Raw genomic sequence first — 72089 nt, forward strand, 5'->3', positions numbered from 1 at the left:
AATGGCTATTGCAAAGATTGCATCTCTCTCTCTCTCTCTCTCTCTCTTCCATCTTTATAACAGTCCTTACTTATATAAGGAGAGGTCCATATTCACGCTCGATCGAACTCCAATATGCAATATAGAACTCCTGGGCACGTTTCAGTAAATCAAATTATGCATACTCATACGGTGGTATCGATTACTCCATTCAAGTCGAGTGATTTGTATGTAAACGAGATACAACTTTTTTTTCTGTATATAAACGACGTATATAATATCTTCTCTTTCTCTCTCTCATATTTTTAGCAAGTAACACCTTTTATATGAATTATTCGCGAAACATCAGAAACCTACATCGCCCTCGATTCGCGTAGTCGTCCGTACAAACACAATACGTATATTCTGTCAGACATTTTTACAGCTGCTCGTATCCGAAAAGCCTCGTTTCCACCCTGCCCCCTTCACTGAATTTCTGCTCCACCGCTCAAATATTCACGATTTGTCAACTCTCTTAAATTATTCATTTCCCGCAGGTATCTTTGTTATCTTATCGATAAGTCGAAAGATGAAGGACAAGTGGATTCCAATAGGAGTCGCCGCTTCCTATCTTCGCTCCGTCTTCCATTCTCCGTCTACCTACCCCGTTCCTCACTCCTAAGAATGAAGGTGTAGAATGCAGAATGCAACGTCGTGCTCTTGCAGAGAGCACTTTGACACGGCCCCACGGGTACATTACTAGGATTGCTGCCACCAATTGAACTCCCCCAACTTGCCGAGACCCCGGCCTGAGTCCCTTATATATCTGCAAACACAGCCGCCCGAGGCGACACCGCCGTTCAAACACTCAATCGCTCGATTCACAACGCTGAAGTAACTTGAAATTCTCCATTGTTAACGTTATTTGACTTATCCGTGCTGATGCTGGCGCTGATCTCTATAATAGGTAATAGCGTGAAAGGATATTCGTGTGCCGGTATTGTTCGGTTAAGTTTTGCGAGCGCTATGATTAAGACCCCCCACCCCTATTTACCCCTTATGTCATGTCAGTAATCATATCGATAGATTGTATCGTTGGGAATGATACAAGGAAAATTTCTAATAAAGTATCTCATGTGTGTGCACTTTATAAATTTAAAAAAATTTTTCTACATATTTTTAATCTGACGTAAACTATTTTGCTTCGATAAACAATGAACAAAAGTACGAAATTCAAAATTTGCTAACGTTTATCATGTTTGATATTACAATGTTAATCTTCTGTAAAATAAATACATTTACTATCTATTATTTAGATTTATAAATACTTTGAGTATTGTTTTAGAGAACAAGAGAATATTATTTATTTTTATTTCTGAAAGTAAAACTAATCGTGCTGTATAAAAAATAGGCTAACTTGTTTAGAGATCATAAATTAAAGTTGTTTAAAAATCGTATACGTTTCTTGTAGATATAATAAGCGTAATATCTCTATACATCTATTGCATTTTTCGTTTTTTCAGTACTGTTGCATTCCACGTACCATGTGAACGCTATTCTGCGATATGTTCAGTCCCAAGTGTATGGTGCTGTGAGCTACTTTGTGCGTTATTTATGAATATTTATAAAGCTCCGCGCGTATAAAAATTTTATCCAAAAAATATAATATATGCACGCATTTCTTACGATTCTGTTAAACGACATAAATTACATCTGATTCAACATTGCGACTTCTTAATGTGAATAAATGATCTAAATACACCTTGTGCTTATAGAGAAGTAAGATGCTGCTGTTTAATTCCAATTGCTGTTAATTAATCTCATAACGGTTCCATCCATTTAATACTTTTATTTTTTCTATATAAGAAAAACTGAATTTACTCGAATTCATTCACATTCGCGGGTACTATATTGGTGATACACGCGAGAGAAACCCTCCCGTCAGGCGTACGACCGATTACACGTCATCGAAATCCACGATCGAGGGATCTCAGGTAGCGATCGTCGGACAGATATATCCGCTAATACACGGCTTCTCGCGCCCATAGTACCACTTTATACGACCGAAATTCCCAGTAAGATGCAGGAGGACACCGGCAGGGCGGGGAGGAATTCGTAATACGGAGGGCCGCTCTACGACTCCGTTGGGAGGAATTCCGGGGTACGTTTTAAATTGCTGCATCCCCAACCTTCTTGTTTATGTATGCTACCGTGTTTCTTATTCTTGTGCGGCAGCGAAGGAGAGCGCGCGCCCCCTCCCCCCCCCCCCCCCCCCTTTTTAACAGTGCCGACATAAGTATGCAATCTATGCGTCGGTGTGGCCCACGTGGGTACGTGTAGGTGGCACGTGTGAATGTGTACATATGTTCGTGCATACGTATGTACGGTGTGTGCGTGCGCGCTCGCACGGGGGCGCGTGTGTACATGTATATATGCGTGAAAGCGGCACGACTGTAGTCTAAGGAAAACGTGCCACACGCGCGCAACGTCGCGCGCGCACGTACGTGTGTATTCGTGTATTGTATGGCGAAACGTGGCCCTATGTTTTCTCCCGCCGTGTATTTGGACTCCCTACGATCCGCGCGTTTCCTCCCGTGGATTCTTTTCGTGTTCCGAACAGCCCCAGACTCTCTTCCTTAGTATTTCCACCCTCACCACCACCGCCACCGGGGGGGAGGGGGGGGGGGAGTTCCTATCTCTCCGCCACAATTGCTGTAATCTACGATCTAGGGTGGTGGATTTAACTGTGGATCTCAGCCACGGTAATTTGTAAAGTTTTTAATATTGCAAGCTCTCGAACGAAAACGACCGTGTAAAAATGATTTTCTAAAAAACGATAATTAAACAATGACAAATATCAGATTCAATGTTAAAAAGTTAGCTCAATATAATTTCGTATAATCTCATTAAATGAATGTAATTTAACATATTATTATTTCGATCGTTAATCATTTTTGCGAAATACGGCTAAATATATCCTTTTATTACTTTATTCTAACACGTTATGATAAAAACATAAAAAATTTAAATAGTGATACGTTTACGCATTTGTATTTAAATAGAAAATGTTTTTAAAGCTCCATACATCATAATTTATTAAACTAAATAATTATCTCATATCAAATACATACATAGGTATATATATATTTTATAAAAATGAAAAACCTGTTTTGCAAAATTATCCTAATCATGAATCATGAAACTCATTATTATAAAATACTAAAATTGACAATTATAATTAATTACTTCTGTTAGGAGAGATCTTCCATTTCATTTATTTATATTATAAAATACGCTCGAAAATATGTAATTTAATATAAAATTTAAATACCATTATGCAATTCAATAATTACTTTGAATATAATGATAAAATATATTTTTTTTAAATCACAATCAAAAAAATAAAAAGTTGGAAATTTTTCTTTTGTGTAGCTATAATACAAAAGTACTGCTTATTTTTCATTAAAGTAAATAAGCAACTCGCTTAAGTTCTTGGAGTGAAATCTCACTCCAAAAAAGTGAAAATATAGTTTTTAGAGGAAAATGAAAATATTTCACTTTTTAAAAAGGAGTGACATTATTTTCATTCTTTCATTATTTTCTTTTTGAGTGACATTTCATTCCAAGGAATTTAAAAAAAAATAACACATGGAATACCGGTATTTTTATTGATGAACGAAAATGTCTACACACACAACAACAATGTTGGTAAGAGACATATGTATATATCTTTTATTTCTCTCTGTCTGTTTCTCTCTTTCATATTTTTATATCAAGTAACACTTTTATATAAATTATTGAAACATTAAAAAACTCCTATTATCATTGAACCACACAGTCATCCATTATACACATATCCTGTTATTTATTAAAAGTCAGTAACTTAATTCTCGGCCTTTTTTACCAAGTTTCGATGTAAAATTATAAAAGAACGAATATTAATCTAATCAAAGTAGTCTGTTTTATTTTCCACAAATTTTTACCATCTTTCAGGCAACTGTCGAATTTTGCCTCGGAAAAAAAGATAGTTGTTTCGAGTCGCCGATGAATTCTATAATAAAAAAAATTAAAATTGCTTTCACAAAATCTTTGGAATCACTTTACATGTACTATACGACACAGAGTTTTCGCCTGAAGCCGAGCAAATAATTTCTTGAGCTTCTGCAGTATTTTTCTTCAGATGGAACGCAAAAAGGAGACAGTGTCTCAAAGGCTGCTTTTCGAATGACATAGCTTTCACTACTATTTTTTGTGGTTAGATTCGCAGCACCAACACCCATTATACCTTATTTTAAAGCTCAAGAATGATGAAAGCTTACAAACGACTGTACGGCGAAAAAAAGATTCAAATTTGAACAAGTGCTGTAATCGATTGAATATAGCGGTCGAGAAATAAGTTGTAGAATTAATAAATACATTGCCATAATAAATTCACAATTACGAAGTTGAATGCCATAATAGCTTGCGCGCGTAAATCTCGATATTTATTCAATAAAACGATCACATAAAAACAATTACTATAAATTAATAAATTAATTTATTGCAATATTAATCATAGACGTTATAATTTGTAAATTGTAAATGTTTACATATTTTGCTGAGCCTCATTTCTCGTATATATACTTATATCATTGTTAAGAGTGTTATCTTTAAAAATGTTTTAAATATTCAAATGCCTAAAATATTTTTTATACCCCGACTTGTAACGTCATTGCATTCAACTTTTAAATTTTCATGTTAATTCGTCACATTTTTGTTTCCTTTTCTTCTTTTCTTTTAACAAATTAAATTTTTAATTTAACACAAAATTGCAAAGTTAAAATGATTCTTTTGTGAAAAAGCAAGATATTTATACATAATAAAGAAATTATAATATATGTAATAAATAAAATATTTTTGTCATTTTAGAAGTAATGCTTCTTTTATAATCATTATTTCACTAAAGTTATCAAACAATTTAATAATTTGATATTACATCTTTATCGTATTATTACATTATAAATATAACGTATATACCTACTTGATGCAAGACACGACCATTTCTTTTGATTTCTTAAGACAGGAATTGTCGCAATTCATCGATGTGTATGCATTTTTATTGTAACACTGAACTTCTTAAATTTCATATAATACGCGTCGTATTCTGATAAAAATATGATTTACATTAAAAAGACCACTTTAATTCTTGCTATAAAACGTGATTACAAATATTAAATATTAATAAAGCTGTTATTATACGCTTGATAAAAATATATAACGACATGTATGAAACTATATATATGTTAATTATTAAGCGTGGACGCAACGTTGATATAGAGTGCATCATTCTTGTATTTTTATGCATAACTAGAATATAGTAATATTCTTTCCGTAATTATTCTTTTATGAAGCTTTCCACATATACTTCATGTATTATGCATTAAAAATACCATCGTTATTTAGCAATTTGCAGAAACAATGGTCACAACAAAAAGAAATCATATTTAATATTTGTGTGTAACTATTAATTTCCCCTTATCTTTTCTCTCTTTATATATGTATATTTGATTATTTAATTAATAATATTACAAATACGTTGTTTCAGATATACGTATCTATATGCACGTTTGGGTTCCAATTAACTTTTCTTTTACAATAATAAGTTAATTTTCAGCAAACATTAGACTCTATAAGGATTTCTTAAGTGTCGCATTGTTTTAATTATGAGCGTGTATTATTCCGCGTGATTAACCGTAAAAATATTCGATCAACATATCAATAACTCCATAGACTCTCTTTTACGCTTCTCCTCCCCCCTCCTCTCTCTCTCTCTCTCTCTCTCTCTCTCTCTCTCTCTTTCGTTACACCTTCTTAATATCGTCAGAAAACAATTCTTGCCGAGCTGCCTCGGTACGAAATAGCTACGCGGCGGCGAATTGTGCTGCTGGCCACGAATATCCGGCATTATACGAACAAACAACGTAAGCACAGCAGCAAGTGGAGAGATAGAGATGTAGTGGCTAGGCGTAGGTTTTGATGGTAGCCGTTGGTGCACGGTGATGTGGTATACGTGGTAGGTCGGTTAGGGCAGGCCGGTTGGTCGCGGTGCGCGGGGCGGCAGAGGGAAGGTTTGGATATCTTGTCGAGGATAGGCTGCCGGGTGCAAGTAGGTTTAATATTTGATACCGCGGGCTGGTCATCCTGCCGAGGCGATAACACAGGCCCCGCGGGAACCTTCCGCCCAACCATCCCTCGGAAAACGACTGCCGCCAAACTCGCACAGTGTCCCTCCGCCCTACCCTACCTACCCTCTTCGTCCCGACGATTCTCTCATCTGCGTCCTACGTATGCCAACGGTCCGTTCCGTCTCTTACCGACCCATTCGTGGTTTTTTTTTTTTTTTTTTCCCCCCCCTAGAACTTGTCTCGAAGCATCGCTGTAACGATCTATGAGGTATAGTAGCGTTTTCTCTTTTGGTTCCGTCTTTCAACTTCCGATGCGAGGGACGATTGATCATGGAATGCAAAGGTGAAATAACCGATATTACTTACCAGCGGAATAAACTGTCTACAGTGCGGTTCATGAGTTTATGTTTGTAGAGTATCGTTTATAAGTAGAATGATTGTTAGACGCTGATGCCATAAGAATTATGAAAAAAAAAAAAAACTTGCACCACACAAAGTATTAGTATTATAATTTTTCTTCGCATAATATATGATTAACATATATTAAAAATAAGTAAAAGGACAGTATATATAAAAAAAGGTCAATCTTTGTACAGGTCAGTTTCATTGGCATCTGAACATATATAGTGGGAAATGGCTTTATTCGTTTATTCGATCGACTGAAATCCCGAAGCCTTGCGGGACTAACAGAGGGGTCTGTTAGTCCCCTGGACTACGAAGGGTTCACGGCACGTTAAAAATTTATTATAAAACAGCTCGCACAAGTCTGCACTTAGTGCAAAGATTTACTAGTCCAAATTTCCGCGCGTATATGGATATTAAAATTATTGTATAATAATAACACTGAGAATGTTTAAAAATATTATCATCGTCTAACATTATCTATATATCACATAAATGTGTGTATATGTATAGGGTAAACCCGGTATATACGCCGCGTCAAGAAATACGTCGCAGAAGTCAGAAAAAATAGAAGGAGTGGGGATAATTTTCCGTCAATTATTTTGTTACATGCCTTTATGATATATTAGTATTATGTTATGATTTCAGTTCTTTACTGTTAATATTAATGAAATTATTGCGAGTTAAATCGATTTTTTACTGTAATAAGTAGTGCCATCATAATTTATAATCTACATAAAATGATTATTATAGAGCGTGTAAAAGACTTAGTGGTTATTTTGCAATACATATGTGTAGAGGAATAGTAAAGCATGTTGTATAGCAAAATACAAGTGCTTTGCTCCTGTATTGTTTGTTTAATTAGTTGTCATATATATCCCATCTATTTGGGATATACGGCATTTTTAGCGAGCGGGATGCTGTGCCGTAGCACAGACGCTCTATTTAAGAAGTTTTTGTTAATTCTAACAATTATACATTGCATTAATGCATAAATGTTGATAAATCTTAAACGTTTAAAGATTATTTTCAAAGATTTGAAGCTATTTTAAAAAATTGTGTTAAGTCCTATTTGTATTCCATTTTTCATTCTGAACAATAAAAATTGTCATATATTAATAAACAATGCAAGTTACGTCGTCATTTTACATCTTATTTATAGATTATTTGTGATTTTCTTATGAATTATATATGAGTGGCCATATTATCCCCCCCCTATGGGATAAATGGCAAAAATGCAGGGGTTTGAAAAAGTTACTTTTTAATATGGAAAATAAATTATTTTGGATTTCTAATATTTTTTTTATAGTAGTAGATGATACAAAGTTTTTATTTGTATAATTAATTTGCTTTAAACATAGTAGATAATAATTGATAAATTAAGTTTTCGATAGGTGCGACGTATATACCGGGTTTACCCTATGCGTGTATATATAAATATATATAATATATACACAGACTAGTATAAATTAATTAAGTTAATCATGTTACATAGAATATTAATAAAAAAAAAAAAAAAAACAGTTTCAATTTTCAAGTATGATGTGTACATTATTTCTCGTTATATATCTTTTAGATATAAGTCTGATATTATAATATTATTTTCATATCGTATTGTTCATATATTCACTTATTACTCGAATAATCGCTTATTAACCTACATAGATTTAAGAGCACACATGTTATTCTGTAGAGTATAGAGTAAATTGCTAAAAAAATAGTGTTAAAATGTTCGCACATAGAATATAACAAATGGCGTCCCCCTTACTGTCATATATACCCTTTTGTCGCTTTAATTACAGTTTTAACTATACACATGTGCTTCAAGGCTGTTTTAATGATAGCTTTTAATGCTTTTGCGTGACTTGAGTATTTCAAGGGACAGTACGAGAAATGAGTGGGATGTATAATTATAATGCCAACTGTATAAGATACCTATTTTTAACATAATTCATATTTTGCACGTTGCAGCACGTATTTTGTTTCTTTAGTGCCACACTTTGTCATTGTGAACGTGGTATAAAAATAAAAATTCTACTAGCAGTCTTACATTTGTAACATTAAATAGAAATTTATTGAGCGCCCAGTTTTCATTTGCTATAAACTATATACATATATTATATATATAATACTTACAAAATAAATCATAAAATAAAGTAAATGAGTTTAAATAAAATTCAAAAAACATTAATCCACATTTATACAGCGTAATCAGCGTTATGTGTAACTGCCGGATGTTAAAATTTATATATTTTAAATGAAAATTGCATGCAATGTTATTATGGACGGAGCAAATAAGCGTTTAATTTGAGAACTGTGCATATGCCGTTGCACTTGCTCTGTGGTATTAAGAAATATATTCTGATTAATTCGATATAAATGTTATATTAACGCGGAATTAATGAATTTCAGTTATTTCGACATTTCGTCGTGATCATTTAAAACAGATTTTACATGCGCAATTTCTGCGTTCGGTACACCCTCGTAAAGGTTTAATGCGCGAAACACAAATACACGTGTAGCGTTTAGCTTACTGCAATATAAAGAATATTGAGACCAATTTTTGATAACGATATAAATGATACAACAATACGGATTAATAAATTTCGGTTATTTTGTCAGTTCCTGTATTATTAAATGGAGATTTAAAAGGGATTTTATATACATCATTTCCCCGCGGTCGAAGCACTGATTTCGCCTATCGCTCATCTGGAACGGCAGCAACGTGTCAGGTTCGAGCGAGTTTTCTTAGAAAGAAAAATACAAAATAGCATATACAGTGTATATGTATACAGTATACATATATATATATTGGACGAGATATGATTTTACTAATATGTCAAGAGTTTCGTGACAGCGAGTTTCGCTTGGTTTCGCAACGAAAGTGCGATGTGATGTGTACAGATGTAAGGAAAAAAAAACGTCATTCGTTTTCGTACTGACGTGCGCACGACGGTGAGACTTACTTGGGGATAAAGTTCACCCCAACGACGTTTCCAATGAAGGAAAAGGGTACAGCGAGCGATGAAGAGGATAGATTGAACAAGATGAGAAAAGAGGTGCGCATACCTATGTACGTGCGTATACTAATTATATGGAAAGATAAAATAAAGGATTTATCGTACTAAACAAGATAACGATTATATTGTAATAAACACGTACTTATATATACGCGAGTATTTATGTAAGTCACTCTCGTATGTTTGTTATATTCTTCACCAAAAATGTAACGATAATGCGCATTATAATATTTGCGTATCACAAGCGAGCGCGCGCGCGCGCTGTGTGAGAGAAAGAGACCGATAAGATAGTTGATATTCGCTATGAAGAAGAAAGACGCGCCGGAAGAGGTTACAGAGATATACCGGTGAAAAGACAGGGAAGGTAAAAGAGAGAAAGATGGACTTGGTTCAACTAGAAATGTAGAGAGAGGGTGTAAAGAGGATCGAGCGCGAGCGGCGGTGGCGGCGACGCGACGGTGGCGGTGGCGGCGACGACGGCAGTGGTGGTAGTAGTGGTGGGTAAAGTGTAGATGTAGAAGGGTGAAGGGATGACGCGCGTACACACACTCGCGCAGATACGAACGCACGCACACACACACACACACACACACGGGGAAGGATGGACAAACGGGTGGTCGCGGTTAGCGACACCCATGCGAGGCCTGAAAGCAAGGGCAAAGATGGCCGACGTGCATGAGATTAGGGGCGCAAGCGTAACCGCGCGAGGCTCCGCCCCCGTTCGACGAAGCTCTCCGTTTTGCTGGCTGATACCGAGCTCACCCCCTTTGCTCTCCCTCCCGTGTATGAGCGCGAACCCTCGCATCGTGGGCAAGCGCCACGCTGCCGCATCATCCAGGACCACCAACCCCCGCTGCAACCCCACCAGTACCACGTACACGGACAGCGCTCCTACCATCCCCCTGGAAGAGTTCATCCGCGAAACGCTCCTCGCTGGCCAGTCAGCGCCAAAAAGTGCAGAGCTTCGGGACAAGAGTCCGTGTCCTACCCTGCGCGTAATCTTTAATCCTTGTATATGGCAGTGACGAGCCGGTGCTTCGTCTCTTTTCCTCCACCAGTGTCACCCCGGGAGTCTAGTAGGACACGAAAAATTTGGTGACTTGACCGCTTAAGTGGTGAACGTCTCGATCGGTTTCCGCGGCTCTTTGGCGGGAACGTTGAGTCGTAGGGTGGACCCTGGTGAACGTCGAGTGAAGTGTCTGGTAGCGGTGCAATCGATCTTAGTTCGTGGAAAGGAAGGTGCTCGCGAATACACGATCGTTGGTGATCGTTGCTTGTCATCGAGACGATTGCACACGTACAGGTGTTTCTTATATAGTTGACTGTGTGGTTTATGCGAACGGTGATGTTCCATCAGTGTCCAATCTAAACTGACGATCGAGATGTGGAGCCGCGGATCTCCAACGTTCTCCGTCGCTTTACAGATGGACTGATTTCTCGGTTAAAACCGACGACAAGTGGGTCGCATCGTGGAGGAGGTGCTGAGGTCTCTGAATCATAATCGGATTATCGGTGCGTTTTAAACAATTCGGCTGGACGTAGCTCCATTCGATTCGGTTCACTTTGCACGGTGAAAACGGTGAACGGTGTGAACAACGTACTCTGTTTGAAATCACGCTTCGACACCCAGACAATTTTGGTCACACAGATGCGAATGCGTCTTGGAAGCAAGAAGCGCAGCCGTCGCTGCTGGTGTCACGCTTACCGCTCCGTCTGAGGGTACCGATTCGGGAATCAACCGCGGACCCCTAAGCCGGGATAGGCTTAGTGGCACGCAGAATGATGTACTCACCGGACAAGATGATGGGGAGCAAGGGACTCCACGGGGCACCGATCACCGCCCCGGGGTGCTTTCCCTCAGGGAGATACTCGCCGCCGCCTTATCGCGCCGCGCCGGATCCGATGCCGCCGCCGCCGAGGCGATGCATGCCGAACTCTACGGTGAGTGAAACCCGTTGTTTTCTACTGAATTTTCGAATCTCACGTATCTTTCCCAACAATTCGAGGGTCATTCTGAAACTTTTTGCGGGAATCTTCATCATTTATCTCGGATTGCGGCGTTATTCGATACACCGAGATGTAACGCGATAAATCAATTGGTATTCACAATACCAAGATGGGACGTTTCTTTCCCTCTATAGAGTTGTATATTTTCTTATCGTTTTTTCATATTTTAGTGTACTGGAAATAAAAGTATTTTATACTGTACTAGAAGAAACCAAATGTATCAAAGTACAAATTCTAATATAAACATCTTTTTATACACACATATTTATACCGTAATGATGAAAAAATAAACTCTTTATATAAGCCAACGTGTATATTAATCTAACGCAATTGTCATATTATAGAATAAATTCAGTAAATGATACAAAATAATAAAAAAAATAGTAAAATACAACTTACTGGATGTTTCTTGAGTCAGTCTTAAGTTTCCTAGTAATCGCATTACATAAAACGTTTCATGAATATTCTAATGTGTTCAATAATAAATGAAGTTTAACTTCATTCATCGATTATGTCTCTTGCTTCGATAAAGAGACAGTAAATCAAATTTCAACCAAAAAAAAAATGCATATCGCGTCGGGTATCTGCTTCCAAAATTCTTAACAATACCGCAATAAGGTTTGTCAAAAAGAGTTAAAAGCATTATCTTTTTTTTACTCTTATTAATTCAATTCAAGGTACAATTCACAATTATCCAACGAATATTAATAGATATTTAAATGGACGAATTAAGATATAAATATTAAAATATAATTTGTCCGATTTTTAAGAATTGAAGAATGCTATAAATTTGATTAATCAATTACAGAAAATTACAGAATAAAAAGATGTTCTAAAAGAAATTCATACTCTTTCGTCAAAAAGAGCGAAAAAGAATAAATTTGTTCAATAATCTAACCAAAGGTTATAATAATCTATAACTATAGGATATAGTAATTGCATATAATTTTGCATCATAGCAATCAGAGGCAGAAAGTTAACCAATATTATTTAGCGTTTCTAAAATACACTGTATAATATACATTTTAGATTTAACTCGCTTAATGCATTGTACAACCTATGCGACGCACATGAATGTATTCGTGATTACATTGTATTATTTACTGCGCATGCAATATTACACGTGTTATTGTGAGATATGCAATCTATTTGCAGTTATTTAAAATACGTTTAAAATGATAAACTGAAAATGTAAGAATACGACTCTATGGAACATTTAAAGAAGGTGGCGAGTCGTGGATCGTTGAAATTTCTCTCTTCATTCGTTTTCATTGCCCGACACTTGACCGCGTCGGCATGCTGTACACTCATATTTCTCGTACTTACTGGTGGCATGTAGACACACTCAATTTTAGTGCGAATATATCTATAAATATAACTGCGGGAATAATATCAAGAATACGTACGAACTCATGTTTCTTTTTATATATTCATAGAAAGATCAATATTTCTTCCAAGTTGCATTTATATTTATAAATCATCGCCTCTCTGGTAATGTTTAGTAATGTCCGTTTCTCCAGAATTGTATTTAGTTAGTGAAACAGATGTTTTCAAACAGTTTTTTTTTATTGCTTCATATATATATTCTAAGTTCAAAAATACGTAATTAAGCAACTCCATCAAAGATTCTGTTGTTTTAAAAGTTGTACAATTGCCAAATTATGAGAACTATAATATAGTTCTCATATAACTTCACATCAAGGTCATATAATTATCATACATATAAATAATGATCATTGGAAAATGTATAAAAATATAATTGATAAATTATATTTTTAATATCATAAATGTAGCTACTATATCAGAATAAATTTCGTAAAAATTAGGTACAAAAGTAAAAGAGACATTTCAAAATTGCTATTACCGTTTGAACAACTTGCTAATAATAATAATTTTATGTGTAGCATTTAATAAATACTATTAGCATAAACACACATAGAGAGAGAAAGAAAGAAGGAGAGAGAGAGAGAGAGAGCAATTTAAAAATAATATAAAATTATTAAAACGCAACTATTATAATTACTGAAAATAATTCGTATTCCGATGTAAAGCAATTTAATATACACATTTAATTTAAATAATATTTTAAGAAATTTTCATCGTGTGATTAGTTCTTTTTACGTTTTTTTATCTTTTTATTGAGAATTGCAGTATGCAAAACGGTTTTTTTTTAAAGCAAACATATTGTGCGTAGAAATTCTACAATATACAAATTCCAAAAACTATAAGTATACTTGAAAGCTTAAACAATTGTCCTATTTTTGTACTGATAATTCTGCTTTTGGATTTGAAGTATATATACAATTTTTTGATCCGAAGGTTCTTTTATATTAATTAAAACAATTTGATGGATAAAAGATTCTAAGCAATTCTAAAATTTTTTTTATCAAATAAAGAATAATATATTCCCTTTATAAACATATGCTAATAAAAAACTTTAATATTTTTATCAAAAATCTTCAACATTTACAAGAAAATATACGTAATTGTATTTGAGATAATCGCAGTTTAACACGATTTACTTACTTCATATATAGATAAAAGCCATTTTAAACAAAATTTTTTTAACTATTGAACGAATCAAACTAGAAAATCATAAATAAGTATTTCGCTCGGTAATATTGATACAATTGCATATCACTTTAATTTCGAAGAATTTTGAAAAAAGAGACTAATTGTGTTATATTACATATTGATAATTTTATTTAAAAAAACTAATTGACTTGTACAGCGAATTCGATTGAATGCACGTGTTCTTAATAAGGTGCATTGAGGATTTCATAGTTTTATTGGTTCCTATATTTATATTAAATATATACACCTTTACATCAACATTTGTATACAACGGCTTTAAATGTACATCAGTGCGCACTAATGCGTCCAATCGAATTAGTATATATATAGTAAATGATTTAATAACACTAATGCGTCACTCAAATGATAAAGAGGGACTAAATTGATAAAAAAAAAAAAAATACTGACGCATTGTAATTTTTCAGTTTATGAACTTAAAATAAGCTTAATTTTTACTTTTAAACTTGTATAATTTTCCTTTTCATGTTTTCATATGTAGAGACAAACTCGGAGAGTTATGTCAATCCTTTTCTAATAAGCTCATCTCTAATTAGGCCAATCGAACAACTGAATATCATAATTGAATTTAAACTATTATTTGCTGACGAATATCATTGTGAATATAACAATCAATCGCAACGATTTGATGGCATTAAATTATAGTACCGAGCTGTCGTAGAAACGCAGCTTCGGTCAATGCAAAAGTGAAATTAGTCGGGGAAAATATCCGTACCGATAGAATTTGTGTCCGGCGAGAAGCGCTCAATAAAAATAACTTTCGATTCGCGATGCGGTTAAAATTAAATGTCTCAAGGTTTCATTTAAATCATATTCTACGATTTGTCGAAGCGCTGCATTTAGAGTGTGCACGTAGGTATCGAGCGATATGTTTTTCTATCAAGGTCGAAAGAAATATACGTTAGACGAATTATTTACAAATTATATCGCGATTACATTGTCGGAAGACTTTGACTCATGAACGAGAAGAATCCGAACGTATGTATATGCACGTGTCGAAATGCCCTTCTACGTAAGAATATTTAAAATAAATGAAAGGAGAAATTTTTGATATTATATAACGACAAGGATTAAACCGCTCGAGTAAAGTCTAGGATCTGAGCGGATATCGATTATTTTAATGTCTTACGACCCCTACGGCGAGTTTACTTAGTTAGTTGTGAATATGCCGCTAACTTTACCTTACTCTGTTAGTCCTTATAAATTTAATAAGATAGAGACATGGAAAGCATTCGTCATCATTTTTAATATATCTATAAAATAATCTACACAATTTTGGAAAAAAGCAAAAATTTATGTAAAACAAACTCAATCTTAGATATAATACAATATTATCTTTCTATTGTTTTGTATTTTCCTTTTAACTGTAAATTCTTGAAACAATTGTCTGCTGCTTTTACTCGAAACTTTCTAATAGCGTATTCGGCTCGAGTGGATTGCACCAATCTGGGTTGAATTAATGACATTTCGTGCTTTTCTATTGATAGAGCCTGTAACGTCGACCAATAAGAAAGCATTTTTCAATCCAGGTTAGTGCAAACCTCGAGCTGAAAACGCTATTAACTCCTTTTGCAGCAGAGGATTTATAGAAATCATATGTTTTTCAAACGTTTAGCATTGCAAAGTAAATCAATCCTGACGTTTAATTTCAATTCTGGCATTCAATTTCAAGATGTCATTATTTATAAGTTACGTAAAAGTGTATAATAATTTCTTTACAACTTAACTTTGCAAATAACATAATTTATATAAAACAGGAAATAAACATAATGAATTTCACACTTATATATTTATAGTATAACTACAATTTAAATCATATCGTTTTTGCTATGTAAAAGAGAAAAAAGAAAAAAGATTCTACTTATCCATTTTAATCCTATTCAACTGATTCTATTTTATGGCAACACTCATAATATATTCGTAAAATCTCCAAAAGTACAATAGCAAATATCTAAAAATCAATCAGGGATCAATCACGTTGAACCACGTTTGCTTCTCCGCTCATTTCTCCAGTCGCGCTCTCATCTCCCTTGTCCTTCTCGTCCTTCACTTTTCCGATCCCTCGGCAGACTTGTCCGACTACCGAGGTCGAAACCAAAACCATATCGAACGAGCAAAGCGTCGAGTTTCCTCCCCCGTAGCGTCGGTGCGATGCGTTCCCTGGGCTACATCGCGGGCTCCGCAGTCTTTAGTTTATTCATGTGACGTAATAGGATAAAAACCGTCGCTACGAGCTGAGTGCCTAGATGAGATTACAGCCGTACTGTTACACCCGGTAACGCGAATCCGATGTAATCGCCCCTTCCTTTGATTTTTCTGTTCAGTTCTCCCGATAACACGCGAGAGGTGGCTCCGCTCGGAACGCATCCCGGTGTACTTATGCCATCACTCCTTCATCACCTCCCCTCATCGTTTCCCTCCTACCTTCCCCATTTCACTCGCATACTAATGCTTTATCGCCTTTTTCTTCTGAATACGATTTTCTAAGTACGAGTATCGGACACGACTAATCCTGTGATTGAGCTGTGAAACACCAAACCAGAAACATTCACACATGGAACACTTTTAGCACACATTCCATCACTTTATTATACTTAATCAAATACAAGGAAAAAAGAATAGAAATTATCGCTAATATTTTAAAAATAATATTAAAAATATGCATTTTTTTTAAATAAAAATTTGCATTGCAAAAGGACTGCCTTAAATCGATAATGATCTAATTTATTCGTCTGAGAAGATACGAATAAATAGATTTTATCAGCTTATAATTTCTCATCACCGTAAATCGTTACTCGTTTATTTAAAATCTGTTCTTTTAATTTTAATATAAGTAAAAACAGTTAGATGCATTATTTTTTACAACTATTGTATACTTCGAGATCAATCTAAAATACCCGACCTCCAATAAATATGAATATGTTATAATCTTCTAAAGCCACTATATATACGAACATTGAAACAGCTAATATTATCGTGAGATCAATTCAAAGAAGAAGAAATTATAATCGTCAAATATTGTAAACTTTTTCAGAAACGATTCGCTGACGGAACGGCAACAATCGATCGGTGATTACTAGTCATTCGGGTGTACATTTATTGTGATAGCGCGCAAGCGCATACGAGCGGATGTTCGCGGTTAAAAGAAGGTATCGATGAAGGTCGGTCGTTAATTGTCTATCGCTATTAATTGTCTATGAGCATCAGGCGTGGTTTTCACCTACAGTGTTAATTATCTATGATAATTAATACAGGGATCCATTACGTATTCATCGGCTTGATGGTAATTATTCACGCTTCGTTGGATGTTACTTTGCATGTTTTCTGGTTGACGAACCTTTCATCCGGGTGGCGTATTAATGATCCGGCTTAATAAACGTAGCTACTCTTTTTACACGTCATTAATCTTTTAATTTTGCCTCTCGCCGCAATGCAGTCGAACTTTGATATCAAACACATTTGGATGCTGCGTATGTATTATTCATTGTACGACCATGTCGCGGTGGCAGGTGAGCGATGCCCGCTTTATATCGACCTAATTTTTCTTAACGTTGTACAAAAAATGATAATACGTTTAAGAAAGTCTTACACACACATACATACTATACAATTCTATTCTTTCCTATTGAAAGATAAAAACGTAAATGTAATAAAAATATGTATAAGAATTTTTTTAATACTTTGTATATGTTATCATAATTTATTAAAAATAATTTCTTAAAAAACTCTCATCAATTTAGTTTTCAATTTGTTATTCACTCAATATCCTCTTATTTTTGTTTTTATTATAATATTTTATCTTACTTTACTGATCTTACTTTAATGAAGACAAAAAATTCGTGTAGATGATAAAATTAAAATCTAGTGAGAAAAATTTACTTTACAAAGCAAGTATATATATATATATATATAAAATTTCAAATTATAAAACCAGATGTTACCGTTTATACAGTCAAATCATCGAAAACGATTTAAATTTTACTCTAATGTATACTTTTTCATAAACAAAATTATTTTTTATTACTTCATTTCGACTTGTATTAGATTTCCTTAATTTAGATCTTCTGATTTGAACTTTATCAATCTCACTTTGACTAACAATAAATCCAACATAAGATTTGTACTAACTCACAAATTAACAACTCAATTATTCTCTCTCTCTCTCTCTCTCTCTCTCTTTCTCTCTAATATTATTGAAAAAAATTTTAAGAAAAACTGGGATGAAAATTAATAATAGCGATATTAACATCGTTAGTTTAATATTGAACATTATTATCTAGAAAATGGCTATCGAATCAATGAGTATGTTATAATTTAAGTTAGTATATATGGATATAAATACATCAAAATTATTTAGATACTTATATATAGCCTCTAATAATAGCAAATACGAAAAATAATTGCTAAAATAACGCTTTTGTATTCACATTTAAGCAACAATTAATTGTATGAATTTTGCTCTAAAACTTAAGTAAAAATAGAGAGAGAGATAAACGACCTTAATTTACTAACATTATTATCTCAGCTTGGAAAATTTTGCTATTTAGATTCAGAACCAAAGATATTTTATAACAATTCACTTTAAAAAAGTGAGAAATTAAACTTTCCAAAAACATTATTATTTCATTTTAAATAAATATTTAAAGAAGCATTGGACTTGCATGACTAATTGGTTAATTGCACGCTACTAAATTTCTCCTGAAAATTGCACAGAAAAGGCAGCGACAAGCGATAAACATCGCGTGAAGAGCCATGGCCAGTAGCGATTATCGATTGGTCCTCTATATTCGGCATGTCATTATCAATTAACCATTGAAAGTAAAAGCTCTTTTGCTAGCGAAGTATTGCACATCGCAAAATCACTAGACATTATAATTATTTTTTGTAGTTTTTAATTGTGTATTTTTATTTCTACGAAAAAATATTAACTTTTTAATAGAACTTAACAAATTACTCTATGTATTTGTTCCACAACGTCTGTCACATTTATGCTATTTTAACAAATGCATAATTTTATTTGACAGAATCATCATATCATAAAATTTATAATAAAAAATTATATGCTAATTTTTAAAATAAATACTTATAAATTCTCTTTTTTATATGAACAATTTTTATTCTATTTAAGAAAGTATCAAAGTAAAATTGTTGAAAAGTACACAAATTTTATATACTATAATTTATATTATATTTTAACATGAAAAATTTAATTCTTTCTAATACTAGCACGAATAGAGAAATAATAAATATTACTATTTTCAATTGATATTATCTTTTTTTTTTTATTAAATTGGAAAAAAGAGTTTGCTGGGCTAATCAATATGAAGATTTCTTCAGAAATCTTGATAAATGGTGACGAAACGCATACTATGGTATGACGGAACATACTGCGTCTCTCATCAAAATCTGAAAAGCGACATATGTGTAGCGTCGTGACAAGCGATTGTTCGTGCACGACACGGCGGTAGTAAGGCGACAATTAACGTCAGAAGTGCTTCATGGGGCGGGTTTGAACTATTTTATGCGCGGGGGATGGCTCGCTGGAGGAGTGAAGGGACGCTCGTAGCCGTGCATTACGGCGTATACGTGCCACGGCTCCCCGCTCGGCCACAAGATTGCATAATCGATATGCGGCCTACACCTGTGCCTCTCCACGAGTACGCACCTGTGTACGAGGAGGAAAAAAAAAAATGAAACGATGTTTGCGTGTGTGCGTGTATGTATAAGTACGTATGCTCGAAAAAGATTATTCGTGGACTCGCCGTCGCTGGAATATTTGTGTCATGTGGCCTGCCGAAAACTGAACTGACTCACTTGATATAGGATCAGATATATAGTCATGCAAATTAATATGCAGAATGATTTTCGAATAAATTGCCAAATTTCAGTTGAACTTTTTAACAAGAGTATCGAGTAAGTAAATATTAGTACTTTCTGAATTATGTATTTGAAAATAAAAGATTTTTATAAATTGCAGAGAGATAAAAGTGGATAGCATAACTATATTTTTTTATTTAATTTATAAAGTAAACTTTGTTTAAATGGAGATTTAATTTGAGGCACAGCTAAATGTGTATGTGTGTGTGTGTGTGTGTGTGTTTTGTGTTGAATATTAAAAAGTTGTAAAAAAATTTGCAAAAATCAAATTCGATTATATTTTCAAAAAAGAGGAATTCATTTTCAGCTACCTAAAAAATATATCTGAAGAGAGAGAGAGAGAGAATTTATTAAATCGAGCTCCTTTTAGTCTCCTCTCTAAAATTATATTTTACATCCGCGAGTAATCTATCTAATCGCTTTGCTACAATAAATTCGCGACGTCTCAATCTTGTTACAAATTTGGATACTTTATCGTATATAGTGTCATCTACGATAGCTGTTGCATATATATTATTCGATTCATTTTGAATTATAGAAGATTAAATTTCTAGTGATAGATACGAACGCTAGGGGAGAAATTAAAAGAAAGCGGCAGCGTGAGAAACATGGCTCTGCTGACAGTGCATTGCTCGTCTACATCTACAAAATACTCTAAAGTACCGAGACACGTTGACGCCGGTCGAGTACGTCGATCATGGTCGTCCGCAATAGTGAGGGTAAAAGTAGGTGGATAAGAGTAGCGATGAAATCGATGCATTCGCACTGGACACCAATTGTTGTGCGGATATATGGACAGATAACCTAGACTATTTAAAATTATGGTATACCAGGTACCTATGAATCAATTTATTGTAATCAAGATTATAAAAAATAAAATTCATGCATTTAAAACAATTACAATAATTATGACAAAAGTTAATTTTCTTTAATTTAAAAAGAATTTTAGTATATATATATCAATACGATGAACAGTGCAATCAATTAATCGAAACAATTTTTACAAACAGTAGAAAAATTCTGCTTAGGTATGCAGGTAGATAGTTGAGACCTTGTTATGAACGATTATCACGAGTTTTTGTAAATCTCTAATGATTTTTAATAGTCAATTAATAATAATTAATTAGTCAAATAATCATATATTTAATACAAGTAAATATTCAGTTTAGATTGGAATAATTATTTGAAGTTTCGAGAATTACAAATTATTTTCATATTACCGAACATTTTGTATATATTTTCTTTGAGAATAAATAATTTCAATGTATTAAAGTTGTTCAAAAATTGTGAAAAAAGAAGTTAGCTTAGTCCCATCGCTACACGAAGATAGTTCATCGTTTCACGATCGTTTCACCTACGTTTGCCGAATGTGTATTTCTCTCTCTCTCTCTCTCTCTCTCTCTCTCTCTCTCTCTCTCTTTCTTTCTCTCTCTTAGTCGTAGAAGACCCGCGGACGATCCCGCACACGGGACGCTGGGGACACATAACACCCCCGGTTACATCCAATCACTCCTGATTTATATTTACTACTCACTTGGCCCCCTTATTTATTACGTTTCATGGAGACGTGTAGAACGAAAATGTTAATTTGCGCAATTGAAAATTATGGCGAACTACTATGGGTAAAGACACTCTGCGAAAATGTAATTCTAACAGAAAAGAGCACTATATATATATAAGAAGATAAAAGAAAGCTAGTTTCACGAATATCTCTTGAGGGGAGATCTGAGATTCTACGTTTTGACATACTAGTTTCTAATACTGCCATATCAGGTCGACCTTTAACTTTGTACTCTTATTGTTATTATTAGTAAGAATTTTAAAAAAGCTATTGGGAAGCTTTAATTTGTTATAAAATAACAACGCTAAACAGGTTTTTTTTTTTTATTGGATTGATACAAAAGAGTTTTGTCATTTTTTACTATTAAATATTATATTAAGCAAAAAAAAATCAGTTTTTTTGAAAACATTTTATTTATGGTGCGCGCGTTGTGTGTGTGTGTGTGTTTGTGAGACAATTTTTTTGCATTAACTTAAGAAAGAAAGATTGCAAATAAAATATATTCATTATAATATTTGTGTTATAAAAATAATAAACATTTAAAATCTTACAAATAAGATAATGTTTAAATATTGTAATACATTATATTTTTAAATCAAATTTTATATTCTCAACTCATCCAATTTTCCAACTGTAATTATCTTCGATTTTAAATAAACCGAAATGACCAGCTGCATCAATACGCCTTCAAATAGTTTCGTACTTAGCTTGGAAACAAATAATATGCACATTTGAATCGAATGTAGTTCCATTTTGGAATTCCCTATAATAATATCCACACAAATATCACGCAAAACCTTGCAACATAGCTCGATATAGGGTTTGTGATATGTCTTGTACCATGCGGCTTTTACACAGGTAAATCTATGTAGACCTTGCCTTCCACCTATAAATAAACCTACACGCGCGTATACAAGTGCATGTAAACCGCCGTTCTGGACACCACGAGGGTCTTCTTGTCGTGTAACAGTGAAACGTGGGTGGTTAGATAGACGAACGACACTTCCGCCTTGTCTCTCGAAGTTCCCGTTGCATCGATTTTATCGTTCCCTACTTTATGAAGATTATGGCGTAGTTCAAACACGATAGAATACTAAAATTCAATCGCCCATTTCGATTAGAAAAGAAATTCAATTTTTATCTCACTGAACAGTGACTATCGCATTAAAACAATTAAATACACAATTCAATTTTTATTATAAAAGAAAAGAAATACATAATACATGTATACTGTAAAAAGAAAGTATATTGTATATCTAGAGTATACATCTGTATAGAATATACATGCGTTTCACATTCTACCGAGTCTAAATATCGCACATACAGACTTGAACTTCGGACAATTTCTCGAGCCGATCTTAGAGAATAATTCAATTAGTCATCGTTACTCTTTTCGAGAAATTAAATAGAATCTATCGTCAGTAAGAGCAATGACAAACGATGCGTGTACATGCACGAAGCGACTCGTTGTGTTCCTCTATGAACGGGGACTCTACAACACGCGCGTATACCGCAACAACCTGTACACGCACCACAACCATGGGTGGCCGCACGGAAAGGTGAACATTATTCCCATACCGTTCTCTCCGCGGTTTAACGCTCTTATTATTATTTTTATTAGGGTGCCGTGGTATATAATGCCATCAACCCCCATGAGTGCGCGTTCGCAGGAAATAAACCTAAGTGTATAATTACAATAATACTTATCGGGGCACCCTCCGTGGGTTCTCTTCCCTTCCATGTACCCTTCCTTCCTTCCTTCCTTCCTTCCTGAGTTCTATCCCCGTTTCGCTTTTCCTCTCTCTTTCCTTCGTGATTAAACGTGTGCATGTGCGCGTGTACCTCCTTTTCGAATACAATAGGCCGAAGGGACGAAACTTAACGAGTACCACGGAAATAATCTTGATCCGTTCGCGATTAGATTAGGTATAAGATAGATGAGCAATAACCGCGCGCGCGGTGAGCGGCTAATAAATTTCCTTCAATTAAAAAAATCGAGAATTCAAAAATAAGAAAAAAAAAGGAAAACTAATACTCGAGCCTAACGAGTTTAACACAATTTCTTGATTCTCTGCGCGAAAATTTGTGCGTTTAATTGGCAAATATTTTACATCCTTGATATGCGAATATATTAGAACGATAAACAATACAAAACTCAACATTTACATTACTATTGTTCTTACAATTTGCACAGATTGAAACTGTTTATTGAATTGAAATCAATCATATATGTATACATATATATACGTATAGACATCATTCGCGTACGATCGTATACGCATATTCGATTATGCTTAACACGCTATAAAACATATCGGGGGCAGTGTCCTTATCCAAGAAGTACTACACGTGTGACCAGCGTGTGTCGTGTCGTACATAGGTTAAAGGATGGGACACGTACGTGTACCGGATGCCGTTCGATCCGTGGGTGAGATGATCGTAACGGCACGGTACAAACACGGACCATTCCCCATCTGAACTCTATCCGAACTTCGTAATTCTCCCATTTAGGAATTCAGTCACGTATACTGCCGCGCCGTGTTCGAACGCACACACCGCAGAATTGCTTATCTTTTATAGCCGCGTTTGCACGTGTTCCTGATACACGTGCATTTTATGTGCCAAGTGTATGTACAAATGTCCATTATATCTTGATGTTAAAAGAAATTAGAACAATATAATGAGACATCCAGTAATGTATATACATTATATATTATTAGGTGTACAAATTAGTTCGATCCGTTTTTGTGCTCAAAAATGCATTTATTTCAAAACAGAATGAATGAACAGATTAATTAAAATAATAATAATTAAACGAAGAAAGGACAGATTAATTAAAGTACTGTCCATCGCCGGCTACTACTTTTTCTCATCTCTCAGGCGATTTTCGAATTCCATCTCGAAAAGATTACTCGTCTTTGGAGGCGATCATCTTTTGGAAAACGGACCGAACTAATTTGTACTACCAATATATAAACAAAATGCATTGTGTAAATCAAACGAATGCGTCATAAACTTCTTTTATTTAATATACGTCCTGGAAAAATGCTATAAGGGCCATGGCACACAACAAACATTTAAGCAACTAACATTTAAGAAATTAACGTGGTTACATTGCTTATTGCAATAAGCAATGTAACCACGTTAATTTCTTTACTGCTTAATTTTCAAACTTTCTCATAAGAGATCATTTCTTCTGAATTTGCCGCATTTAGCCTTTTTCGAGAAAAAAAAAAAAAAAAAAAAAAACGCTCAATAAGATTATTGCTCGCGTAGAAAGAACATACGTATGCATAGCTATTTGAAATCGTGACAGGTGACAAAATTTGTGAAAACAATGATTATCCTTCCTTTCACTTTTACTTGTCTCGACGAGTCGAAAGCATATCACGTTTTTAAGGCGCTCCTAATTCCTTTCCTTTCTATTGAGAATTTTCCTCGGTAATGACAGTGTTATCACTTTGCCGGACCTGATATACCGTCGTCAAAGTATAGTTTATGCCCTATGCGAGGTTACCTCTATTGCCGGCACATCGTATAAAACGTACAATCAATTTTTGAAGAGGGACATTCAATCGATCTGTCTTGCAGCATGCAATCGAAGACGTTCCCTGAATAACAAACTAACCGAAGCGGCTTTGGCAGCCGATTCGTGCACATGTTGGCTCATGCAGTATTATTTGCCGGATCACTATTTCTTGATCCGTTCGCGTTTGCACAAACGAAATGAACTTTCCTTGTGTATGGAAACTGTATATAAGAACGGTATGTACGTTGATCTGATTTTTCTTTCCTATAGCAAGATACTTTATTGCAAACTATGTCGCGTACGAGATTAAACCCGATATGTCGAATAATTTGTCATTAGCAAACGCTAGAGCTTGCCAAACGATCGAGTTGCAATCGAATACTCTATAACTTTAATTCGTACTTACAATTAATAATTATCGATCTTATCACTGCGCGTTATCTATTTAACCAACGATTGTCTGACTCTAAATACTAAATACAAGCGATACTGGTGTTTGTAAAATTTTATCTCTATCGTTAAAAGAATACAAGTTAAAGAAAAAAAAAAAAAAAACAAATGCTCGTTCACACAGAGGATAAAATCTATTTATTTTATTATAATATTACAAGAATTTAATAGCTAAAATTTTTGCAAGATCGTTGAAAAATAGCGTTAATATTTTTTTACACTTTTTTAGAGTCGCAAAATATATGGCGTATATTATTTTACTGCCATTTGTAATGATTATGTAATTAATCGATATACATGTATGATAACTAATAAATTCGCGACAAGTAAATTTCGACATTGTACGACATGTTATTTCGTGTAATTTGTTTTTTGTTGGAAGTTATGATTGCTAGCTATTGAGTAACCGAAAACGCAATATACCATTGTGAGAAACAATTATTGGTTCATTAAAATGAAACAAATCGTTAGCGAAGCCATACATGAGAAAGTTTGGTAACTATTTTACGCAATCCTATTGCGCATTGCGAAAGGTATCTCATTTTATCGATACAACAGAATCGCAGACTGCCAATTTAGCACATTTTTGTTACTCCACCCTTTTATCACGTACAAATTATGATATTTTTGTTAAGTATAACATTATATTATTTGTGTCATTTACTACATCTACACACGTGAATTTAATAACAATGTTGCAACTTTCTGTAAACTTAAAAGAAGATTAATTTGTGAAACAAAATTTCTTTATTTAAATTTTAAAAGATCTGACATACAATATTTAACACAAGCGCTCTTTTGTTTAGCTTTTCATGATTGTTAGAAATGTTTATGAATACCGACAATGAGAAAACTGTGGTTCTTAATAAATCATAACCAGTAAACGGCAAATTAACACCGCGTGCCACCGAGTCTTTTTCACTCATTAGGCAGAATATCTATGAGTAGTCATACCGGTTATACATTTTGCGTTTACGCTAGAGAAACAATCACGGGACACTCATAGGGAGCACCCCTCGTCAAAATCAAGAGTCTATTATTATGACCATATGTTTACGCCACGATTGTATCTTGACAGAGAGGGACGTACGTGCTGGGGTGAAGGGGCACGGTGGTGCACCTGCTCGAACACAACAGCATGTGGATAAGAAGCGTGTGGTGCGTGGGTAGAGCAAACACCCACGACGAATATGTGTCATTCTATAAACAGGATGGCACACCACGTTGCTTTATTGCCGATTATTTGGAATATTCGTCTTCTTGTGTTCCATACGCACGCAAAAATTCGATTATCTTTATTCGCGTAACTCTTGCTACGATAAATTACAATATTTTTTAGATTGTCTATATGACTATATTTCCTTTATACAGAGAAAAAGGTATTCTGATATTTATGACTATACTTGTATAGTTAAAAATTAAGAGGCCCTTTTTTATATTACTATCATAATATCAGTAATAATAACCTTATATAATTCTTTCAAATATAAACAATTCTATACTATAAATTACGATAATCTGAACTATCGATATAGTAAAGTATTAAGATACGAATGGTAAATAAAAATAATCATTTTTATATATATAAATGCAATCGTTATAGTGAATATAACTATTTTCTTAACATTCGGTAATATTTATGTATGTACATATGATAATAATAACTAAGAGATATGGTAAGAAAAAACTTAATACATTAGTTATAATGATTATATTTCAATGTTGAAGTAGCTATAATGTGCATTATAAAATAGTTGACCAAAAAAAGGCTATAAATTGTAGTTAAATTAAATAATACTTGCAACAATTTTTTTTCTCTTTGTACATATATTATAGGATAGAATAGGAAATCGTGCGTCACATGATAAAATAATTATCAAATATCTCAATTTCAGAACATGTTTGCGATTGTTTATTAATTTGTGAATCGTTTTTTTAAATTTTAGATTTTGATCATTGGACTTTAAGCTTTGTTTGCCTGCTGAATAATTCTAACAAGTAGTTAAAGAAAACGACTAAGGAAATTGATAGCGGCAGATGAAAAGAAGCCTCCGTTAGTAATTTAAATTTGAGAAATTGTGATATAATAAAAATCTTGGTTTTTTTCATTATACGTCAAACCTTCTCAGGCAAAATCTCTCAAGCAAAGTCGGCAGAAACAGAATCGTAAAGAGTATCAAATAGAATCCTTTAGAAATCTAATATACTTACGTTCCCTCACTTCTCTCGATGATGTCATAAAAAAAAAAAAGGTTCCGAGTTAAGCATTCGAGTTAGACGGCCGGATATACCGCGTCGGCTTAAATTAACATCATTGGCGGATAACTGAAATCGACCGCGAAATATCCTACAACGCTATGGGCCTCGTGCGGCGTGGCACGATTCCTTCTCCCTAGGAGAAACGATGGTCTTAATAAAATTATCGTCAGGCCGAGTTTCGAGGACAAATCGACGTTTCAATTTTGTTAATGCGCTCATCTCCCCAATGGGGATATGCCCACGAGCCCCGGCAGGAAGGATATGGTCCTGACGGTAGGTCGTAAGGATCAGGGCTGGATTATCGACGACTAGCTACCACGAGGGCGTAAAGTCCGAGTCTTAAAACCCCCGGATCTCGAAACATATTATCTTTACGCTTCAAAAGCCCCGAATGTTCGAAAATCAAGATGAAAAGTGGTCAATTTAAACTTGATAATTTTTTTGTTAGTGATTTGCCTAAATTTACGAGGAGGGGGGGGAGACAGTATCTAAAATTTTCTTTATAACTTTATGGAATATATGAAACGAGAATATATCTCAGATACAAAAAAATTGATTCTGGAGAAACTGATAAAAAACGAAATCTCGTTTTGAGAAGATATTCTTTAAAAGAAATGTTCACAACGTTGACGTGTTTTGTGAAACACTCATTTTAGAAAATCTATATGTTACCTCGAGGCTTGCACTTGTAAAGAAATATATGTATGTCCCTTCTTGAATCGCTGTACTTGCAACGGGTATCTTGAAATTTAACAGAGAGATGGCCGCGTTCGAGTGTCGGCGACACGTGTCGCCACGTGCCGCCACGTGACCGACCTGCTACGCGCTATTTACTCTCATCCTTCCTTAAGTGCATTACTACTATTCCAATTATAGGGGTGGTAAATTAACATGTCACACAGTATTCCGCCTCGGACCCTTTCGCTGTCCGTTCCCTAATGTTCAGCGCGTAACACAGTTGCGGATTTGATTTGTCATAACAGATTACTCAACTGCGAGATCTTCGTGTGTTCGACGAAGAATTTAAAGCGTAAGCATGTTTTAAACTCGCGATAATAAATTTCAATGGTAAAGTTACAGCAATAATTACCAGCAATGGTAATTATATTAACAGCACAAATGTTTAATGCAAATCCGTTTTCCATTCTGCTTAATTTTCGGCAGGTACCTCGCTTGAGTGGTAGGAATATTAAAAATTACAGTAAATTAATGTAACAAATATGTTTCTTTCTTCGTCATGCGTTATATTTGTAATATAAACACAACGTAAATTAAATTGAATTTAAAAAGCACCAATTAGTAATATATTCGAAAATTGCTTATGACAAATTGATTTGTTTTATACTCACGACAACATATATATCATTCCAGCTTATAACTTTATTTAATGTAACTGCTATAGAGATCACTACACAGTTTCAGTTTTAAGTATGAAACGGCAATCAGAGATGAATTTTATATGTCCTTTATTTAATGACCATGTATTTTATTTTATACGTATGTAATGATTAACGCCGGTAAAATGAGATCGGTATCCCTTCTACCCTTACAGTGTTTTCCCGTAAAACACTAATTGCATATTTTAAATCGCAATCGTACCGCCGCAGAACTCTATTATGCGTAAATATAAAATTTTATCCATATTTTCCGATTATTCGTGCGTCACCTAGCATTAAATATGTAAATCAATTACTTATCATTTACATTTTTTATTCGTAATGATTTTATCAAATATCCAGTTGTATTAACATACGTGATGATGCAGTAAAAGGTAATGTATTTTCGATCAGAGTGCACTTTTAACATTTCATATTTTAATAAATAAAAAAAATAACTTTTATGTTAAATGTCATGTTTCTCGTTGCAATGGAATACATTTATATCATAATTAGTTACATTTACTTGTGAGACTATAATGTATAAAGTCATTAATTAATTAAAAAGTACACTATTAACTGCATCAATTACGATATTTCTGTGAATCTAATGAAAAGTATGAAAGCAGATTGAACATATGACATCTTTCGCAAGTAAACTATATATATCAGCATCGAGAAAGCTAGCAAACATCCGCGCACATTTAACGGAGAAAGATTACTTGTTAAAAGAAGAGAACGAAAACATGAGAGAAGCTCTACAGAAATAAAGAAAATAACCAAGCAAAAATGCAAGACGCGCATGTATCTATAGACGGATAACATAGTGCCAGTGTGAGAGAAGTATTTCAAAGAATTTATAGCAAACATTTAATGGATGCGAACGAATAAAGATCTAAGATATATCCTGCAGAGAAAGAGTGAAATTCATGCGAATAAAAATGAAAGAGCGAGAATATACAATAAAGTACAATAAAGAAGACGAGGAGAGGCGTGAAACGGACGGTATTTCCTAAGTGCAAATCAGTGAAAGCATAAGTCGACAGGCAGATCCGGAGGTAGAAGGTGGTCCTGGCGAACGGTACTCTAAATAGAAGAACGATGGAGACAGACATGATTGCAAAGAGGGAGAACCGACGGACTGGTGAACAAGGGAGACAAGTGAAAGAGAGAGAGAGAGAGAGAGAGAGAGAGAGAGAGAGAGAGAGAGAGAGAGAGAGAGAGGGAGGGAGAGAGAGAGAGAGAGAGAGAGATGAACGGTCGAATTTCGTCCGGGAGTGGCGTAGCTCGTTTGAGGGGAGCGTGAATGGGTGCGCGGGAGTCGATCTGGGAGAAGCCTCCATTAGATGATGTCTACCGTCGCCATATATGCAGCGTATTATTGCGGCCGTGTGTTAACCAGACAGAACGTCCGTACGCAATTATGTTCCGATGATCGTTGAGCATATACCGCCGTCCCTAAGTTAATTCATACAAATTGCCGCAATTCCTATTCGGTCTGAATTTAAAATTCTAAATGACATTAATCTAGGAAGTATATAATAATGAATTCCGAGAACTGAATTTACTTTTCGCGTATAATATAATCAAAAGTCACAGAGTCAAGATTAGTTGAGTCAAACCTGGATCACACAGAGTCACATTTCTAGACACATACCTATACTATTGCATTGCATAAGACATCTTCTGTAATATGTATTAAAATAACTATATGTATATATATTTATTTTTTACTATTCTATTCTTATCATTGTAAATAAAATATAAATAAAAAGTGATTACAATTACAAAACATTTTAAAACTTGATTAAATCTTTGAATTAGGCTAATTCTACAATGTGCTTTTTGTTTCCTGTTTCTTGCTGTCTGTCTCTTATGCCTTCTTGATCAAAAAGGCAAGAGACAAACAGCAGGAAACAGGAAACAAAATGTACATTATAGAATTAGCCTTATACTCTTACAATGCCAAACTATACTTATATATGCAATGCACTACGCATTATATAAATATCCTACACATTATTTTAATGCCTGACACAATTTAAAATATTTCGTACTCTCATATATAATAATTCTAAATAATTATATTTAATTTTACGGAATAGTATACGTGAGTATTAAACAATCACATAATTTGTTTTAAATTAAATGTTACAGCTGCTGTTTCGTCAAATTAAAAACATTGTACTATAAAAAATATAATAATATCAATATAACTATCAAATACAAAGCTATGAGGGATTGTGATTATTTCCCTCTTTTCAATTATTTCGTATAGTATATATAGACCTTGCAGATTGAGTCACTTATTTGAATAATTAGTAAGTAACACATAAGCAAAACTGATTAAAAAAATACGTTTAAAACTTTTTTATTATGAAATAACCTATGCGGTTATTTCTATGTCTTTATACATCGATTAAATGGGTATTTCATAATGTATTGCAATAACATATGATAATCCGCAAACCGCGTTTTCTTTAAAAAAAAAAAAAGTACTTTTCTTTTATTTTACAGAATCTTTGTAGAGACGAGTAACTGGATAAACTTAATGCACGAAATAGATACATAAAATGCTAACATACAGATTTAAACAAAGGATTTAGAAATGCATCGTATCGATTTCCTTCTCACACATTTACTTTCTTTCAATTTTCATCCTTGTTCAGCGAATCGGTCATAATTTCTATACGTCACCGAAAATATTATCCTTTCCGTCTGGGAAAGCAACACCCGGGTTTGACGAGTGGCACGTGTGATGGATGAGGAATGATTACGCAAAAATATATCACTTGATCATATTTAGCAGCAATCGAGCATGAGATCCCGGAATTCAGCGTGTGCGACGTTTCTGTGACAAATAAATAGGAATCTTGTAATCTTATTTTACAATTCTTTTCGTTACAGAGATTTTTTTCAGATAAAAAAGTGCGACAATATTAAATTACAATCTGCTCTATAAGCACAATACTAAATTTTCCAAAGTCATATATTTCAGTCTTCGTATGCGCAAATTCTATTTCTTTAGTTTCGCTTATTAACCGACGTTATAATTTAAAAATATCTAAAGATAAAATACCAAACGTAAATATAATTCACTCTATACTAATATTTCAACTTTTAAAACTGCTAAAATCGTGAAAGCAAAAAGTAATACAATCTCTATAATGGCGAAAATTCTCACGTTCGTTGAAGCGAGAATATAATGCTGCAAATTAGCGAATTCCGCGACAATATGCAACGGCGTATCAATTTTTGATCACACGCGGCATTTAACAGCAGCGTGCAATAATATCGTTTTCGCGAAAATGTCCGATCATTATTACGTTATCGATAGAGATGACTTTTGATTGCCCTTGTCGAGTAATAATTATCCCTTTGTGTTGCAAATAAAAGAAACTTACATTGAAAATACAAATGCGAATTTCTAATATACTCCAGAAGAATAATTATATTTTATTATAAAAAAAAAAAAAAGAAGAAACTTAATACGCACACAATATTGTGCTACCCGAAGGGAATACTCTAATTACGTAATATTATAATCAGCATAAAGCCATTGAAAAATAATACAAAAAGATGAATATATATGCGTATATTTTCCGTGTTGATTGTATCAATAAAATGTCATAGCAATATAATATGTGTACGAAAATGAAGTACAAAACAAACGTATGATTTATAGTCGTGTAATCGTCGCAAGTCCACGATGCGAGCGCAGGAGGAAAAAAAATTAACGACTGCGTCCGCACCTGCGCTTGCACGTGGCGCAAGTAGATACATATGTGCAAGGACAACGTAATGCTTTTATATTCGAGTCACAATGATATCGCGAGCTGGAGTTGGCATTTAACAGAAATTAAAGCTCTTCGACGCGCGGAGGAGATAAACCCGACAGTTGCAGGTTACGTTTGCATTCGTGCGTTCGATTTGTAGGGGTGTAACAAATAACGAGCAACGATCGCGAAATGAATTTTACATAAAGCTCGAAATATAGTTGGCCAGTATTGGCCAGTATTATAACAATTGAAGTTATGAGAGAAGTTTGATTTGGACGAATCGGTTGTGTACTTATACAGTCTGCGCGCTCTTCTTCCTTTTTTAATATTTCCATTCCGCGCTGTCATTCCGCGCGTTCCACAGTAACGTAAACGTGTAAAACTATAACGTAAATGTTGACGAAATTACTGTCGATTTTCAATGGCCAATCGTAATTAGTTGATGAGAAACTAATGAGTTTGTTTCTGCACGGAATTTCAAGTCCATTATCATTTCTAACTAATTGACTTTGATGTTTAAGGCGTCTAATGAATTGCTAAATTTATGATTATTCACGCACACGAGACCAGCTACACAAACGCGCATATGCATACACGCACATACACGCACGCGAACTCTTCTATAATTCATTCGTAATCGTTACTTTTCACCTGCTATATCTCTTATTTTCTCTCATGACCTATTTCTTTCTTCTGTTACGGTTGCACACACGCGCGAAAGTCATTGACTCGAATCTATGTTTTGCTACTCGTTAATAAAACTCATCGGTTATCTGAACGATCCTCTAAACATCATATAAATAAATCTTACTTTTATTCACAAGTATATAGGTATATATATTATTTTTAAGCCCATTGTAGAATTCATAAAATCACATCCCCAATTTACCTTTCGAAAAAAGAAATGCGAAGGTTTTGTATAATTAAAAAAAAAAGTGTGTCAAGTAGATGAATTAATTGCCTAATATACATAACAAGAACGATGTATGAAAGCATTCTTATGAAACAAACCTCAAGTTCTATCTTGCTACATCTATCTTTTTATTTAATTGTCACCGACCGATCTGATTGTCTTATCTTTTATGGAACGCCAAGGGGGAACGCCGACGATTGACAACGTTAAACGTTCCTTTACCTCGTGTGTGGCTTTACATCACCGTGTGTCTTATATACCAGGCTAGATCGCTGCACGGAGAAGGATAGGAGAACGAGCAAGAGAACTGAGCATGGCGGCTGAGTATAGTGTGGATGGTTTGGATCGATGAGAGAAAGCCGCCGGTCTGATTGGCGGGGCTGCGGGGGCGGAACAGGACGTAGCCAATGAACGTGGCTATCCCCGACATATAGTGGTTACGAAATCACTGATTTTTACGCTCGGCACCCGTCAATTTCGACTCTCCTGTAAATACCATAAATCGATTAGTCGCAATTTAAATATCGTAGCGTTACAGACCTCGAGATAAGTCGACGCGACATTTTACACGGTCACGTCCCACGCACTGCAACGTTACGACATAAATGTTCGAAGAATCGGTCGCCAAAGACACACATTTCAATAATTCTATCAGTTGTAACTTTATGACTGTGTACGAGCAATAAAGAACGTGACACAGCCGCGCCGAACTGTAGCTTCTTTCCTCGTCTTTCCCGGTCTTTTACCGGATCATTCGGCCCGTTCGATTTCAGCAACGCGCACACATTAGCACGTTAAAACCATATAGAGGCATACGTTACTAAATTATTCTACTACTCTTCTCTCGCGTCACATGATGAGTACCGATTACGAGATAGCAACGAAACGTAACCAGTATGTATTGATTCGGACGATAATTCTGATATGTTACCTCTTGCATTATCGACTGCCAAATTAGCATGTCACCAAACTGCGAGAAAAAAGAAATAAAACGTTGCAACATTTATCTAATATCTCAACGTTGTTGCTTTCATCTTGCATACGCAAACGGAATTTATTTTGTGCTTAAAAAAAACAAATATACAAGTATTATCAACAAATAAAAAGAATTAAAAAAATTTTCCCAAAAGAATCTTTATACATATAATTATGTGACAATTTGTAATTGCATTTGTAAAATAATGAGTGACATCTTTAGAAGATTATAGTTTTTATCTTATCGGATATGAACAAATTGAATAGCGCAATTTCACACACGCTATCCAGAAAAAATCTCTCCTGCGCGAGATTATTTTCCGCATTTAATTTATTATTTAACAATATCTTCTCCTGGCTGTGTGCATGCGAGTGTGCTGGTGTCATAAACTCTAAATATTTTTGGCCATATATTCTATGTAGATAATAAATAGTACCGTCGTGATTTATAGCGTTTCATTGTTTATGTAGGAACGCTAGAGTGAAATTTTCATGCGATCTCGGATAGAAAGCGTCGCATTTGTTTATAGACACAGTCTAGACAAAAAGAGCTCGATAAGCGTGCGAAGTCTCGCCGTCGAGTGAAGCTATCTTCGGTGTCATAGGTGCGCAATAATTGATTATTATTCACTGATTTAACAGTCTCCTTGACAGGCATGTTGAACTCTGTCTGACCTCAGCAACTCCAGTTCGGCCATTGATCTCACGAAAGCAAGAGTTGTCAATGCACCCCGACCTAAATTTCAACGTTACATATTATTCCTTTTTAACATTTTCAACGCTGCGTTTGAGATACACACGTGTCGTGATGAGAGTTCTATCGAAATTTATCAAATCAATCTGACTAACACATATCGTCTTTATCAATCATTGCTAACGTAAATTGCATTGCTAATCAAATATGTATTATGTTGTATTAAATATGAGACATATAAAAGGTTCGTAAAAACAGCGATCGCAATTGAAAAATTTTACAAAGCCGTGATTTTATTATGAAAAAAGTCATTAAGTTACTAAAGAAAATTATATGTATATGATATGTAATGATATGAAAGATTATAATTAAATGTAAGCATTTTTTTAAGTCCCTACATGATGCATCCTCAAGAAAATTATTAAAAGCGAAAAATTTCACACATCTAACACAATAATTTTACTTTTGCAGTTTAGTATAAACTCTATATTAAATATTTCTATTCCATGTTGAGAGGTAAAATCGAAATTTGAGATATATGCCACTAATAGATATAATAATATACATGCATATATCATCGTTTTAAAATTTGGATATGACAAGTACCTCTGTAGCAGTGAATCTTAAATGGTTCAACAGTTATTAAAACGAGAACGAAATTGGAGACGTTTTGCATTAAAGAAAGGTTTAAAGGATGCAACATTACGTGCATAAAGTAAGCGTTATCTTATTGGCACTTGAAATCGCATGTGAATTTCAAACAGACGATTTCGAAGCATTACACTTTTATTAAACGTCGAGACGCAAAATCAAGCAAAATAATATTAGAAACGGTGGAAAAGCGCGACGTCTGATCGCACAAGAGCGCTGTCCGAATTTTGTCAGAATTGCATTAATTTATTCTGCCTTTCGTTAGCGCGAATGTAGCGAAATGTCGTTTCTGAAGTCGCTTAATCGGGTTTCGCATTGAGAGTAAAAAATTGCCACGGAAAGAGTTAACGGAGAACCTGCGATGGGACGGCTGCGAACTAGAGAGAGAGAGAGAAAGAAAGAGAGAGAGAGAGAGAGAGAGAGAGAGGGAGGGAGAGAAAGAGAGAATATTAAATTAGGAAATTTCATAAATTCCCTTTAGCGATCTCTTAGACGATTCGCGCTTCAAGACTCGTGTTTTTCGCCTGAAATCATAATGAGCCGCGTCGGGCTAAATCTACATAGCTAGCTATCTGTTCCACATTTTACGCTACGACGGCACTAATGATGATCAGTTTCTCTTTTCTTCGATCTGATTGTACTTTGTATCTTCATGTTGTCGATAAGATTAATTTTGGGAAAATAATTGCAAATAATCAGGTATATCCATAAATTATTAAATGCATATAAATCCGGCTGCTTATTATATTATATTATCATGTATATATTTTACGTCTTTTATATATTGTACCTCGTCGCTTACTACATTATACATATATATTACATTATTATACAATATTATATTACCGTACATATGTTATGCGTTTGTTTTGTTCATCTTATATTCTCTTATTATAATATCTCTCTTTTGCCGTTTTTACCACATTTATATAGGTTTTTTATCATATTTGTCTACTTATACTATTTCGGAATTTGTTAACTGATTAGGCATTATATCAACAATTATGTTGCTGCATCATCAATTGCGTTGTCGTATGTTAGTTTCTTCTTTGTAGCTAATTTATATGCAATAAAGCGTAATATATTACTTACAAGGAATCTTTTAGACAAAAAACTTAACATGAATTATTGTTATTGAATAAAATTTGCATTTAGGTTAGAAAAATAAGAAAAATGAAGGGATGATGATCCAAAAGTAGCGATTTATCTTTTTCGAAACCGATACCGCGTTTATCAGATAAATATTTCAAAAAAAATGCCGTAAATATACATCTCAGGTGAGAGATTATTTTACAAGAGCTGCAGAATGTTCTTTCTATTAATATCATATGATTTTACTGATTAAAAAAAAAAAACAGATGTGTTTTTATGTGTTATATGTTTAAAAAGACTCACGTTGCCCCAATTTGCGCAACGCCATGTTATGGCGTCGATGACGACGAATCGCGAAAGAACGTACTCCGAGAATATTACGAGAAAGTACGTAAGATTCTTCGCGGAAGTTTCACCGGTAATTATCTAAAGTTACCAAGGGCCACGGGAGTCAAAGTGTGAAGTCGTGTTCGAAGTCTTTCTGCACTTCAACGCTCCTTCGTGCCGGTTAATAACAAATGAGCCGGGCTGCGAGCCCCTCACTTTTGTTATAATCGGAGACACTTGCCCTCGTACAGTTACCGTCTACTATTCTGCATTATTCAGTGAATTCATTTGTAGCATTCTAAACAGCCAACTTATATCTTTCGCTTCCTTAACGCTTTTGTTGCTTGCATTTAACTACAATTCTCTACGGGGAATGTTAAAATTATTATATTATATGCGAAAAAACTTTGCATTTTTAAATTTCCTTATCGATAAAATCTTAAATTCTTAATAATATAACCAACTATAATAATTCAACCCTCTCTCTCTCTCTCTCTCTACCTTACTTAGTTTTGATACCATTTTAAAATAACTTGCTGTGGAGTGCCTAAAAATTTATTTCAGAAAAGACGCGTGGAAAATAATCTATTTTAATCTAATATTTTTCACGTTTTCTATAGTCGATAACATTGTTCACTTACATTAGATCACAATTTGAACAACATCAATTTGTCTAATAGTTCTTTAATATTGATCACGCGCCGGTTTTAACGTGTGTGATCGAACAAAATTTATAAATAAATTATTATACAGATATTCTTTTGATGAGGTAGAAAATAACTGTTTGTTATTTAAAGTTTAAAAACGTCGAGGGGGGATCATTATATTTTTTTCACGATTGTTGATATCAATATTTAAAACGGTTTTAAAAGATTTTCCTTATTTTGACGAATACACACATCACAACAAACATGGAATTTGAAACAAATCTTTCCCCTGTCAGAAATGCCGTTTGGCATTTTGCGTTTCGCACCGTTGGCGCGCCCCACGACAATGTTCAATCAAATTTTTCGCCGTGCGTATCTCGCCGGGAAAAAGGTCAAATTTTCGATATTCGTACACCGCGCCATACCGTCCAATCTAAAGCATCAGTATGATCCTCCGGCACAGCAGTTGATTTACAATCGGCCGCGGGAATTCGCTTGATAATCAAACGAGAGTTTCGGATTGGATTTGTACGGCGCGTTGCACTGTCTCTCTATATGCGGCAGGCCAGGCCAGGCCAGGCCGCGCCGCGTCGCGCCGCGCCGCGCCGTTACGAGCGCACGAAGCGCGCGCGCGCGCGCGCGGCATCGACCATGTGAAGGAAAATCAATTAGCCGGGCAAACTGATTCGACTGCGTCTGTTTACTCGTGCGAGTCCGCAATGTGTTTCGCGTCGTAGCACAGGCGCTTCCGCGCATATACGTACACGTATGTACACGCACTCGTACACACGCGCGTGTACAGAGCCTCTACGCACACAACGTGCCGATGCAACGAGGCTTTTGTGCGGCTGATGCACCGCGAAGCTCTCGCGCTACGCGCTGTAATACACACACGTATCACGATATACAGCCGACCATATACTACACCTCTATCACCATCGTACACTGTACAAATGCGAAGCGCACACGCATACATATTCACACTCGCTTATGTACGACCATATATGGAATTTAAGAGATGACGTGCGTTATACCGTTATGATGCTTAATGCGCCACAGCATATTGTTGCGTAAGCGTATTATCCATGTTCAAAGAATTTCACTAAGTAACATTCTATCTATGACTAGTGCCAGTCATCTGATAAATCTAGCTAATTTTTCAGCGTAATTCTTTTATCGATGAAAAATTTAAAAAGGGAGGAAAAAAAAATCAAGGCATCTTTTTTTCTTAAATTACTAATTAAAAAAAATGCTTTATGGCCCGTTTTTTTTTTTTTTTATTAATGTTTTTATAATTATTTATAAGAAAAAACGCAACGTTGGGGTGTTTCTATTTACTTATCCATTCTATTTGAGAAATATCAAAGCTAAACTATATCCTGTCGATGACGGTAATTAAATCCAAGATGTCAATCAGATTTCAGATCATCGAGATGTATTATTGGAAATGTCAAACGAACAACATCGAATCATACGATATCGTGTCCAAGCCGTCAGACGAGATAATGTTGTCAACGAGCACAAAAATACGACGAAAAATATGCGCCGAAACAAAAGACGCCGCACATTTCTCATAATTCTTCAAGTTTTAACTGAAAATATATCTCGATAACCAAGTCTCGAAAGTATCATTAAATACCATTCTAAAATCAACTGAAAAATAAGATTCCATCTATTTTCAATTTTTTTTTACGGTTGTTTGTCTGGATGAATATTTGACGGTCGGGCGTAAAAATGGCACCGATATCCACCGCGCGGAAGATGACAAATGATTGAAAAATCATGTCAAATGCACACTGAGTGGCACGTATATATCTGCGATCGAACCTCGATGATATATTGTGCGTAGTACACGTCGATTCCAAGTATCGCCGCGGACGCGTTGGAACGTGTGACACGTTAATAAAGTACGTCGCTTCGGAAGAGTGATGTATTCATATTAGTCTCGGTGGCCGTAATGACATAATCATTGTCATCAAGAAACGCGCGAGTGCAGAATTGGCCGACGCTTTAATAAGGACGATATTGAATTACCTAGTTCTGCGCGAATCCTAAAATGACTCATTTAATTTGCGACGGCGTCGCGACGCCGGTATGCCCCGATTCTGTCAATCTTTCGGCTTCGCTTTAAATATAATATAAATCCATACGTATGTATATCGTGTACGTGTGTCGATACGTGTGTGTTACGTATAGGTGTGAGCGGGACAATTGCGCGCGACACACACGGCGACGCGCGCACGCGTGCGTGTCCTGCGGCGCGATCGGCAAAAATAAAATATGCAGACGAGATAAATATTAAGTGCCGTTGACAGGTAAATCGCGTAACACGTTCGATTTCCATTTCGGATGAAAATACTTCTCGGCTACGGTCATTAGCCGCGTATTGAAATTTATTACGTGGTCTACGTGGGACTCCGAAACGGCCCCGTGACATCCCTTGTCGAACATACAGATCTCCGCGCGCTGACGAGATATACATTTTCGCGATGCGATAATGTTAATTTCACTTCTACTGTCGTAGATAGTAGAAGCAAATTGATATAGCCTATACATAATTTTGTTATATAATATTAAGAAAGAAGATACTAAAAATTTATAAAACGGAATCACAGACCAAGTCTAACAACAAGAAACAAACATTTATCACATTTATACGTTTTAAGAAATTTAAAAATAAAAATATAACTGCAGATATAATTAAGTATGGATTAATTTTGAAAAATCTACGTCATCATAACAATATTAAATTCACTCTGTTATCAGAGTGTTCGTCTCTAGTCAGTGTAAAACACTACAATTTCTTTCCTACATAATATGAAACGTAATAAATAATTGTTTATTCATTGAAATGTATTTGCAAACTGACAATTATGATATTTCGTCTTTCCGTTTTTCTGTTTTTAGTTTATATTCTTATCTTATGTGCTGCCATTTCTACGTGAAAGAAGGTGCATTTAACATTATCTAGATAAAATTGGTTTAGTGCTGTACTATAAGAAAAATCTTGACTCTGATGAGAAATGGCATTTTTTTTTCATTTTGCAGAGTCGTATATTCGAAGACGCATCCATCGTGTGCAATTCTTGGTCACCCAGGCATAATGTGAGTACTGAATTACATTTTCTTTCTTTTTTTCTTTTTTCCTCTATGCACGTTTTTCAAATTAGGGATTAATTTGACTTTGTGCCGCGTGATGTTGAGACAAATATTACGATATTATTACAACACGATGTAATTTATGAGAAAAATCAGCTGTTTTATTAATCATAAACTTATTTAGAAGATAGATAATAAAGCGCCTAGACGGATTAATTACATCTTTAGAGAACGAGACGTCGCCGTGATATCATTTTAATAGAACAACCTGATTATTTGAGACGTCTGCAGACGAGACAATGTAGTTATACACATCACGTGTCGTCTTTCTAATAATTATATTCGCATAATATGTACGACAATTACGTTGCATTGTAATATTGTATCATCATAAAGTTAATAAATGAAAAAGTTTACAAGATTTATCAGATACAGCAGATATATAAAATATACACATATACTTAATTCAATTTATTATTATATTTATTTTCTGTTTTATACGAGGTGAATATTTTACAAGTGGCGTTAAAAATTAAATAGGCGTCTTTATGATATATTTCTAATAAATATGTGTACTCTGTTTCAAATTATACATACGTGATAAAACTTATTGTCACACAAGTATGGTGATTCTTTCTACAGAATTTGAAAGCTTTTCGTTAGAGTGAAAAAATTCAATTAGCTCTTACTCTCTCAGAATTATAAGTGGAGAAAAGGAAAGAGAAACAAGAGAGGAGGAAAAGGAGGGACGAGCAGAGAGAAGTAGAGAGAAAGAGGGGAAGAGAAAGAGATTGTGAGACTGTTGCTGTATACGAAATGCCTCATAATATTTATGCTTTACGGAGCCACGTAGTTACGGTAGCTCGCGCATAAACTCGCTAACTCGTGGTTACGATTATGGCCAGTAGTAAATTGATTATTTAGATATACGATGAGGCGATAGTCGAGTACCGTAAAAAGAGCTATGTGTCACTTATGCTCACCACGGATGCAACAGATACTCGCGGTGCCACGACAGGAATCAACACGGTCCGGCGGGTTTTTCGTTACCGTACACGTCCATTCTTCTCTCGACGGCCGCACGAAATTATTCGTACATACATCAGTGTATTATTGAATTTTTTTTCACACATTTGCATAATAATGCAGAGATAACGATTTACGGAAGAGGTATCTACATCGCATGAATTTGTGAACAACACTATCGATCAAGATGACACGCAGAGAGGAGTGCACGCGTTAAACATTACATGTAATAATAATAATGGATATGATAGAGCAAAGCAATATGTGACGATAATACGATATGGAGCCACAAATGATTCAATACGGCGGAAATGGAAATCGATAACGCAGATTTAACAACAATAATAACCAGGGACGAGATGTAGTCGCGAGTCACAACGTCACCGCGGCATGCTTCGATGCCACGGACATAAAAAGACGTTAATATGATAGCATTAGCGACAATAGCAACGCTTAATATTAACGTCGTTAAGGGAGCGGAGTGTAACAGCGCTATTATAAATCGATGATACCCGCTCCGGCGCGGCGCGGCGCGGCGCGGCGCGGCGACGGTGGCGATGGCGATGGTGATGGTGGTGGCGATTGATGGACCCACAGCGCGCGAGAAGCCCACGAATAATGTTCTTTACTCTAGACAGTAGGTACTCCGCCATGCAAGTGATAATTTGAACAGTCTCCCCGTTTTCGTGTCAGACGTCAGATTTTCTGGAAGATTTTACTTATTCATGCGTCAGACTACTCCGTGATGTAGGTTATCGGACGGAAATAACGTAATTGTCCCAATTTGCGATATCCGATAGCCGACGGGTCCGTGGCGCTCTCTCTCTTTCTCTCTCTCTCTCTCTCTCTCTCTCTGCACTCCGGATTCGGACTCGTAGTAACCGCGAGCTGATCGCTAATCAATTTCATACAGATGATACGTAATTGAACCGCACGCCGTGCGACGAGATTTTATTTTATTTTTTCATTTTCGCCGCTGATGTGTGCGCCCCTCTTAGTATTGATGCCGTGTGCTATTCGTATCTTATTGACGCGACGGATGCGCTACTTGGCGACATTTATCGATCGAATCTCGCGGACGGTTCTCTCTGACTAACCGCTTGGCTCAGACACGACTGCGAGCTTTAATTGCTAATTGATTTTGTGCACACGTTCGAAGGTTTATGTACCATATTGATGTGTCCGGGGCACATCTAATTTTGCATTCGTCTGCGCTTCCCGCGGGCGAAATGGATTAAGGGAATTGGTTTTCTGTGAGAGAATACAATTTTCCAAGGAACAGAGTGCCTCGATAGACAAACGATCATGCGCATCTGATACGAATGTATTATACAGAATACCCGCAATTATATATAATCGGCTTATTTTCCTAACACTTTTACACACCGAGGATTCCTCAGAAAGAAAACTCTGATTATACATACATTCTGATGGAATTTGTATGCGCTACAATTTTACGTCCTCTTTATATAGCAGTTAATAGTTAACGATATACAAAGTAACAAAAACATTATCAATGTTCTAATAAATATTTCTTGAAAATAATCTGCAATATCGAACCAACTTTATTAACATTCTCGAGAAAACGTGAACAGCGATGAAAAATGGAGAAATATTTATTTGTTTTACAATGTTTTTCTTTTTCGGATCGCGCGTGTCTTTCTCTAAATCCTAACCCCAAACTATTCTCTGATCCTGCGCTATACACCATCTTGTTATCAGTTATATGTTAGCCACTTAATCAGACCCACCGTCGGACGATGAAATAAATTATGCGGAGAGCTTGCAGGGTCTGATAATTCAATTGTAATTGCCTAATCCTCATAATACCTTACTTCTAGAAGACGTATCTCGACCGCAAGGGTCGGCCGCATCGAAAAATGACTCTATTAACCGCGACGACGTTCGCAGAGAATCGCGCAAAGGGGAAGAAACTTTGCTAAACAACAGCAGGCAGTGTTAACTATGTAGCTAATAAGAGCAATCTGTATTCTTGGTGGCAGTATTAAGCTTCGTCCACAACATACAAATGTTTTATATATGTATTATGCTAACAATGCGCATGATTTCATAATTCTTTTTAAGCACATTAAGTATAGGTATAATATATATTATACGAAAAGAGAAAACGACAGCGCAAGGAGAAAGATTAATTTTTTATGCTCTTATGATAATCAGCACTACAATATATACATATATTGTGATAAATTTAGCTCGTTAATTAATGCATGGTCCTAAATAGAGACTCGACACTTTAATTAATCTCGATTGATTCAAATGACAGAATGCAAAAGAACTTGATTTATTGTACAAATAAAAAAGCAGGAAGTGTGAGAAAGACTTTAGAACCTTCTTCCCAACTTTGGTAATTTCGACTATTGCAATCTTGTACACATGTATGGGTGGACGTATGAAGATCGAGTGACTGTTCAAGTGTTACGTTAAAAGAGGGTCCATCGCGCCTTGCCCCTTAGTCGCGAATCGTAATTTATTGCCCTGCTAATGCTTCGATTAAGCAGCATGTCCGCGTGAAAAACGTTGTCATTATGGATACAACGGGAAAGTATATTATGTCTCACACTAATAATATACTTCCACGAACAGGTAATTGTTTTAAGCGTACTTTTACATACTCACATACAGCAAATGGTTTTCTTCGTAAATCTATTCGTAGACTTGACGCTCTTTCCTTCATTCTTTAAAAATCAAATTTTCAGAAATTGTCGATGCTTTTCATCATTACGTAGAGCTTAATTTATGAAAAAATTAAACGGGAAAAATATTTGATAAATTACACAAAATGCGTAGACAAAATATTTAATTAACATTTACTTCCATTAAAAATGTTTTCTTCATTTTGTTTGGTGTGTAAACAACATTTAAATAATTTATGCAGACATATCTACGTGACAAACAAGATACATATTTCACATTTTTCATTTTATTTATTTCTTCTCTTTTAGTAGCATTTTAATTGTCAACTCTGGCGAAATACAGCTTCAAATTTCGTTACGGAAAATACAACAAATATGGTAAGATGGCGGGAGGGAAATTTCGGAATTAAAAAGAGTGACGGCAGTTCAGCAACCTAGAGACAGTCGTAGGTACGCCGTACTCGACGAAGACACGAGGAGTTCATAAATAATCGAAGCGCTAGAACACGCCAGTGGTTTCCGCATGAAACATTGATCGGGCAATGCGGACATTACAGGTCGTAATGAAATAAGTGGGCAGTGAATCACTTTTAGCTTTACCCGCCGACCAAGCTAACGATATTTTGATAACTCTTTCGGATTAATCTGGACAGGGGTAGGCATGGGGCGGTTTACGGATAATAAAGAGTTGTTGAAGAGAATAATAAAACTTTTTTGAAAAGATACCGTTACTTCATATATAACAAAGATATATGAAATAAGATGCATTATAAATAATAAAATACACAATACATATCATAATGTTAATTTCAGATTATATATATAAATATTCGAATCTAGTTATTTGAAATTATTTTTGTCGTGTTATTTTTATCGTATTTTATATTGGAACGTAAAACAATTTCTAAGAAAGTTGTTAACATGTTGAAAATAATTTTTGAAAAATTTATCTATTTTATGTGAATATTCCACATAAAAATCTTCTTTATCAAGTATAATCGTACAGATTATTAGATACGCATTCGTATTCTAATTCATTGTTGTCCGATAAACATGTCACTGAAATTATTTCAGCGTAACGAATTTTAATCAAAAACTGTACAGATATACCGAACTGTGTAGATATACCTATCGAAGATTTCTATGTAAATATTTTTTAAATCATAAGAATTATTAATACCGCTTTGTAATTAAATTAAATTATTAAAATAAGGAGTTTGAAAGCTGGATTCTTGTGCGATTAATTTTTATAAATATAACAACTAAAAATTAATCGCACAAAGATCCAACGTCGGCTTTCAAGCTCCTTATTTTAACAATTAATATTTTTAAACGTTCAATATTTCTATTACTGAAAAGGCTTTGATGTTTTGTGTATTAATAAGTTAACGTTTTTTATGTACATTTATAATAATAAATTATATGCAGTATATTGTAGAATCTAGTAAACTCATTCTATTTGTTTATATTTGAAATTAGTTTATACCATTAATGATTCATGCAGCAATGTCATCAAATAACAAGTTGCACGAAGCACATCTTCACACAAATAGAGAAAACCAATAATTATTACTTAATACTATTATTTAATAGAAGAAAGAAATCCCAACAGAAATAGATTAAACTAAATTGATTCGTTTTTATACGTCAAATCATATTGAGACAATAATGAAATGTAGATAATGTTTAGTGTGTAATATTGATATCACCTTGTACCTTAATACCAACATTTCATATTAGGCGATATTTCGTATTAGCAAAACTGCAAGTTTTATTTAAACGTTGATTTGGAAAATATCTTTATATTGAAGTGGCTTCAAAGAGACGTTATAAGTTATACACAACTTATAACTGCGATATTCTTTGAACGTAGATCGAACCTAGTAACATGTCGCAAGTGACAGATGTAGTTGATGCAGAATGTCCCATATAATATCGATCTCACCTCGGTGTACAGGCAAGCTAAGTGATATGAATGCAATGTATAGCTTTCATTAAGATATTCTCCTAAAAAAAAGTTACTTTGATCAATAACAAAGAGTAGATAGAAACAAATTGAAGCTACAAAGTCGACATAACACAGTAATCGATATCAAGTTTCATAAATTTTAATCTAGAGTTTACATCGACATGATTTTACATCTCAATAGTTTATAAGATATCCTATCAAAGAAGTTTGGAAAAAATATATTGTTATAAATAAATAAAACTTGTAAGAGAGAGAGTTTTTTTTTCCGAAAACGATAATTAAAGGAGAAGAAAATAAGATAATTCAATAAAAAGTTTAAAAAATTAAACATTTTGTAAAAGATTACAAAATTACATAGTATATGTACATCAATTGAAAATTTCAGATGTCAGTGTTTGAAAAAATTACATAGAATATGTAATCACGCATTCGTGAAACTCTTTTAAAAATCGGCAAGTTACGAAAAGGGAATTTTGGTTCAACCCTCCTAGCACATAACGCGCCATGAAATGAAATCACACCCACCCCCCTTGTTACTCCGTTCTGTGCTGCTCATAAATTTCGCCGTAGCGTAGTTTAAGCTATTTTCGTTACCATTAAATGTTGACTCCGCCGAGGGGGACCGGATCTCCAAACACGCGAAAGGGAATCGGGATGATCTGCCCCTCTCCCCTCCTCCTCCCGGTTCGTCCAGTTTCACCATTGCTGCACGATACTGACGGATATATTCTGTCCACCGTCCCAAGGGAGACTCGGTCAAGTATCCATCCTTCGGATCGATTCCAGTGTAACGGATGAATTTGATTACCGAACATCATAGGGCATGTGTACATGCGCTAATACAATGACGTTACTCGAGGGGATTGTAATCTAATGCCATTAATCCGTGCAAATATCGTCGTTTTTCCAATTATACATATCTGTTGTTTCTATTACACTGAAAAATACTATAGACAAAATATTGTATATATAATATACATAAATATATAAATATTACATACACACACACATATCTTTTTGTCGGCGAATATCGTGTATCAATAGACACTGTTTTTAGATATACAAAAATAGATTATTCCGCATAAAAAATTATTTCTTGTTATTTTTTTATATTTTCCATATATAGGATAATTTTATAATAACTAAATTATAGGATTATACTATTTTATTCATATTAGAAGGGTTATACATATAAACAGGGATTCGGAAACGTTCCCTTACCGAGAGATACTTTTTCCTTGCGGCAATATATTTAAGTTCACATGACGAGTAAATGTTTTGATAAAACTTGTATTTTTTTACGAGCCTCCATTTGCAAGTTATCATGACTGTTGTTCGGGCAAACTCGATTTCGAGCAAAAAAAATGTAACGTTCCAATATAAAGTTTATATCATATAACGCGCAATATCGTTCTATTCATCCTATAATAGAAAAATTTCTACAGTTTTCTGTCACTCGAAACAATTCTTCTCAAAATTGTTTTTCTCTAAATTTTGCATACATGTATCCACATTGCACTATCCTAAATTATAATTATCTTAAATTACAATAAAAAAGTCTAATGAAATGAATTGTGAAAATGTTTTTAAATAATAAATACCTTTTTGCAGAGCATGCATTTACAATATATCATACATTTTGCTTGAATCGAAATTAATAAATATTAATGCCCATTAACCAAAAATTTTAATTGTCTACTTTGAAATAAAATAAAATCTGTATAGTAAAATTATAGAAGGTCCTGGAAAAATTTCGAAACTCAGCTTAAATAATAGAAAGTTTGCGTCTGAGCCTAAAAAACTTGCAATACGCGAACATCTCGGATAACAAAACTATTTTTAGGCTATTGATCGCACAGCCATGTTGCCGTCCATATATATATATATATATATATATAAGTTCATTGTTGCCCAGATAACGCCAAATGGATAAACTTCAATAAGAATTTATATAATAAATAATAGGTTCTAACTAATATCATTATTTGCATTATCCTCATCTAAAGTAAATCAGTTTATATTTGTAAATTACGATATTTAATCTGTTTTTCTTTGCGCGTTTGTAATTTGCGAATAAATAAATACTAAATTGGTAACAATACAAAAAATATATTATATATGTATGTAAATATAAATTTTATATGTAAATATCCAAATAAATTTGACATATGAAAATTGAAAAAGGTCTCCTAATATATCATTAAAATACTTGTTTAATTAATAATCCCAATCTCTATTTACAAGTCAAAAGTATTATTTATAATATTGGATGACGATCTCTTTAAATATGACAAAAATTAAATGGCATTAACAATCAATAATTAAAATTATGAAAAAGTTAATGCAATATAAATTATGTTGAATTAAAAAAAATGTTTAAATTACCAGGCATTAAATTAAAGGCATGTAACTGCAAATATATGAAAAATGTCAAAATTAGAGATGTAAGTTATATGTACAATAGATCACAATGTAACAAGTATTATGAAGTATTATTTTTAAGTGTCGAAACATTACTTAACGCTTTAATCAATGAATAATATATTATACATTTTATGTTTCAGGGTGATTTATTCGGTGGCTTGAATAGTGGTCTGCAAGATGGCTTACTTTCAAGAGCGGAGGCTTTGGCAGCAGATTTGGGAAAGCACAACGCCGGGACACCAATGCCATTGAAACACGATCCTGTATCTGTGTATCATCACGGAGCACATATGCCTACCCCCCATCCGAATAACCGGCCACATCATCAGGTACAATCACACCTCCTTGTGAGTCCGCATTTTTGATATATTTTATTCTATCGTACATATTACATTCCACAATACAATAACTCTACAATCCCAGAAAGCGAACACGTATTGTCTTATTTAATGTGGTGTATCAATAAATAAAAATTACATAAATATACTCTCTCTTTACAAATCGATAAAGAGCTCTCATTAAAAGTAAGAAATCTCTCTTACTTATATGTATTTTGCAAAGAAAAAATGGAATATATTAATCGCGCAGAATAAATCGTTTCAATATTGTATGAAATATGAATATCGCGACTACATTTAACTGCGAATATCAAATCGAATGATTTATCCATTTTGCATTTCTATATTCTTATGTTGTTTTTTGCAGAGATATCGTAACTATACTGAGATTTAATTGTTTAATTAAATTTAAAAAAAAAAGAATAGTATTGTTCTCTCGTGCAAGATAATTATCGTGATAAAAGCTAAAGGCTGCTATTGCCGTTTCGTAAACCCCCATATACAAGCCGGGGGGATGGTACATTCATAAAATGCAACGAATCCAACGGTCGGTTAAAATCGTTGCTAATAATTAATTACGCGCGGCAATTAATTTTGAATTCATATTTAATCGGCAGATTGAAAAATTTAATTTACGCAGTTTATTTGTTAATATCGCGAACAATGCAGACAACGATTTTAATTTTCTGCGTTTTAATGGTTAATAAGCCGCATTATATTTACAACCGTCGTTCATAATCGTGCAATAGGCGCAGCAGTCGCGGCGTGATTATGCCGTTTAGAGATAGTCACAATATATGTAGGTATATGATTTCATGCGAATTGTATTTCAATTTGTTGCCTCGTGTACCTTATGCTAATCTGAGCAATCTGATGCTGACAGAAGCACGATGGGAGGACAACGCCGGGTAACCAATGCGCATCGATCCGGAATGATGCGTTCTTAAATGTAGGGGCGTGTTGCTTGTATATTATCTCCATGTCACGACTGCTTGTAATGCTTTCTCTCCTCCCCCTTCTAAACCCGGATAGAGAGCAATGAATTCTAAGGGTCCACGGAACCTGTGTCTGTGGCGAGGGTTCAATATGGGTTTTGTTCAACTTCTCGCGTGCCGGCTTTCTGTGGGATTTGCGTACGTGATTTTATCGTCATAAATCGCTTTCTCGGCTTTTCCTCCACTTGTTAGATGTAAATTATGTACAACTTTGTACTACAAATTGATCATTATTTCTATCGCACTATTTGTGCCATTACCTCGGTTTCATAAATTCAGTTTTCTGACTTGATTTTTTGATGCTATGTTACTCAAATTTTAACAAAATAATTGTAATATTAGACTAAAAAATAATCAATTAAGATAAATAATCCTATTTTTGTCAAAAAGTGGATTTTAGTATTTAAATATGTCACAGTGTCAATTTATATGTATACCTACGTATTCAATTTTACAAACTGCACACAAAAATATTTTTCCGTCTTGAAGCCTGTATGAGCAGAACAAGAGAAGTTAATATATCACATATTACATAAATTAACAAGCAATTTAATTTAATTAATGCTAATAAATATATCTTAGAAGAATATTAGTAATTTGATGTGTGTGTGTATGTGTATACTATAAATATCTTAAAAGTACAAATAATTTATTGTTGCAAATAATATTACCTTAGCCGGGATTCGAACACAAATCTATCAAATTCCGTGCAAACGTTCTCCCAATTCAGCCACAATATTCGTCATAATAACTAATAATTAATGAGAGATAGTCGTTTTTTAAGAAGAAATTACACCGACGAGAATAAATCAATTAAAAGAAATAATTCTATTTTTCGATTTTAATGACACTAGTTTACACAAATTTTTTTTCAATTACTTTGAACCAGACTACGTGTCTCTTATAGACTTTTGAGTGCTGAAAACGATCGCAAAAACTCTAGTATGTCAGATTTTTAAGACAATTGAAGTTTAATATGTGAAAAATGATTTTTTTTGACCATATTTGACATTTTTTCTAAAGAAGGTGAACGTTATCTCTTAAAATTGATCCGAAGTTATACAAATGTATTGTTCATCCCCTATAGTATGCATTTTTTTTTCCTACAATAGCTTACTTTTTAGCCATGTTGTGAAGGACTGAAGATAGGAGCTAAAATCACTTCAAGACAATGACAATGAAAAAAAGATATATAGTTGTATGTTACAAATTGTATAATTTTTTGAGAAGCAACTATTTATTTTCACCAATTGATTAGTTTTACTATTCTGTGTATAAAAGTCTTATAATATAAGCAAAATGTGACCTTAAACAATTAATATATGCACATATATGACACTACCGGGGAGTCCCCATATTCAAAATAGTTTCTATCTTCAATCGTACGATAAAAACTGTTAAATTATGCTTGAGAGCATCGAATTTTAATAAATGTGCAACATTTTGACCGTATTGAAAGAAAATCTACATAAGCTCTATATATAGATACATATAAGGGATTGATAAGTAACAAAAAGATTTTAAATACACGTACAGTAGGGAAGAAAGTAGAAAGGCGAAAACAAGCGTCGAACTGATGTAAAAACAGCAAGTGGGCACGCGTGTGCGCGCGGATCGAGAGCGAGCACAACGCGGCGAACAAGGAGGGAAGAAAGAAAAATTAGGGGTGAGGTGGGCAATAGAGCAAGGAGAAAGAGCAAAACATAGGAGCCGGCTAACCCTACCATCGTGTCAGCGTAATGATGAAATATTGCGCAGGTCTCTCGGGCCCTACCTCGTACGCCCCTGGGCAAGTCCACCCCCGACAACCCCCTAACGAAATCCCCTCTCTCGCCCCCTGCTCCCCGTGCGCTTGTATATTTGCTACCGGTGCTCCCGACAGCTTCCACCTTCTGCCTTTTCCACGCTGCCCGCCAACGTCCATGCAGCGCAACCCCCCTGCATTTCTGATGTAACTGCGCTATCCCAGGGCACCACCGCCGACCGAAACCGTGCCATCCAGTTAGCTCACTATACTGCCGTTCTCATGAGAATAGATGATGCGCGTGTTGCCGCTACGCGTGTACGTGTATAAGCCTCGACGAGGTCGTATAAGCGTTTATGTATGTACGTGAGGTAATGGCCGGATTGAGAACGACGTGGATATTTTTAGTAGCGATTTTTATAGTGATTTTAGCGCTATACTCATGTGCTATCCGAACATGATGCAGTTTCACGCGTACAAAGTTAAGAATAATTCATTCGGAGTATGTACGCAAACAAAAGAAATTTGTTAATTAAAATGTAGACTCATAAATTAAGGGATAATTCGACACAACTAATTCATTCGCATCTCGCTATACGTTTAAAGATTTTACACGAATAGATTTTGTGACACATATAATATATTATATATATATATATATCTTTTCCTTTACAAAAATAAAAGACTATTTTATAATAAAATCCATAAGTGATCGCATACTATATCGATAACCACTGTCATTCGCGATATAAATTGTCGTCTGATAAGTTTATTGTACGTGCATGAAGAAGAATTTTATTTCTGAAATATACGTGTGAACTAATTCTAATTACATGTCCTGTCCCCACGGTCAAAACCGTTGTTGTGTTGGCGTCTAGTTAATTCAGTATACTCTCGTGAGACTAGACAATTTCATATGTGTAAACAAGATCATACGCGTGTGCGTGATACCTTACATACTTAAGTACGTAGAGGATGCAATAAATAAATTATGCATCAAAGAAGATTAACAATTAAAATAAATTAATTGAAAAAATCAATCGCAACTTGAATGAAAATCACGATACGCGTATATTGGAACATTTCTAAAAAGACACGGACCAAATTTAAAGGGAATAAGAAACTGCAAGAGATGAAAATACTTTTTTTTTTTTTTTTTTTTTTTTCAAATAAACAAAGCACCATTTCAAAAAATAGCTTTTATTCGTCCTTAATTTGCGATTTATCGCATTTGACTCGCGGTAATACATTTTCCGTTTCGTTTCAACAGATGAATATCCGATATTGGCTTTAAGAAAACGAGCTAACGGCATACCACAACACGTGCTGTAACAGCAGAGTGTAGGAGAAGAAAATATGAAAGAAGTTCATAAATAATTTGTAAAGAGTTATGCTGGAGGTGCGTTTTGCATTCGTGACGACGGTCGCGGCACGTGTAGCATAATTATACGTGTTAGCTTGTACATATTTCCTACTCTTTCCACCGCACTCGACCTAACTTTGCTTTTTATCCCCTTCATTCATGTCTCTCCCACACCACGATGGTGCTTCATCAAAACGCATTTCCGCAAACTCAGCGATAGGATACGCATCCGACCTTTCAGCAGACCTTTCAAATTTCTCCGTATTTGTATGTTTCATTTTATTTTGTATATTTTCTTGAATAACACGCATACATGAAGCGAATCTCTCGAATTTTTCAGCTGCAAGATATTTTTATGTTAATACATTTAATTGTTAATATCATTTTTTTAAGAATTAGAAAATGTTATCAGTACTGAAAACTATTTTTTTAATGAATAGTTTTAATGAATCATCCTTTAACGTTTATAATATGTTTAATTTAGATATTATTAATGCTTAACAAATATTGACCTTTCCCCTGAAAAGTTAACACTGTAACATAATTAATTCTTGTTGTTTTCCGATGTCAAATAAGGGTGAAATAATTCATCATCTTACATTGTGTCACCTGTGTTTCTTGCAAAGAAGCAATCATTATGAACAATTATCTTAAATTAATTAAAGGTTTTCTTTAAGTTTATTAAGCTGATATAGTCACAATTGAATACGATTTATATAAAAACCAACCACTATTCTTTTCTCTAATTACAATAATTGCTCTTAATTCCGATTTTTTTATTCCAGTCGATTTGCAGAAAACAATCGCTGTGCCAGCTTAAGATTAAAATTCGTAGAGTCATAAGAAACAACAGAAAATTGAAAACAAATACGTATTTTTATAATATTATTGCTAATTAATTGCTTTATTCCCGAGTTTGTTGCTTCAACCAATTTGCAAAAAATAATATTAATTTAGAGAGAGAAAGAGGGATCCGCTGAGCAGAAAAAGAGAGAATACTCGTAGAGCAATCAACAAAAAAAATAGTAATCAATTTTTATAAATATAGTCACATCCGACTGTGATGAAGTGACTGGTCAGCTCGACAAACATTTTTCCTTCCATTAAGAGAGAGATGTCAATATAGTAATCTTCACACGTAATAACCAGGAATTTTATAAAAAAGAATCCAAAATCTCGTTTTATATTACGAAGATTTTAAAAGTTAAGACCAATTACAAATGGATTTTCTAAAAAAAAGAAAAAGAAAAAGAAAAAGCAAAATAATATATACTGCTAAATCTATAGTGCCAAATTTAATTTAATGTGAGTCATTACTGTGCTCTTATCAAATATATCATTATTTTATACTAAAACGATAATTACATTTAGTACTGTACAGTGTCAAATATAACCAGTGTTTTAGTATCAACGATATAATTGAATATAAGTAGTGGCGACTCACATTAGGTTAAATTTGACTGTGAATTTAACCAGTGTAACATGGCTCTTAAACTTAATATAGATCCTATTCTATTTCTATACGCATATAATTACTAGCAAGATAGAAACAGGCAAGAATACCATTACGGGGGACACGAGCTTTTGTATATCATCTCGTCAAAAGATGTCACCATCGGATACATTTATATTCCGTGCAATTAGTTGTCAACTGACTGAATAACTTGCAACATATTACATATCATTACTCTGCAAAACATTTCGGCGATATCGAATATAAAAGAAATGTTTTTCACAAAACAATATAACGCACGTGCTCGACTGTAAAGAGTTCGAACTTGCGTGTTCCAGATGAGCCATCCAGGAATGGAGAGTCTCGACATGCTGGACCCAGCAAATTCGATGACAACACTGACACCAATGTCCGAAAGCACAGGCGGCGGGCCAGGGCATCACGCGGGCATCCACGGTCCCTCCGTATACGGCGGCATGAACGGTATGATGAGTCATCATCATCATCACAGTAACCTAGGCGGCGGCGGCGGCAGCGTGCCGCATCCGGCGCACCACCATCCGGCGATGGCTGCAGCGGCCGCGGCTGCAGCCGCGGCGGGCCTGCATCCCGACGCCGATACCGATCCGCGCGAGTTGGAGGCCTTCGCCGAGCGGTTCAAGCAACGGCGCATTAAACTCGGCGTTACGCAAGCCGACGTCGGCAAAGCGCTCGCCAATCTCAAGCTACCGGGTGTCGGCGCTCTCTCGCAGTCGACGATCTGTCGCTTCGAGTCGCTCACGCTCTCGCACAACAACATGATCGCCCTCAAGCCGATCCTCCAGGCGTGGCTCGAGGAAGCGGAGGCCCAGGCGAAGAACAAGCGACGCGATCCGGACGCACCTTCGGTATTACCGGCCGGCGAGAAGAAACGGAAACGTACAAGCATCGCCGCGCCGGAGAAACGCTCGTTAGAGGCGTACTTCGCGGTACAGCCGCGGCCGTCCGGTGAGAAGATCGCGGCGATCGCGGAGAAGCTCGACTTGAAGAAGAACGTTGTACGGGTCTGGTTCTGCAATCAGCGGCAGAAGCAGAAGCGCATGAAGTTCGCGGCTCAACATTGACCCGAGGGTGGCTTGTGACAGCAAAACTGACCGTACCAGCTGCCTAGTCTCGAGCCCAAACCCGAACCTCTCACTGAGTTTCAGAGCTGGCCGTGAAGCGCCCCCAACATTGTCAAGGTGGGCTTACCCCGACTCCGCCGGTGGTCATCGCGGTGAGGAGATTGATTCTAATTCATTGTCGTTGGATCAACGTCACCGAGATATCTATCCGCGGCAGTCTTTCGCGGCCGCTTAAACGAATGGCTCGATACTACGGGCAGACGTATCGGTATACGAAGCTGTCACAGGCTGAAGAGTCGCTTGTTATCACTGCGCGTGTGTAATATGCTTAAAACGCATATTCTGGAATCACCGGTTGCAGGGAGCTATTCTTGACCCGTTTCGGTTCGCGATTCTCTCTCCTCTTCAGCTAACACGATTATCTCTCGTGACGTTATACAATCGATGCAATGAAACGCTGGTGACGCGTTTACGAATGTCTCGCGATGAATATTATCACAGCGGTGAATATAAATTCATATCGTAATCAGTCCGATCCATCAAATTCATGTCAAATTCAGATCATCGCTGCTGCGTTTTCTTTACTCACAATGGAAATGTCGCACAATGCAATACCACGATTTCTAATATAGAGTGAGCCGTTCTTTTAGATTGTCTACTATTAATTAACAAATCTCTAACTGACTTTGCTTTAATGAAAACGTCAAAGACATGTCTTATGTTCTAATCTCTAATGTTGAAACAAGTAAGTAAATTCAAACGTACATTGCGCCTCTTTATTTCGCTCGGAAAAAAAAAAAACGAATACGAGTGATATGCAGATAATGCCGAGGAAAAACACTGATCGCTGCAATAATGCATAACGCTTTCAACGGTATGCTTTTTGGAAAATGGAAAACTCTTCACTAGGGGGATATAAACGCTTTCTTCGTATTTTCATTTACATTAGCAGTAAGCAATGTAGCGACGGATTTGTGTTGGATAATAATATTATAGAGCTACATAAATACCGTCCGATTCGTGCGTTTCATCTGAAGCAGGATATGATATTTGTTACCTTTTTTTTTAAATATACATATATTTAGTTACCCATAGTCCATATATACGTTGAAGTTTTTTTTTTTAATGAAATATAATGTTGTGCAATATTTTTTTTAATTTAGCGGCAAAATTTTGAGTATAAATTCTTCTTGCAACCAATAATTATTAACTTTAACAGCTAATATGATATTTTCTTCTCAAGGAAACATTTACATATTAAGTTAGAAAAAAATACGTAAAAATGAAGATTTGTTAAAAATTCAGTCAATATTATAATTTTTAAATGATCTAAAACAGAAGAAGAAATAAAAAGTATAGATTTGTACTGTGTATGATTTTATGAAAACAATTATGAGATAAAGATTTAATTAAATTCGAATATTTCTATCATTACAATGCTTCAACTAATATTTTCTTCTGATCATCGGAAATAGAGTCTCTTCAAGCTTTGCAATCCGCAAAACTACAAGATCAAGAAATACACTACCAACGATAGCGATAAAACAGTTTACGATGCTATTTGCCCTTCGACCCCTCGTCGTATGGTATCCGCGGTTGAAATCGCTGTTCGGCACCGATTTCACTATCATATTTCTTCAAAACCAATACATGAAATCCTGTAATCCATGTAAAATACAATATCACTTTTTGTAATTGCATAATATTGTAATCATAAAGACACAAATTAAAAAGTCGTAAGATCTTTAGAGTATATATTATCACACTTTGGCATCCCGTTGCAACAAAAATTATTTATCAAACAATCATCAATCGAAATAATACGTAAAGAACATTTGAATGTTAAAGAAATACTTTCTAATATAATTTCTATCGTAAAAAAAATTGATAAGGTAGACAAACTAAACTAAAGATTTGTTGTGTAAGTTTCTCTAATGCAGAGTAATGATATTGAATAAAATTTGCCATATCGTTATATTGTCTATTGATACGAATGGATCGTTAATAAATTGTATCTTTAACGCTGTTACGATCTTAATAATTTTCCATTTTCGAGCTTGCAATATTTTGCGTATAGTCACAAATCGATAACATTTATATCGTAAAAAACACACATCGCAAACAATCGTAAATCACTAGGTCGCCATTGCAATAATTTACTGAGCAATAATCATCGAAGGCACAATCGATTATCGGTGGATGATCCCGACGGGGTTGAAAAGCGAGACGGAGAGAGAGAGATATTCTTCGTCGTTCGTTTCTCACGGACGAGCTTGACGTGACAAGTGAACGGCGAAGAGCAAAGATTACCAACGCGTCTTGAAAAGTACAACTCGAAACATAAAATATAAAGTACGTATTTGTTATAAAGACGACGCGCGGATACGTCGCGCCGAAGAAAAAGTGATATTAATCCTAATGAAGAACGCTCAGTGCAGTGTAAACAGTGAAGAGAACGATAGTGTGCATGTGAACGAGTGAATGTATGTTGCGTATGTAAGGCAGAACCAAGGAGTTGAAATTTAGAAAAAGATAAAGGAAAGAATAAATGAGAGAGAGAGAGAGAGAGAGAGAGAGAAATAATAAAAGAAAGAGAGAGAGAAAAGAGAAGAATGGAAAGCAAGGGGAAAGGGGGAAGGGAGGGGGGAGAGAAAGAGAGAGAGAGAGAGAGAGGAAGGAACAAACTAACAGAGCTAAGGAAAATGTTTTACGTAGTGATATTGGACAATCAGTGAAAAGACTGTACCATATCATATTAAAGCAATACTGTAGTACGTAGTAAACGAATTAATTATACTCTGTTCGTATTTTTTATGATCGTCCGCGCATCCGCCATGCGCTATGCGCCGACTATTTTCGTAAAAAAAAAAAAGAGGGAAGGAAGAGAGGAATGGGCAGGAAATAGAGAGAAAGAGAGAAAACAGAGCGAGCGACACAACGAGGGGATTGTTTTAAGTCTCGGTGCATATTCTGCTTTCAGACTCGACGATTAATAATAATCTCCTTATTGATCCGATATCAAGGATGCGACCAGCGGTTACGATCTGGTCTCTCCACTTTTGCGCGAACCAACGCGTGCGCCAGAAAGAGAGTTTAGTTTTCCGGTTTTGTTTCCCGATATAAAGTACGGTTAATATCGGATGCATGGATAATCCGAAATCGATGGCTCTAACTGTCTACATGTCTATCTCTTTCTGTTCACCGACATAAAGAATCTGTGACGACAACGAAATTCTCGAGTATAAGAGCGACATCCTCTTAACGGAAGGTATAAGGCGCAAAAGCGAACGAGAAAGCACGGTCAGTTTCCGATACGGTCGAAACGGTCGTGCTGCAAGTCGCGATTGTTAACATTTTCTGCGCTGTATTTTCTAAAGTTGGATATACCCGCTTAGTGGATTCACTTCGCACACGTGTAACTAAAAAAATACATTTTAATATATTCTTTAATTGAAACATCAGCTTTGCCGAAATAAAATTGAAAGAGTTTTCATATCTTGCAAATTCAAAATATGTAATTTATTAAAAAACGTAAAAACTATAATGTTGTACTTATTGAAAAAAAAAAAAAAAGTAATATTAAAACTTTAATAAATAAAAACGAGACAATCTCGAGGAAGGACCGATACTTTTAAATGTAATATTAAAATAAAAAGATCAGTTATTTATGAATAGAAAAATACTCAAATTAAAGTCACGATTCTGTGATTAAAATTAAGAATTTGCTCAATTTAGGCTAACATTGGAAATCCATTCTCTACATTGGCAGGTCGAGAAGGGTTAACCGAAAAGTTGTCTTCAGAAATCCGCTCTCTATCCTTGGCAGGTAGAAGAGGACTGAGTAAGTGACATGAGATCCGAAATGTCGACTCCTTGTTTCATTTCAATTTGGTTTCATTTCAAGTTGGAGCATATTATCATTGAACTCTGTAATGTTAATTAGTTTAAAATTTCATTACTATTTTCTCTCATTCTATAAAAATATACGATGTAATCATGTAATGAAAAATGTGTTCCAGCAAATCGTATCGGTTCACTCATAAATAAAATTAATTATTTTGCTTAATTTTAATTGTATTTTAAATTTCTTGACAAATACGGTATTAACAATATGGAGGTTTAATTACAAAGTTATCCCATAATGGAGTTGATTTCGATTAATTATAATTTAAAAAGAAATTGTATTTATATCGGAAATGAAATGTGTGATACAAAAATTGCAAGAAAACTTACCAAACGCGTGATCGTGTGTGTATCCAACATTAGAAATATATTTCATGTGAAGAGGATGAGATACATTCAGACAAACGAAAATATTAGTAATAGCTAAAGGTAAAAGTGAAAAAATGGTAGCAATTTTTAAATTGTACATATGTAAGAGGATAAGTATTTTATAGGAGAGTAATAGCCTCTATTTGCCATTTTATTAGGTAGTGGAGAAGTTCTAGTGCAATATAGAAGTCTAGTGAGACATTTAATATTTATTGTTTTCTTTCTTGCCTATGGCGCGTCCACTTTATTGAAGCAGTATCAGCAAGTTTATCAGCCTTTATTCATTGAAAAACCTCAGAACCGCCCTGCATCGCGACCGTTTTCCTCGTAAAAAGAAAGGAATTATTTTCTTACACGCGGCTATTTAATTGCGTAACCTATCGATTCGTTAGCAACATAATTATGTTAAATATTTTCTAATCATTATGTGCATCCCTTTAATTCAAACTCAAATCCTGACGAGTTAGAACGTTATGTATAGATATTGCGACAAATGTCATTTCTTTCGTTGTTTCTTAATCTTGTTTTTTATGTAAATCTCTCCTCTGTTTTTTATATGTTTCCCTTTGTTTTCAATATAAAAGCTATCATAATTATAGCCAACAATTATAAATAACGTTCTTGAGAGACACAATGTTATTGTTGCGTAACTAATAAAATTATGTAAATATGATTCGTAACTCTATGAATTAAGATTAAGAATACGTTTCACGCACTTGGACCGAATATATATCAAAAAAAGAGAGGCGCCAGGAAGTATATAGAATGATATATTATAAATTATAACAAAGCACCCGCAACACATGTTAAATCTCATGAAACTCACATTGATTACATCAAATTTATTAATAGATTCCGTAAAATCTTTTATTTTTTCAAGATATCATTAAAATTATTTATGCTAAAATTATATTTAAAATTTTTGACGGTTTTTATAAAAACAGGTCATCACACACTCCTTAACGACATTATTTCGTGAGAAAATGGAAACGAGAAATGTGTACACAAAAATAACAAGTAAATAAAAAAATATAGATAAAATTTATGACCCTATTATATTGCGATACATGTAAAAATATGAAAATGTCTTTTGACAAAATAAAATTCCATATACTTCCTATGTATTGCCAAACTCTCAGAGCGTCATTAATCACTCTTTTTTAACGTAATCGTACAATATCGTTATATATAAAATATATATACAAATAATTTTTCCCACCTTACATTGTATATTTATTAAATGACTAAATAAAATATTTATAATGGGTTGTGAGTTACAATTTGTTGCGCTTATACAACACTTTAAGATGAGTTTCAATCATTTGAACATACATCGTGTTATATTATATGAAAAATTAGAAAATTACGCATTGCAATATTATACGCAAAATGTTCCAGAACCATCAAATATCCTTTAAACCAATGATTCTTTGCTTATTTTAAAATCAATTTGATCTCAATAAGAATATTGAAGAAATGAATTATAATTTTCAAATAAGCATCCGATAATAAAAGACGTTTCGCAACTGAATTTTATTAGCTTTCTCACTTCACAAAGCAGAATTGAGATTTAACTCGAAAGATACATTCATGAGGAAATAAATTTAAAACATTTTTATAAATTAAGAAAAACGGTTTTTTCAAGTTAATCAAAAAAATAAGATGAAAAAACAAGTTGGGTTTTCGAGACATATTCTGTGTACAAAGAAAGATGATGATGACTCTGGTACATATATTGCAACAAGAAAAACTTAACGCCTCTATCTGTGCGTCATCATGTGCAACGTGAGCATTATCTCGTCAATGAACACAGGTTTATAGTAAGTAATTATCGTTTATAATAGAGAATATTCTAGTAACAAACGTTTACTCTCTCTCTTAAATTAAAAGGAATCTCGATGAACTGTGTTTACGTTAATTACTGTTTAGTATTTTTTAATTAAAAGATACGATTACGAGATACTTAATAAATAAAAATGTATGAAATATAATCCTGAATGAGATGTTGAATGATTCTGATTTTCTATTGCGTAATATAGATATTTTAATTTCCGCAAAATAGGTTATTTATGAGTAAGACTGTAAAACGAAATAGAAAGTCTCCTCAAGCGCGCAAGTATAGCGCAAATATACATATTTAATACAGGGTAACGAGTCATATCATAATGTGTTTTATGAATTGTTATCGTCATGAAACTGCACTTAAGAGTCTTGCCAAATGATGCGATTAGGCACACGCGACGTCGGTAAACTACGTCGCAATATCGACTTGCGCAGATTTGCGCATCTCCGCGATACGTTTCTATTGTATGTCAAATTGTAGTTTAAAGAATCTTTCAACGGGGAAACTACTATTTCGAAACATGTGCAGGTTTCTTTCGCAGAGAAAAAAAAATGTATTATTAGATATTTTGAATGAATTCTTTAATGTATCTCTATCATTTGAAGAGAGTGTTGATTGTTTAAAAAAAAAACATCATTTATCTCTAACCATATACGGTCTTGAATGATAGGAAATATGTTACACGTAAATACATATATAAAATACATCTGGCTATAATATTATTTAGAAAACAGCCATTAAGCGCTCCCACTGTAACTCAATGCTGTTAATCGATAATGGTCATCGAGAAATTTATATTTCTACCTCGTAGAAAAGTATTATACGAGATATATTAATAAGTTCAATTTACCGCAAGTTTAATTTCTGAAAATATTGGTGAATGCATTTACAAAATATTAATAATTTAAACACAAGAGCGCGAATATAAAAGTCAGAGATATGGTGTTTTAAGAGATTCCTGCAAAAGTTCCACACACAAAATTTCTAGTATTTTACGTGCACGCCGTTAAGAGAAAACAGATATTCATGAAAATAGGTTAAAGTGAAATTGACACAACATCAATAATTATTGCATTCCACAATCTTTTCGACTTACCGTAACGCGAATTATCTAACCGGACGATCTGTGGCGAAAAAATGATCGCGTTGTACCATCGCATGGTATATACGCGTAAACAGTGAAGACTCTTATATGTACGCGTGTTTATAATTTATTCATTTTTATGGCGATTGCGCGGATCATCAACCATATATCGCTCTAGATATACTCACGCGGCACGATTTCAACCAAAAAGTATTAACGTCAAAACGTTATGACGGGAGCATATTTGTATAAAGAAATATGGAAACTAAATAATTAATATAAATAATTATTATCAACACAATTATATATAGATTAAATGTTTATACATATAAATTGAAGGGGGAGAAAAAGCCAAAATGAATTGTTAAATTTAAAAGTCTTACTCATAGGTGTTCACGTGGCCAGCTTAGATAGCTAAATTCTACATAGAAAAACAACGCGATGTCGTTAACAAATTTTAATCAACGATCATTTGATTCGCAATTGCCAAAGTTGATAAGCAATCTAACACTCTGATAACTTTTCAAAATTAGCTATTCTGTGTCGGACGACATCGCGTCGATTCCTCGTTATTCGGTTCGTTAAGATACTTTACGCGTAAATATTTATAATATATAGAACAAACGCAACTCTCTCTTTAAAAACTATTTTAAATAGCATCGATACGATAACGTAAGAAAGAAGTAGAGCATATCTATCTTCCATTATAAGGAAAATCGCTTTCGTTCTACATCTATTCGTTCTACACTCTTTATCGAGCGTACACCGCGCTTATCTATGCATTTACAGAGACTGGTGAAAATCTGAAACAATCGCGAATTGTCGTTTGTATAATAGAAATAACACTACATATTTATGTTTACACTATGTCTACGTACAACACATTCAACGTGTCCCATAATAATTCCAGATGTGTCAGAATAATGAATCTATATGTGTGTAATAACGATCGACAAATCATAATCATAATTTCACAGTGAATTAAATTCTTATCAATCTATATAAATTGTAATTAAATGCGCGATCAGTGTAAAAGTGAAACGCTATTTATGAGTAAGACTGTAACTATCGCGAACGATATAATAATATAATAAAGACATATCATAAAAGATACTAGTTTAATTGTCTGACATTGTAGAAATTTCTATGTAAATATGTTGCGTGCAACTTGGAACAATGTTTCGAGGCTACGTTTATGTATAAATGAATCATATATTCCATAGGGCAAGCTGTTTGATGTTAAATTCTCATTTGCTTGACAGATGCTTATACGCTAGTTCTTATATTCATAGGCACTTTCGAAGCTTTGTACATAATCGACAAATTGTACGAATTGTAAATCTATTTGTAAATTACGTAGTAATTAGTTTATTAGTTAAATTGTATTCACTTCTAATATGTAGCATAATTCACGTAAGTACGTCCTACGTCGTTACGTTTCGCATTATGTCGCAGAGGCAATGAAAAGTTTTTTCATTTTAAAGCGCGTATCGATAACTCGTTTCAACCGCAATGACGATATATTAACACCCGTATAATTTTCCCTATTTATGATGATTATCAAAATAAAACAAGAATTGTATTCTACATATTGCAAACATATGTATCTAATAGCAACGTTTTTTCACACACAGGATGTTTGGATTAATTCGTAAGCATATATTATGTTTCTCAAACGTACCAAATTGCGCGCAATGTACGATAAGGGGAAAGAGAAAGATTCCTCCATACTGTACATATCATGTGCCATAATTCATTTACCATACTTTGTGTCTAACTTTGTTCCAAGTACCTATTCAATTATAAATATTATAGTACATAGTATAATAAAGTAAACCTTGATGTTATTGATAATTTTATTGTATACCTTTCACTTTCCACTTTCCAAATGCCTGAACGATCGAGAAGAAAATCTACATGATATCTTTATTTGAAATAAAACCAGCGACTATTATCCTCTATCTGGCTACTATACACTGAACATGAAACGATAGCTTTAAATAAAACTTTAAGCAAAACACGACTAATGAAAATTTAAATGTATTTAACTATTATTTGATAAAACTTTCACGTAACTACATTTTTTACATAATACTACAACTTTTACATAATATTGCGTATAGATATATCAATTTGATCAAAATGTTTTTCGCAAAATTTTTCTGAATTTATGTAAAAAATTAACTTACTTTTCACACTCATCATTTGGCGACGTCCCTTGATAATCATCGATGTATCTTCTACTGCACTTACATATCTGTGTCAACATTCAGAAAAAATCCGAATTTTCCTGCATCATCGATTGCACTTCATTTTGTTTTATATAATCCACTTGCAAAATTCGCAAAATTATTTTATTTTAATGCCAAATTAAATAATTCAATAATTCATACTTTAATAATTAATGAGTATTTATTGTAAAACGACATTTGCGAATTTGGTTAAAGAGCTTGTATGTATTCATTGCACTTCTCTTTATATTATTTCACTTTATACGCTCACTCCCTCTACCGCAATGCAAAAATCGTAATGTAATTCATGAATTTATTTAAAAATTATTTATAATAAGAAATAAGAGTGATAAAAAAAAAATCATTCGATATTTATATGGGGTAACTATAGTACATACACATCTTATACTGAGCAAAAAAGCTTAAGTGAACATAGATCAAAAACTCAATTGCTTCTAGGATATAAACAATTTTGTATATCATAACTGGCTTATTGTGGTTTCTACGTGTCGTATACAATGTTGAAGGTTAACCTTAGTGTTCACAAACTGCGTTCTAAATGTTCTGATTCAATTTTTACACACGCTTTATAATGAAAATAAATTTCACCAAAATCAGTAAGCAATCAGCTATTACGATTGGATGAGCATTATGAGAGATCACCTCATTGGACCTGTAATTCTCCTATAAATAGGTTATCAATATTACTTATCTTCATTTCTCTCTATTTTCATATCGTATGCAACACGTAGAAGAGACAGTAAGTCGGTTGTAATACTAACATGCAAAATTGTTTATATTGAGCTATCGACTTATGCTCACTAATTGTAAGGCATTTTACTCATTGTCAGTATGGTGTGTGTACTATGTATTTATGATATACTAAATGGTTTAACTTTTACATTCTGTATAATTGACGTAGTCTTTTTAAATTATAATTTATGGAAGAATATTTATTAAATTTAAATCGGATTATTTTATATAGGGAATAAAATGAAACTTGCAAATATTTTAAATATAGTATTGTAAATTTAATTTATATTTGTTACCTCACGCAATATGTATAATTTATACTTTTACGAGAAGATTATTACAGCTCGCAATATTTCTGCGAAAATTGCTCTTGTCATATTTCTGTGAAGACCGGTTTACTTGTCACTCAAGCAAAGTTCAATATGGTAATTTCCTTAAAAAAAACTGAAATCTGACAATATCGTAACGATTGTAAACTTAATTGTAAACTTAATTTCATTAAATCTCTCTTCTTTATTATTTTTTTTAAGAAAATTAATGTGATGACACATATACGCATATGTAAACACAATTTAGGAAAAATTAAACAAGAAATTAAATCATAAAATCTATCGCGCATCCAAAATAATCATGGTATTTTTGCGAGATTTTTCTAATTTCTATGAATTTTATTCTGTAAAATGTTTAATTTTTTATGCGACACAAACATTATGTAAAATATAAAAAAAACTCAAAGTAAATAAAACATGCAAAGTGATAAAATCCCTGAAATTTAACGCATAAAATAATAGCAATTTTTAATTCGTATAATTGCTTCCTGATTACGAAGCTAAGATGTTAATTCCAATATTAAAGCCATACAAAAATCGAAAGTGAATAAATAGTATAAATCAATATAATAATAAATTATATTTAATATTTAAATAAATCAGAGTTTATTGCAGAAAATTAATTTTCTACTATATTAGGAAGGTATAAAATTGTCAATTTACTTTAATTATTCTCTTTGCAATATTTCTTTGCTAAGATGTAATTATATATAACATTATATTATATTTAATTATATTTAACATTATAAATATTTACAACAATTTTATTCTTCGAAACTTCTTATTTAATTGTAACATAATTTATTATAAATCAAAAGGGTATTTCAATAAAGTGTTTCTATTTTAAAAGCATGTTATTTTAATAATTATCATATTTTTAAGTAAGATAAATTAAATATGACTTACACTCTTTCTTCGCTCAACTTTTTTACACAAAGGGCTGCATGCAAAAATCTACACACAGAATAAATTGCACTGATTTCAAATTTCGACAGAATTTCGGCGAGAAAAACTCCTCACCATACCCTAAATCACTTATCGAAATTGCCATTCAGCATCAGCTACGTATTTTTATCCAAATTTGTAACAAAAATATAATATCGCTCAATTAAATTAAAATTACAAAAAATGTGCGAAGAAATATACGCGCGCGCGTGTGTGTATTTGTCTGAAATAAACGTCTAATTAATCGGTCTTGTTTAGTCTAAACCGGATCTTCCGGTGCAAAATATCCACATCAATTCAATTTCACGTTATATATATGTATATAACTATTTTTTACTTTAATATTGTACACGTATAAGCGAGACACATATCTACATATATTTTACTACTTTAACAATTAACAATATTATTTTAAAGTGTAATTTATATTATATATTTCGTTTTAAAAGAATTTTTATTTGTTCCTTATTTAAAAATATTTTTCATGTATTTAAGCTTAATTATTAATGAATTTAATATAACTAATTGATTTAATATAATCAATGTGTATGTCATTATAATACCACAAGTATAGTTTATTTTTATTTCGCGTAGAAATCAATCGCGTTCTCAATTTCATGAAATATATAAAAAATTCTATATTAATGTACACTATGTAATTAATTTAATATCTATTCTAATATTCGCATAATGAAAGAACTGTGAATTTTCGTTAATAATATTTCAATTTAATATTTTATACAATACAATTAAAAGTATCTAATTTATCTTAAAACATACACGAATACAATTATCAGCAAACCCACTGCTTAAATATAAAACTAAAATCTCGAATGTGTTATGATTTAAAAAGAATAATCAATCATTATTTAAAGATTCGTTGAAAATAAAATAGAATTCCGATGTATAAAATTTTAAAGATCATTAAATATTATTTTTACTGAAGGAAAAATTGAAAAAAAAGCTATCGGTAAGAAACTATATGTTGTGTATTGCATTGAAGTATTAGTATCGATATTAATAAAATTCTAATTGCAATGTATTAAGATTAATTCTTTGCGTTACGACGAATATTCAACCACGGTTCATTAAATAATCATTATTTTCCTACAGGAGATGTATAATGATTTATGCATATCGGTTAAAATATCCATTCCAAAATATAGGTTGAGCATTATACAGTTACGCTTGTAATATTGCGTGACAACGATATGTAATAGAAAAATAGAGTTATACAATCAAACTATAATATCGTTTTAGTTAAGAAATTGTTTCATGATTTTATATTTTGGTCTGTTGAATATAATCGCGCCTCATAGCGTAACACGTGTGTTAATAATGTATATTTGCTAGCGATATAAACATGTCGTGTATGTCTGACCTATGCGTGACTTTGACCTCGACACGGTCGCGCCTATGACACATCTTAACGGGTGTTCTATCAGTACATCTGACTGATAATAAGTCGGAAGCATTACAATTGTGTGAATTCTTATTTCGTATATTATTCGTACGAGTAGGAAGTTTAAATTTTGAAAATAGACAATGAACGCTGCGTTACTGATCTCCCTCTCATGATGTAGCACGGAAAAAGTATAAGTACAATAGATTTCTAACAAAATTATACGTACATATGTATGTAAAATGTTTAATTTTTGTTGAAGACATGTTTACTAGAAGTAATTATAAAGTTTATAAAAATATATACAGGTATTTATTATATATGTATATAATATTATAGTATGCATTTATCGAATATATTATATATTAAATTACAGTATGTATATTTATCTATTGAATATATGACTGTTACTTCCAAATTTATAGCAATACATTAAATGAGTATTATTTATATCAAAATAGAGAGAGAGAGAGAGAGAGAGAGAGAGAGAGAGAGAGAGAGAGAGAGAGAGAGAAGAGAGAGAGAGAGAGAGAGAGAGAGAGAGAGAGATATCTCTTATTGTATATTAGAAAAAATTATCAAATGTTTCTAAATTTAAATTATTATAATTACGTGCCTTGTCATTCGTTATCATTCGATAATAAAAATCTTGTTTAGTTTTGTGAAACGTCACAGAATATACAAACGGATAGATAGCTACGTCGACAGAAAATAAGTATTGCATGCAATGTTTTTATTGAACCGAATCTAGACGCTGGCACATTGCGTGATACGCTACAGCATTGCGTGGAATTATAAATTTATACAGAAGGCACGTGTACGCCGTTAAAAAGATTATTTATCCAAATCAGAATATCGTACCTCGCGACTCGCATTTCACGCGAAACGAATAGCGTTTTATACCGACGCGACACAAATGGCATTTTCTGATAGTCATCAGAAAATTTCAGATAAATATCACCTATACACCTAAGTTTTAATTGAGTTAAAATGAACAACTTGTCTCAAATTTTTTGTTCACATAGTGAATGAAGTATGTGTATACATTATCTATATAGATAATGCATTATCGTATGAATCGCGTATATCGGTGTAAGATACTTATGAAGCGTATAAAATATCTTAAACGAAGACGTTTTTTGATAATTAATCGTGCAGGTAACATCATCAACGGTTGACATTGTTCCGTCATATCTAAATAATGTGATACGGTGCATCCATTACGGATGATGCAATTAATTACCATGTGTCAAGTGAATGTCCACTACGGGCGATGGTGGACATTCATTCGATCATCGTGTTTCATAAATTCGTATACTTATAAAAAATGGACTGAAAAAATATATAAAAAGCTGCAAACAAATATTTTAATTGTTACATCACGAGCGAATTGCAACATTATACGACAATATGTAATAACATTTAACTTGAAAAGTAAAATTTAAATTGTAGAGCTTATATATCAATGATACTTATATAGCTTTCAATTCTATTAATTTATTTAAATATTGCAGAATAGAATATAGATATAAATTTTTACTCCGTTGAGAAATTTATCTTTTGTATAACAATTTTGTTACATAATAAAGCACAAGAATAATTATTCTATAAATAATGAACAGTAAGAAACACGATTGTAATAAAATTAACTCGTGCTTTAACAATTAACAGTAACATTTCAAATGCGAATGGTATATGCACGTCAAGCTTCTCATGTACATACAGCGAGCTGCAAAACACAGCTGTGATTATTTGCAAAGTTGCGTTATTGCGGTGCGTGTGTCGAACTACACTGCGTAATTATCTATTTCGCAGGTAAATCATTATACAGCGCCGTGACCGATTGCAAGTGAATTTTACAAGAGACAACGTTCAGCAACAAGACGGAACGATATATTTACCAACTACGAGCTATTGAGGTTTACTTGCTTTATTAATATCTGTATACGCATACGTAAGTGTAAAAAGATTTGAATGAACAAACGAAATTAGAAGCAAGGGACACAACATAATTTATCAGAGATTAAGAAAATTCGTAGAACGCGAAAGCTCTATACTTGAAGTTAAATAGAGATGAAATTATTAGCAATAATAATATATACGACTAAAAATACAATTTAACTTTGGTGATTCATGAAAATTCCCAAAATATTGTACTACATACCTACATTTACCGTATGTATTCAAGATCGGCTTAAAGGATTAGTTAATCTGGGGATGGCCAAACGCGAGCCTAACTTTAAGAGTCATCATCAAAAGCAAATATAAAAAATAAAACCCGTGATGTTTTATTGCACATTTTTTCTACTGACTTGATTTCAACATCTACAAATCTACAGTGCTACATACACGATTTTTTATTTAATTAAAAATACTTTAATTTTCTAAACATCATAAAGATGAAAAAGAAATACAGTCAGTAAAATAAAAAAAAAGTAGAAATTTCATCAAATCTTTTTCTGATCTCGTAGAAAAAAATGGCGGTATCTCTTTTTAGATTCCATTCTACTAAAGCTTTTTGTTTAAATATAAGAAAATTGTTAATAAAGAATAAGGTTTATACTGATATAAAATTCATTATCATTCTCCAAGAATATATGAAAGAATATCGTGAGAGTTACTTGAAAAGAATAATCTATTTGATACGGTGACGATAAATCCGTGACTAAGAAAAAGCCGCGAGGGAAACGAGTTTACGATATCTGCTGATTAATTGGCATAGCGGGCAAACATTGTCGAGAGACCTAAGGCTTGTTTGCTTGTATATACATCGGCTGTAAGGATGAAGG

The 72089-nt window shown here is 33.9% G+C and overlaps 1 protein-coding gene across 1 annotated transcript; it reads left to right on the top strand.

Moving 5' to 3' along the window:
- Positions 1-11323: 11323 nt before the first annotated feature.
- On the top strand, positions 11324-56441 carry acj6 (abnormal chemosensory protein 6). Its single transcript, XM_018550725.1, has 4 exons — positions 11324-11485; positions 41322-41378; positions 49586-49792; positions 55677-56441. Exons 1-4 carry the CDS (start codon positions 11324-11326, stop codon positions 56439-56441), a joined length of 1191 nt encoding a protein of 396 aa, XP_018406227.1.
- Positions 56442-72089: the final 15648 nt, after the last annotated feature.

The sequence above is a fragment of the Cyphomyrmex costatus genome, unplaced genomic scaffold, assembly GCF_001594065.2.
Source record: "Cyphomyrmex costatus isolate MS0001 unplaced genomic scaffold, Ccosl1.0 scaffold127, whole genome shotgun sequence".
Taxonomy (NCBI): Eukaryota; Metazoa; Arthropoda; class Insecta; order Hymenoptera; family Formicidae; genus Cyphomyrmex; species Cyphomyrmex costatus.

Coding starts and splice junctions, on each gene's coding strand:
- acj6 (XM_018550725.1), top strand. CDS start 11,324: ATGATGTACTCACCGGACAAGATGATGGGGAGCAAGGGACTCCACGGG. Junction 11,486..41,321: donor GATGCATGCCGAACTCTACG/GTGAGTGAAACC, acceptor TTCATTTTGCAG/AGTCGTATATTCGAAGACGC. Junction 49,793..55,676: donor AGGTACAATCACACCTCCTT/GTGAGTCCGCAT, acceptor TGCGTGTTCCAG/ATGAGCCATCCAGGAATGGA.